Raw genomic sequence first — 72,089 nt, forward strand, 5'->3', positions numbered from 1 at the left:
TAAAATGGGTTAAGGAGGATTCCTTCTGTTTGTATTGATTGGAATAGTTTCAGAAGGAATGGTCCCAGCGCCTCTTTGTACCTCTGGAAGATGTCTATTAGGTCTGCTTGGTGCAGAGCTGAGTTCAAGTCCTGGATATCCTTGTTAACCTTCTGTCTCGTTGATCTGTCTAAATGTTGACAATGGGGTGTTAAAGTCTCCCATTTTTATAGTGTGGGAATCTAAGTCTCTTTGTAGGTCTCTAAAGACTTGCTTTATGAATCCGGGTGCTCCTGTGTTGAGTGCATATATATTTAGGATAGTTAACTCTTCTTATTGAATTGATCCCTTTACCATTATGTAATGGCCTTCTTTGTCTCTCTTGATCTTTGTTGGTTTAAAGTCTGTTTTATCAGAGACTAGGATTGCACTCCCCCCCCCCCCCCCCCCCCCGCCTTATTTTTCTTTCCATTTGCTTGGTAGATATTCCTCCAGCCCTTTATTTTCAGCCTATGTGTGAGATGGATCTTCTGAATACAGCACACTGATGGGTTTTGACTCTATCCAATTTACCAGTCTGTGTCTTTTAATTGGGGCATTTAGCCCATTTACGTTTAAGGTTAATATTGTTATGTGTGAATTTGATCCTGTCATTATGATGTTAGGTGGTTATTTTGCCCGTTAGTTAATGCCATTTCTTCGTAGCATTGATGGTCTTTACAATTTGGCATGTTTTTGCAGTGGCTGGTACCGGTTGTTCCTTTCCATGTTTAGTGCTTCCTTCAGGAGCTCTTGTAAGGCAGGACTGGTGGTGACAGAATCTCTCAGCATTTGCTTGTCTGTAAAGGATTCTATTTCTCCTTCACTTATGAAGCTTTTGGCTGGATATGAAATTCTGAGTTGAAAATTATTTCCTTTAAGAATGTTGAATATTGGCCCCACTCTCTTCTAGCTTGTAGTTTCTGCTGAGAGATCCTCTGATAGTCTGATGGGCTTCCCTTTGTGGGTAATCCGACCTTTCCCTTTGGCTGTGCTTAACATTTTTTCCTTCATTTCAGCCTTGGTGAATCTGACAATTATGCGTCTTGGGGTTTCTCTTCTTGAGGAATATATTTGTGGTGTTCTCTGTATTTCCTGAATTTGAATGTTGGCCTGCTTGCTAGGTTGGGGAAGTTCTCCTGGATAATATCCTGAAGAGTGTTTCCCAACTTGGTTCCCTTCTCCCCATCACTTTCAGGTACACCAATCAGACGTAGATTTGATCTTTTCATAGTCCCATATTTCTTGGAGGCTTTGTTCGTTTCTTTTTAATCTTTTTTCTCTAAACTTCTCTTGTCACTTTATTTCATTAATTTGGTCTTCAATCACTGATACCCTTTCTTCCACTTGATTGAATAGGCTATTTAGGCTTGTGCATATGTCACATAGTTCTCATGCCATGGTTTTCAGCTCCATGAGGTCATTTAAGGTCTTCTCTACACTGTTTACTTTAGTCATTCTTCTAATCTTTTTTCAAGGTTTTTAGCTTCCTTTCGATGGGTTCAAAAATCCTTCGTTAGCTCAGAGAAGTATGTTATTCCTGACCTTCTGAAGCCTACTTCTATCAGCTTCTCAAAGTCATTCTCTGTCCAACTTTGTTCCCTTGCTGGCAAGGAGCTGTGATCCTTTGGAGAAGAGACAGTCCAGTTTTTAGAATTTTCAGCTTTTCTGCTCTGGTTTCTCCTCATCTTCGTGGTTTTTATCTACCTTTGGTCTTTGATGTTGGTGACCTACAGATGGGGTTTTGGAATGGATGTCCTTTTTGTTGATGTTGGTGCTATTCCTTTCTGTTTGTTAGTTTTCCTTCTAACAGGTCCCTCAGCTGCAGAATTGTTGGAGTTTGCTGGAGGTCCACTCCAGACCCTGTTTTCTTGGGTATCACCAGCGGAGGCTGCAGAACAGCGAATATTGCTGCCTGATCCTTCCTGGGGAAACTTCGTCCCAGACGGGTGCCCGCCTGTGTGAGGTGTCAGTCGGCCCCCACTGGGAGGTCTCTCCCAGTTAGGCTACACGGGGGTCAGGGACCCACTTGAGGAGGCAGTCTGTCTGTTCTCAGAGCTCAAACTCCATGCTGGGAGAACCACTGCTTTCTTCAGACCTGTCAGACAGGGATGTTTAAGTCTGCAGATGTTTCTGCTGCCTTTTGTTCAGCTATGCCCTGCCTCCAGAGATGGAGTCTACAAAGGCAACAGTCCTTGCTGAGCTGCAGTGGGCTCCACCCAGTTCGAGCTTTGCAGTCCGCTTTGTTTACCTACTCAAGCCTCAGCAATGGTGGATGCCCCTTCCCCTGCCAGGCTGCTGCCTTGCAGGATGATCTCAGACTGCTGCACCAGCAGCGAGCAGGGCTCCATGGGCATGGGACCTGCCGAGCCAGGTGGAGGGTATAATCTCCTGGTGTGCCATCTGCTAAGACTACTGGAAAAGCACAGTATTTGGGTGGAAGTGTCCCATTTTTCCAGGTACAGTCTGTCTCAGCTTCCCTTGGCTAGGAAACGGAAATCCCCTGACCCCTTGCACTTCCTTGGTGAGGTGATGTCTCACCCTGCTTCAGCTCACCCACTGTGGGCTGCACCCACTGTCCAAGCAGTCCTAGTGAGATGAACCAGGTACCCCAGTTGGAAATGCAGAAATCACTCATCTTCTGCATCGATCATGCTGGGAGCTGCAGACCGGAGTTATTCCTATTCAGCTATCTTGGAATAGCTGGAAGTTACTTTAAAAAAAGAAAGGCTTGTGTGCCTTTTACTAGCTTTCCACAGAATTAGGATTTGCTGTGTGTATTACAGCTATTTTGGTTTGTGCATTCTCATCTTTCACACTGAACAAGCATTTTTGAACACTCATTAGAAAATATTAGCACCTTGTCCTCTTAAAATTGACGGCTTTAAGTAAGGATTTGGAGAAGTATTCCTGACATACTGACATGTGTTGGCTATCAATAGTTGAGAGGGAGAAACAGTATTGAATGTACTATGATGATGGATTTCTTCATTTCTTCCTGTAATTCTGTTCATTTATCCCATTTATAGTTTCGGATACTTTATTAAATGTGTGTAAGGTTGTTTTGTTTGTTTGTTTTTACTTTTTTCTTTTTTAGAGATGAGGTCTTTCTGTGTTGGCCAGGGTGGTCTCCAACACCTGGAGTCAAGCAGTCCTCCTGCCTTGGCCTCCCAAAGTGTTGGGATTACAGGCCATTACCACACTGGCCTGCATGTAAATTTAAAATTATCTAGTTTTGTTGAGTTGAGCATTTTGTTTTGTTATTGTTCATTTGTAGGGAATTAAAAAACATAAAAAGGGAAAGGAAATAGGGTTTGCTCTGTCACTCAGGCTAGCAAGCAGTGACCGGATCATAGCTCATTGTAACCTGGAACTCCTGGGCTCAAGTGATTCTCCCACATCAGCCTCCTTAGTAGCTGGGACTACATCATGATGCACCACCATGCCTGGCCAATGTTTTTTTTTTTTTTTTTTTTTTTTAATGGGGCCTTGCTCTGCCACACAGGCTGGATCTCCACTCACTGCAGGCTCAACTGCCTGGGCTCAAGAGATTCTCCCACCTCAGCCTCCAAGTAGCTGTGACCACAGGAGTGCGCCACGACCCCCAGCCAATTTTTTAATTATTTATAGACACAAGGTCTTGCTATGTTGCCCAGGCTGCTCTTGAACTCCTGGGTTCAAGCGATCCTCCAACCTCAGCCTCCCAAAGTGCTGGGATTACAGGCAACAGACAGCTATTGTACAAGGCATACTCTTTTATCATTAAATGATGACCATATCTAGCCCTAATAAGGAGTTTTATCTTGAAAAGTCTTTGTTAAATGTTAATTTCCACAGATTTCTTTTAGTTAATAGTTACCTCTAAGAGTTTTTTTTTCAACTTTATCTTTAACCTTTCTGTGCCCTTATGTTTTAGTGTGTCTTGTAAATGAAATATGGCTGACTTTTTTGTCCATCATTAACCAGTAACCTCAGTTCATTTACATGTAATCATTTGTTTATTGTGGGCTTGTTTCTATTATCCAAATTTTTTCTTCCTATTTGTTCTACTTTTCCTATGGTTTTGTTTTGGCCTTTTTGCCTTTAAGAAAAAAGTATCTTAATTTTTTCTTATTCTATTTTTTATTTTCTTCTGGTTTAGAAGTTATGAATTCTAATAATTTAGTGGCTATTTTGAAATTTACTTTGCATAATTAAAAATGCGTATAGTTAATATCCTAACCCTGTCTCCCAATAGTACAAGAACTTTAGGACATTTCAAATGTTTCAACCTCCTTGGACTTGTTCTCTAGTATTTTAGTTATATTTTTTGTTAACTTCATAAATACTATCTTATCATCATCTAATATATGCAATTTTTGTTTGTTTGTTTGTTTTGAGACAGAGTCTTACTCTGTCACCAGGACGGGAGTGCAGTGGCACGATCTTGGCTCACTGCAAATTCCACCTCCCAGGTTCATGTCATTCTCCTGTCTCAGCCTCCAGAGTAGCTGGGACTACAGGCACATGCCACCAGGCCCGGCTAATATTTTTTTGTATTTTTAGTAGAAACGGGGTTTCACCATTTTAGCCAGGATGGTCTTGATCTCCTAACCTCTTAATCCGCCCACATCGGCCTCCCAAAGTGCTGGGATTACAGGCATGAGCCACCACACACAGCCTAATATAGGCCAATTTTTTACCCACATAGTCACAATTCATTTAACCATTTCCTTTTGCATAGCACACTGTCCTTCTGGAGTGATCTTCTCTTCCTTTTAATGATTTCACTTCACTAGATTTTCTGTTGGTAGAAAACTGCCAGTTTGTTTATCTAAAAATGGCTTTATTTCACACAGATGACTCTTCAAAGAATTTTGCGGGTTAAGGATTCTATACTGGGTATGGTGGTTCACACCTGTAATCCCACCACTTTGGGAAGGAGGGCGGATCACTTGAGGTTAGGAGTTCAAGACCAGCCTGGCCAACATGATGAAACCCTGTCTCTACTAAAAACACAAAAATTAGCCAGGCATGGTGGTGGGCGCCTGTAATCCCAGCTACTGGGGAGGCTGAGGCAGGCGAATCACTTGAACCCAGGAAGTGGAGGTTGCAGTGATCTGAGCTCACACCACTGCACTCCAGCCTGGGTGACAGAGTGAAACTCTGTCTCAAAACAAAAACAAAAACAAAAAAAGTACTTGAGACTGGGCAACTTATAAAAGAAATAAGTTCAATTGACTCACAGTTCTGCATGCCTAGGAGGCCTCAGGAAACTTACCATCATGGCAGAAGATGCAGGGGAAGTAGGCACTTTCTTCACAAGGCAGCAGGAGAGAGAAGAGTGTTGTGTAGGAGGAAATATCAAACACTTATAAAATCATCAGATATCGTGAGAACTCACTATCAGGAGAACATGAAGAAAACCACCCCCTTAATCCAATCAGTTCCTACCAGGTCTCTCCCTGAACACCTGGATATTATAATTCAAGATGAGATTTGGGTGGGGACAGAAAGCCTAACCATTATCACAGCCCCCTTGCCCATAAGGCAATGCTCATTTGTGTGGTCCCTGGTGCTAACCCAGACTTGGACTGCTTCTGGCGCGGAGCAGCTCACTCGATGTGTTCTACTGAAAGTCAACCCTCCACACATGGGACTGTTAAATTATCTATCTATCTATCTATCTATCTATCTATCTATCTATCTATACACACGCACACACACACACATATATTTAAAACACACATAAAAAGGAAAAAAGAGAAGATATCTGTTGATTTGTCAATCTAACTGTTACTTTGTGGGTAATTCTCTTTTGCTGCTTTTAAGATCTTTTCTTGGTCTTCTGTTTTGTGCAGTTTCATGAAGATGCCTCGAATTGTGGATTTACTTTTACTTCTTTTACTTCTTTTACCTGGTATTTGATGAACTTCCTATATTTGAGAATGTATCACTCCTAAAAATTTTCTAACATGATCTGTTATAATACCAGTCTTAGACACAGGTAAGGTGGATTGGTGGCCCATGTTTAGAGGGTGGGTCCTGCTCTGGTCCTCCTACAGCCACATACCTTTACATGCAGCAAGGAGTCCCTGGAATCAAGTGGACATGCCCACCCAGAATCAGCCTCTCCACCACTAGATGGTATTTCAAGTCACCCTCCCTGCATTTTTCTACCCAAATGGCCCCACAGACCACTTCCAAATTCAACTTGGGTATCTTCCCTGGGTTCTTGCTTTACAGAGCAGATCATTTGCTGGCATATGCACTACATGCCCCAAGGAGTTGCCAAGGCATTGATGTAACCAAGGTATGAAGGGAGCTTGGATGTCTAGGTTAGGATGTCCACATGCGTAGGTACAAAATGCACTGTGATGCAAGACCCTGAAGTGGTATAACAAAAGGAATAGGCCAAGAGAGATCTTTTCCCGATCTGTAATTTTCTAGCACATGACTCTAAGTTCAAGTTGGCTAAATTTGAACGTGGCATTCTGGGTTGTCATCAAGGTATGACTATGAAAGCTGGAGGACAGAAGATAGATAGATAGATAGATAGATAGATAGATAGATAGATAGATAGACAGACAGATAGATTTTTGAGACATGGTCTCACTCTGTCCCCAGGCTGAGTACAGTGGCACAATCAATGCACCCTGGACCTTTTGGGCTCAAGTGATCCTCCCACTTCAGCCTCCTAAGTAGCTGAGAATACAGGTGCATACCAGCATGCCCAGCTAATTTTTTATTTTTTGTAGACACGGTTTTTACTATGTTGCTCAGGCTGATCTTGAACTCCTGGATGCAAGCAATTCCCTCTTCTTGGCCTCCCAAAGTGCTGGGATTACTGGCCTGAGTCACTGTGCCTTGCCAGAACTTTTTTTTTTTTTGAGATGAAGTCTTGTTCTTGTCGCCCAGGCTGGAGTGCAATGGCACTATCTTGGCTCACTGCAACCTCCCCCTCCCAGATTCAAGTGATTCTCCTGCCTCAGCCTCCTAAGTAGCTGGGATTACAGGTGCCCGCCACCATGCCTGGCTAATTTTTGTATTTTTAGTAAAGACAAGGTTTCACCATGTTGGCCAAGTTGGTCTCGAACTCCTGACCTTCTGATCTGCCCACCTTGGCCTCCCAACCTGTTGGGATTACAGGCATGAGCCACCACACCCAGCCCTTTTTGTTTTTAAAGACAGAGTCTTGCTCTGTTGCCCAAGCTGGAGTGCAGTGGTGTGATCACAGCTCACTGCAGCCTCTACCTCACAGGCTCAAGTGATCCTCCCACCTCAGCCTCCCAAGTAGCTAGGACTACAGGTATGTGCCACCATGCCTAGCTAATTTGTGTGTGTGTTTTGTAGAGACAGGAGGTCTCACTATGTTGCTCAGGCTGTTTTAGAATTCCTGGCCTCAAGCAATCCACCCACCTTGGCCTCCCAAAGTGTTGGGATTACATATGTGAGCCACCATGACCTGCCCAGATCATATTTTATTTAACTGTGGATTAGGTTGGGTATTAACTTTTAACTGTTAAATGTATCTTATATGGTATGTGGGTGTGCACTTGTGATTTTGCTCCAGGCCCTACAAATGTAAGGAGTGGGCTTTCTCTCTTTTAACATCTCCCTTTCTGGTAGTTTAGTATGACACGTTAGACTTCTTTTTTTTTTTTTTTTTGAGATGGAATCTCTCTGTCGCCCAGGCTGGAATACAGTGGTGTGATCTCAGCTCACTGCAACCTCCACCTCATGGGTTCAAGTGATTCTCCTGCCTCAGTCTCCTGAATAGCTGGGATTACAGGCGTGTGCCACCACGCCTGCCTAATTTTTTGGTATTTTTAGTAGAGACAGGGTTTCACCATGTTGGCCAGGCTGGTCTGAAACTTCTGACCTGAAGTCATCCGTCTACCTCAGCCTCCCAAAGTGATGGGATTACAGGAATGAGCCACTGAACTTTGCTGACATGTTACACTTTCTTGTTGCATCCTTCTCATTTCTTAATCTCTTGTATTTTTCACCTTTTTGTCTTTCTGTAATGCATCCTGGGCAATTTATTCCAATCTATATGCTGGTGTTCTTCTCTTACTTAAAATCCATGGGCTAGTAGCATCAAAATCACTCTGAGAGCTATTAGAAAGGCAGAGTCTGAGTCACATCCTAGACATACCAAATCGCATTCTGCATTTTGGTAAGCTCCCCGAGGACTCCTATGCATGTTAAAACTTGAGAAATACTATTTCAGATTCCAATTGATTATTTTTCAGATCTGCCTGTTTGTTTTGATAGATTCCTATTGTTTTCCATTGTGTGATTTTTCAAATTTCTTTACATCTTTCACGTTGAGTTATTTTATACAGTTTTCTCTTGTTATCTGCAGGGGTACTGGTACCAGGAACCCCTGCAGATATGAAACTCCAAGGATGCTCAAGTCGTTTCTATAAAACAGCATAGTATTTGCATATAACCTATGCACATCCTCCCATATACTTTAAATCATTTCTAGATTTCTTATAATATCTAATAAGATGCCTACATATCACTCTATTTGTGGATTTAAGGTAGTACTTGCATGTAGGAAATTCAAGTTTTGCTTTTTGGAACTTTGTGAAATTTTTTTTTTCCCCTGAGTATTTCTCATCTGAGGTTGGTTGAATCAGAGATAATGAACTCACAGAAACACAGTACAGCCAACTGTACTGTTTATCTGATCATTCTAATATCTGGAGTCTTGAGGTCTGTGTTAGTCAGTTCTCTCATTGATATAAAGAAATACCTTAGACTGGATAATTGATAAAGAAAATAGGTTTAATTGACTCATTGTTTGGCAAGCTATATAGGAAGCACAGCTGGAAAGGCCTCAGAAAACTTACAATCATGGCAGAAGGTGAAGGGGAAGCAGGCAAGTCTTACACGGCCAGAGTAGGAGGAAAAGGTGCAGGGTAGAGGCACCACACAATTTTAAACAACCAGATCTCATGCAAAAACTCACTCATTATCACAAGGACAGTGTTCAGAGGGATGATGTTAAACCATTAGAAACCATTCCCATGATCCAGTCACCTCCCACCAGCCACGTCTTCAACATTGGGATTACAGTTGAACATGAGATTTGGGTGGGGACACAGATCCAAACCATATCAAGGTCCCAAATGTGTTATTTTTAATTTTCAGTTGACTTTATTTCATGCTGATTGGTTCTTTATTTATTTTGAAGATTTTTTGTTGTCAGCTCATATTAGGGCCTAATTGGAAGGTGTTTTTTTTTCTGGAGAACGTTTGCATTTGCTCTGACAAGAGCTAGAGAGCGATAATCATCTAAATTTACATTATGTAAACATAAGCATTAAGTATCAAGCATGTGCTACATAGCTGGCCCTATAAGAAATGCTTCTACCCTGAAGGAGCCTAGTGGGAAAAATAGTTGGTAACTAATCTGTGTCAAATTCTCTGACAAAGGCAAGCTTAGTATGCTATGGAAAATGTGCCTGTAAATCAGATGGGAGAGAGTTGTGGTAGAGGGGGAAACAGAGGGACACAGCAATTGATAAGATATCCCGGGAAAGGCAATGCTTGAAATAAGTATAATGTAAGCATCAGACCCAAAAAGTAACATTATTCAGATTGTTAATATCTACTGAAGGAATGAAAAATAAACCTCACTTTCTACTGTATAAATTCATTCAACTAATATGTATTGAATGACTAGAATATGCCAATATTATTCTAAGTTCTGGGGGTACAGTGGTAAGCAAAATAGAAATATATGTAGGAAACATACATTCTAACAATTCAGTTTTAATTTTTATTATTATTATTTTTGAGACATGATCTCACTCTCTTCTCCAGGCTGGAATGCAGTGGTGGGATCAGGACTCTCTACAGACTCATCCTCCCAGGCTCAAGAGATCATCCTCAGTCTCCAGAGAACTGGGACCAAAGGTGTGCATCAACATACTGTGACAGCAGCCCAGCTTTTTTTTATTTATTTTTATTTTTTTAGGGAGTAGGGTCTTCCTGTGTTGCCCAGGCTGGTCCTGGGCCCAAGCAATCCTCCATCCTCCCGCCTCAGCCTCCCAAAGTGCTGGAATTACAAATGTGAGCCACCGCCCCCAGCCCAATTCTTGAACTACATTTGAAAATTCTATTCCTAGGTATTTATCCTATGAATATACCCCCTTGGTTGTGAAATGACTTATGTGCAAGAATAACCACAGGAGCGGTCTTTGTAATAGTAAAAGATTTAAAAAATTTAATTGGCCGGGCCCAGTGGTTCACACCTGTAATCCCAGCACTTTGGGAGGCTAAGGCAGGCAGATCACCTGAGGTCAGGAGTTTGAGATCAGTCTGGCCAACATGGCGAAACCCCGACTCCACTAAAAAAATACAAAAATTAGCTGGGCATGGTGGTACACGCCTATAATCCCAGCTACTTGAGAGGCTCACACAGGAGAATCGCTTGAACCCAGGAGGCAGAGGTTGCAGTGAGCTGAGATCTGAGATCACACCACTGTACTCCAGCCTAGGTAACACAGCAAGACTGCATTTCAAAAATCAAACTAACAAACAAAGAAACAAAGTTAATTGACCATCAAAAGGTTAAATAAACTATGGTATATTCATTATACAGCTATTAAAGAGAATGAAGAAACTCTACATATATGGAAAGGTCTTTAAAATATACCAAGTGAAAACAGACATAAAATGAAAGCAACAAACCGTACAGTAGGCTATTTATGTGGGAAACAAAGGAAAAAATATATATCTGTGAATGCATAGAATTATGAAAAGCAGCTGCCTAACAGGAAAATATTCAGTGAAAAGTAATCCTTTCTTAAATTCTGTCTACCACCCAATCCTTTAAGACAGGATTACTTTTCATTGAATGTTCTATTACATTTATTCAAATAAAAATGATCCCCCTCCAAAGAAATGTAGTAGCTATGCTATAATAAAGAATTGTATTCTTTCAGGCCGGGCGCGGTGGCTCAAGCCTGTAATCCCAGCACTTTGGGAGGCCGAGACGGGCGGATCACGAGGTCAGGAGATCGAGACCATCCTGGCTAACACGGTGAAACCCCGTCTCTACTAAAAAAAAAAAACTACAAAAAACTAGCCAGGCGAGGTGGCGGCGCCTGTAGTCCCAGCTACTGGGGAGGCTGAGGCAGGAGAATGGCGTGAACCTGGGAGGCGGAGCTTGCAGTGAGCTGAGATCCGGTCACAGCACTCCAGCCTGGGTGACAGAGCAAGACTCCGTCTCAAAAAAAAAAAAAAAAAAAAAAAAAAGAATTGTATTCTTTCTTTCTGATATTGAATAATTAACACTGTATTAGTCCATTTTCACACAGCTATAAAGAAATACCTGCAACTGGGTAATTTACAAAGGAAAGAGGCTTAATTGACTCACAGTTCCACGACTGGGGAGGCCTCAGGAGACTTTCAATGATGCCAGAAGATGAAGGGGAAACAAGACCTTCTTCACATGGTGGCAGGAAAAAGGAGAGAGCGAAGGCGTAAGAGCCCCTTATAAAACTGTCAGATCTTGTGAGAACTCACTATCATGAGACTATTATGTGGGAAATCACCCCCAGGATTACAATTCAAGATGAGATTTGGGTGGGGACACAGAGCCAAACCTTATCAAACACCATTTAGCTTTGGCCATGTACACAGAATTTCTGTGCTACTCTGATGCTTGCTCAAGGGCTCTGCTATAAACTAGAAGCCAAATTTGTGTTTTCAAGAAAGGGCAGTCTTAGAGCCTCATGGAAAGAATCAGGTGCTTTGGACTACTGATAAATTCTTCAAAAAATAGATTCATGGGTACAGGCTTCTGAGCAGATATAGATTAGACAACTTTCAAGCCATAGCAGTGAACTGAGTCTGCATTTCTAGGACTCTCTTCTGGAAACAGACTGATTCATGAAAGCAGTCCACCGACCCAATTTCCAGCAGAATAATTACACAGGACTGAATGAACTGATGAGAGAAATTTAATCATGGTTATTTATTTATTGGAATATTGTTGATGTAGTGTTCTATTTTTATGGTATATGAGGAAGCCCTTTAAAATTCTTCATAAGCTATTGATTTCATGTACTCCGCTTTTGTAGACTGAAATTTTTCCTTTTTCTTTTTTCTTTTTTTTGCAACAGGGTCTTGCTCTGTCACCCAGGCTAGGGTGTAGTGGTGTGAACATGGATCATTGCAGCCTCAACCTCCTAGGTCCAAGGGATCTTCCTGACTCAGCCCCCTATGTAGCTGGGACCACAGGTGTGCATCTCCACATCTAGTTAATTTTCTAATTGTTTGTAGAGATGACGTCTCACCATCTTGCCCAGGCTAGTCTTGAACTCCTAGACTCAAGCAATCCTCCCACCTTAGCCTCCCAAAGTGCTGGGATTACAGGCATAAACCACTGTGCCCAGCCCTGACATTTTTAAATGGCATGTGATTCTAAGCCCTCAGAATTCAGGAATGTGCTGAATCTCCTTTTATTTCATAGCAATATTCAAAAGGAATCTGACCTCCTTTTTACCAGGATAATTGATTAGGTCATGAGGACCATACCTAGAGTGTCCGTTTTGAAAATAATTCTAATTTAATCAGTTATGATAAACTGTTATTAGAAAACAAGTTGACTATATGTAGAATCAATGCCTACAAAGCTGTCTCAATAACACTGGCAAAGTGCCTGACTTAAATGTTTGTCTTATCAGTGGTAAGGAAGAGCAATACTCAGCAGGCCAGGAACCCTAGCAAATTTTGAAGATGTTAAGGAGAGAGATTCACCCAAGTTCTTAGGTACTACAGGAGAAATCTAGTGGAGAGTTTCTTGGATTTGGTTCCCCAGCCTTAGGATGTCAAGCTATAGAGGCTTTTAAAAGTCCAATTTGAGGTTTCCGATGAAAAATTTCAGACAGAAGTTAATCCTGTGGCCTTAGTAATTTGTTCAGTACTGTATGGTTCTGGATTTGCAGAGTAAATTGGAGGAGATCTACATGACTAATGGACACTCTTGCTGTACTGTACCTAGGCAAATAATCCAGATAAACCTAATGAAATTTGCTTTTTACTGATCGGGAATACTTGTGGCAAATTCCTTTTGAAGAAAAGGAAGATACTGTTAAGAAACACTGTCAAAGTCTTGAAAAAGGATACAATAAATTATTGGGTATCCCTTTAGTGGTGTGCTAGGTATTATCTAATGGATCCTCTGCATATTATCTGATGGGATATGTACCATTGTCTTTTTATTGGATAGACTGTTATACAATTGTAAATGTAAATGTTAAATTGTAAAAAAAATAGAAAGTAATGCAACTGAACCTGAGCTACAACTAATTTCTGCTCTGTAAAAAAGATGGTCCCATTAGGTTTTATTGCCCTATACCAGTGGTCCCCAACCTTTTTGGCACCAGGGACCGGTTTTGTGGAAGATAATTTTTCCACAGACTCAGAAGGTGGCGGGGGCGGGGGTGGGGGGAGATGGTTTGGGGATAAAAATGTTCTCAGATTATTAGGCATTAGATTCTCATAGAAGCACGAAACCTAGATCCCTCATGTGTGCAGTTCACAATAGAGTTCGTGCTCCTATGAGAATCTCATGTTGCCACTGATTTGACAGGAGGTGGAGCTCAGGCAGGAATGCTCACTCGCCTAACACTCACCTCCTGCTGTGCAGCACAGTTCCTAATGGCCCAGAGACTGCTACTGGTTTGTGGCCTGGGAGTTGGGGACCCCTGTCCTGTAGGATATGGTTAGCAAATTCTTTTTTTTTTTAGACGGAGTTTTGCTCTTGTTGCCCAGGCTGAAGTGCAATGGCACGATCTCAGCTCACCACAACCTCCGCCTCCCAGGTTCAAGTGATCCTCCTGTCTCAGCCTCCCGAGTAGCCGGGATTGCAGGCATGCACCACCATGCCGAGCTAATTCTGTATTTTTAGTAGAGACAGGGTTTCTCCACGTTGGTCAGGCTGGTCTTGAACTCCCCATCTCAGGTGATCCGCCCGCCTCAGCCTCCCAAAGTGCTAGAATTACGGGCATGAGCCACTGCACCCAGCCTAGCAAATTCTTTTAAGCATTTATTACTGCCTATTATCTGCTCTTCAAATTCTCCCTTATACCAGTTTTAACTTCGTACTAATTCCCTCATCCATTGAGTTAAATATAGTCTTTCACATATTAAGAAAAAACACTGTTGCCAGTGGAATTTAATCTTTAATCTCCAAAGACCCTTTGTACTATTTGATAATGTATTCAAATTAATGGCTGTAATTCTAGAAGCCATATCAACGATGATTTTTTTTTTCATCCAGAGGAGTCACTGAATAATTCTTCTCCCTCTATGCAAATTGATGACTCTGATAGATTCCTTAAACATTCATTAAAATTCGGTAAAACTACCAGATCACATGTAAAACTATGCTTTCTCTAGGAACCATCAATTCACTAATGGAGGCTGCTAACAGTCACGTTTGTAGTCCATGACTGTACCTACCCTCCTTCTTGTAATGGCCCTAGTCAGCAAGCTTATAAATGTGGTGGTCAATCCAAAATAGAAATATGCTATAGTGAAGTCTGATTCTATCGTGGGATCAAAGAAGCAGAGACAGTTAGGCTATAGAGCAACAATGAATAAAATATGATAGAAGTGGAGAGTTAGCAAAAGACTACATATATTTCATGGATTCCTGAGGACTGACTATTCTGGTTTTAGCCCCTTCCTGAGACTGACTCCATTCCTGCCTTTCAGATCTATGAGTCATTTCCACATACTTAAAATACATATTTGCTTAAAGTAGCTTAAATTCATTTGTTACTTGTGACTAAAAAGGCTTAACTGGTACAAAATTACGTTAAGTGCTTAATCTTTGTTAGCAAGGATACTGTAATATTCTCATCATAATGCTTTGGAGTACATTTATATCTTGTGTAGAAACCTTTTCTTTTCTCTTTCCTTCCTTCCTCCCTCCCTCCCTTCTTTTGGAGTACATTTATATCCTGTGTAGAAACCTTTTCTTTTCCCTCCCTCCCTCTTTCCCTTCCTTCCTTCCTTTTTTGATGGAGTTTCACTCTTGTTGCCCAGACTGCAGTGCAATGGCATGATCTCAGCTCACTGCAACCTCGGCCTCCTGGGTTCAAGTGATTCTCCTGCCTCAGCCTCCTAAGTAGCTGGAATTACAGGTGCCCACCACCATGCCCAGCTAATTTTTTGTATTTTTAGTAGAGACAGGGTTTCACTATGTTGGTCAGGCTGGTCTCAAACTCCTGACCTTGTGCTCCGCCCACCTCAGCCTCCCAAAGTGCTGGCACTACAGGCATGAGCCATTGCATCTGGCCCTTTTTTCTTTTTAGACAGGGTCTCACTCTGTCACCCAGGATAAAGTATAAATGGTGCCATCACAGTTCACTGAAGCCTTAAATTCCTGGCTTCAGTGATCCTCCCACCTCAGCCTCCCAAAATGTTGGGATTATAGGTACAAGCCACCATGCCCAGCCCATGTCTAGAAGCTTTATGTTTAGAAATGGTTGCGCCTCTGTATTGCAAATTCAAATTTGCATTTGAAATATATACATTCTATTTAATTTCTGATTTCTATATAATAACAATTAAGAATTCTCTAAATTTCCTTACCAATCTCAAGTTGTATCATTTAAATAAAATTTCATCATTGAGCATGAAGGAAATGTCATTTAAATATTTTATATTTGTAAAAGATTAGATTTTTATTTTGGTAATTCAGTGTGGTATAAGAAATTTATTTGGTCTTTGTCCCCAGTTCCTGGCACAGTGCTCCTAAAATCCTTGGAATTTCTTGAGTGCTTGGAGTATCTTCTGTTATTCCTTAGAAACCTTTTCAATCATACCTGAATTTGGCATATGAGATGACTTAGGGTGGGGCCCCTAGATAATCTCAGGAAGAATCTGGTCACCAGAAGGACTAAGTCATTAGAGGGTGATGTTATGGACTGAATTGTGTCCCTCCAAAATTTCTGTGTTGAAGCCTTAACTCCCAATGTGATTGTACTTGAAGATAGGATCTTTTAGGAAGTTAATTAAGGTCACGAGCATAGGGCTCTAATCTCACAGGGCTAGTGTGCTTAGAAGAGGAGAAAAAGACACAGGAGCTCCCCCTAACCCAACCCTTCATGATGCACAGAGAAGAGGATATGTAAGGACACAGAAGGTGGTAGTCTATAAGACAGGAAGAGAGGCCTCACTAGAAACAACCCAAATGGCACCTTGATCTTGAAATTTTAGCTTCCAGAACTGTGAGAAAATAAATTTAAGACACCAAGTCTCTAGTTTTTTTATGACAGCCCTAGGAGACAAATACAGTTGGAAACTTCCAGCTTTCACCTCGGACCTCTAGGGAGAAGTGAAGGACTAGAGATTGAGCTTGATGGAAACTACTGAATGAGAGTTGGGGAGCTTCCAAGTTGAGGAATACAGAGACATGCAGGGAAGGTAGTAAGATGGAAGAAGGCAAGGAAGCTCTGCATCTCCCCTCTTCCTCCATACCTTTCCCTATGTACCTCTTCATTAATTGTTCCTAGTTGTACCCTTTATGATATAAACAGGTAAATGTAAGTAAAGTGTTTTCCTGAGTTCTGTGAGCTATTCTGGCAAATTATCAAACCTGAGGGCAGGGTCATGGGAATACTTGAATTTCCAGCCAGGTTGGACAGAGTACGGGTAGCTTGGGGACTCAGGACTTGTGACTGGCCTCTGAAGTGAGGGCAGCCTTATAGGATTGAGCCTAATCAGCTGCATAGTGTCAGAACAGAATTAAAATGTAGGACACGGTTGATGTCAGAGAACTGGAGAATGAGATATGATGTCAGAAAGCACTCTATTTAGTATAACTTTAATAATAACAGTTTAGCGGTATTTGATATTTAGAATTAAAAACAAATATTAAATTCAGAGATTTGAGTTCTTATATTATTTCATATTTATATTTTCTGAGGTCTTTAAAAATATAATTAATAAAAAATGAACAGGTAACTTTATTCAATTCAAAATTAAAACTTGACTTTTTTTCATCATAGTAAATATACAAAATATACACTATTATATGAAGTAATGAAGTTTCTTGAAAAAAAATACAGAAAGGTGTGATAATAAGCACTGAACAATTTTATTAAGTTCTTTGCCAAAATGGAAACATATGGAATGAGATTGTGTACAATAGACCAAAGGCTACCTAGAGACCAACAACCATATAAAAATAATTTAAGGCAAGCTTCATTGATTTATTTCAAATAAGGTAAGTGAAATATGGGTTCAGAATTAAGATTTTCAAGAAAGTTCTTGTAGCTGTAAATTAGGAGAATATGAATGTCAAAATTTTGACTGTTTCTGTGCTAAACTGAAAGCAAATGCTTTCCAAACTGCAGTAAAAAGAACTTTAATAATATCATTAAGTCTGCAAAGTCACTGACAAGTTGATAGTATTCAAATACTAAAATATTTTCTAAATGTAAATTTTGTAACATCTCGAATGCTTTCTAAGCCCACTTTTCTGTCATTACAAAAATAAAATTCCAAGAAATTTCTGCGACATTAATCTTAAGAGATCAAAATAACAAAACATATGTACTTTTCTAAGTTAATGTAATTCAAGTAAAGTAGTACTAAAGAAAACACATCATTTTAATAAAAACTAAATCTGCTCAAGAGACATAACAGAGTTAAGCAAAAGTATAAACCCCTAATAATAAGCAGTTGCTTAGATTTAATATAAGAGGATTTATTTTTATTTTCACTGGAAAAAACGTTAAAGCCCTTTCTCTTTTCTGGAGCTGAAACAGTGGATTGTTATTCAATGTTTCTACAGTAATTTTTTTAATTTTTATACTTGCCAATGTGTTCACGGGCTATAATAAGTCTTTGAATTTGTGAAGTACCTTCATAAATCTGCAAAAAAAATAAGTGTAGGTTAAATATCTTTAGTACATAAATACTTTGATTTATTCAACATTTTAGATAGTAGTATAAGCTGCGTTGTAATATAAAACTGAATCAAAACATATATAGGGACTGTAGCCTATACAGATTCCAAAACCTGATTTTGTGAAAGTCTGAAAATATGGAATTCTCTAAAGATGGGTTTAAGTTATAAAAAGTCATGTATCAAAATTTTGGAGAAGAGTCTTCAAAACATAGAAAAAAGAAAATATATTTACATTTCAGAAAATTTGGGAAAACTGAAGTTCATTATGGCCAAAATATTTGTCCAACTTTTCTGAACTGTACTTAGCTAGCTGTCTCCTTAAGTCTTTTATTCTTAATTTTTTTTTCTCCCACTGCCTATGGAACAGAGTTGCTAAAGAAAAAGATGCTGGAAGGATTTCAAGAGTCAGACCTTATTTCCATTCTAAACTTCTAACTTTAGCCATTCATTAGTTTAGCTTCTCAGATGGCAGATAAAATCTAAACGGTTGATGATAATAATAGTAATAATTATAATTAAAGACTAGGAGAGGAAGAGTATCAACACATAAACCTGCGACTTTGGATAAGGCACAAATTCTGGACCTCAGTTTTTTCATGTCTACATGGAGAGGCCATACTATGTCTAACATTCCTTCTCACTCTAGCCTTCTGATTCGAACTCAGTATTTCAAATGACCGGATGAATCAAATAATTTGCTAGGTGTAGGGGGAGCAAGGGCAGAGATACCGAGGAGCAAGATGTGGTAATTATTAAGTAATTACTTAAGCCACATGTAGAGAACATGCACATTTATATTTCCTTTTACTAAATTCCTTCTAAGTTTTTTTGACTACTAATTTAATTTGGAATTCATCTACATCACTGTCTCCTCATGTTGGTTTCTGACTCCAAGTATAGTTACAATAAATTAAATAGTTGTCAGGCAAGATTTAAATCAAAATAATTAATTTTAAATGACACACATACTTTTTGGAGACAAAAGTTTGGGTCACAATGAGCTAAAATGTTAAAACTCAAAGAAATCGAATCCAAACATAATACACATGTCTGTACCATTTGTTTTTTTAGCCTATTCTCTCTTCAGACTTATACTTAATCACAAATAACATTCTTCTTTCTATTAATTAATTTCAAAAACTGGCTCACAGCCATATATGAGAGTCATTTATTGCTACTAGGGACATAAAATTTCTAAATAATCAGAAATCTACTGTGTCATTTATGAATATTTTCTCTCCCTTGCAAACCAAAAAAAAATCATCTTTAACCTTACCTGATAGATCTTGGCATCCCTCATTAGTTTTTCTACAGGATATTCTGTATTAAATCCATTGCCTCCAAATATCTGTACAGCATCAGTAGCTAACTGATTTGCAATATCTCCAGCAAATGCCTTTGCAATAGAAGCATAATAGGTATTTCGACGACCAGAATCAACCTCCCAAGCTGCTCTCTGGTAACTCATTCTAGCTAGTTCAACTTTCATTGCCATTTCAGCCAGCATAAATGATATCGCTTGGTGCTAGAATTAAAAAGAAAAAAGTTAAAGCATATTTATTGAGAAAACTTAAAAGTTTTTTCCTGGGGCTTTTCTATTTTTATAGTGACGAGGTCTTGCTATGTTGCCCAGGCTGGTCTACAACTCCTAGCCTCAAGCAATCCTCCTACTTAGGCCTCCCAAAGTACTGAGATTACAGGCATGAGTCACTGTGCCTGACCTTTTTTTTTTTTTTTTTAAATTTCTAAATTTAAAAATTTAGAAATTTTTCATTAACTAATTTTAGGTTTATAGAAGTTACACCCACCTTCCTCTAATGTTAACATGTTACCAAACCATAGTGCCATGATTGAGAACAGGACATTAACACTGGTATAGTATTAACAACTAAACTATAAGCCTTACTCAAATCTGGTCAAGTTTTCTAACGTTCTTTTTCATTACACATTGAATTTAGTTATTTCTTCTGAAATACTGGTATAGTATTAACAACTAAACTATAAGCCTTACTCAAATCTGCTCAAGTTTTCTACTAATGTTCTTTTTCCACCAGAATATTTTTTTTTTTGAGACAGGGTCTCACTTTGTCATCCAGGCTGAAATGCAATGGCATGATCTAAGATCACTGCAGCCTCAACGACCCTCCCACCTCAGCCCCCAGAGTAGCTGGGACTTTTTAGTTGGCACTTTTTTTTTTTTTTTCAAGACTGAGTTTTACTCTGTCGCTCAGGCTGGAGTGAAGTGGTGCGATATCGGCACACTGCAACCTCCGACCCACAGGTTCAAGCGATTTTCCTGCCTCAGCCTCCTGAGTAGCTAGGCATGTGCCACCATGCCTGGCTAATTTTTTTTTTTTTTTGGATTTTTAGTAGAGACAGGGTTTCACCATGTTGGCCAGGCTGGTCTCAAACTCCTGATCACAGGTGATCCGCCCGCCTCAGCCTCCCAAAGTGCTAGGATTACAGGCCTGAGCCACCACAACCAGCTTTTTTTTTTTTTTTTTAAATAGAGATGAGGTCTCCTTATGTTGCCCACGCTGTTCTCAAACTCCTAGGCTCAAGGGATCCACCCACATCGGCCCCCCCAAATGCTAGGATTACAGGTGTGAGTCACCATGCCCGGCCTCTGCTAGGACTTTTTAAAAGAAATTTGCTGGCTGGGTGCAGTGGCTCACACCTGTAATCACAGCACTTTAAGAGGCTGAGGCGGGCGGATCACCTGAGGTTGGGAGTTTGAGACCAGCCTGATCAATATGGAGAAACCTTGTCTCTACTAAAAATACAAAATTAGCCAGGCATGGTGGCACATGCCTGTAATACCAGCTACTCAGGAGGCTGAGGCAGAAGAATTGCTTAAACCTGGGAGGTGGAGGTTGTGGTAAGCCGCGATCACACCATTGCACTCCAGCCTGGGCAACAAAAGCGAAACTCCATCTCAAAAAAAAAAAAAAAAAAAAAAAGGTTGCTACAGATAGAGAAAAATCATGTGGCATTGTATCAGATACCAAGACAGAGGAAAGGACAACTAAAAGATGCTTCTTAGACTCTACAGGCTCAGAATTGAATAGAAGACATAAAACAAATACTTTCAATAAGGGATAGTAAGTGCTCTATGAGTTAGTTATATGGCCAAGATATGTTATAGGATGGAAATATGTTCCTGTTTCCTGGCATACAACTCCTAAATTCCTCGGGATATCCAAAGTGCTGTCTATTGTCTGATAGGTTCAGCATGGTGCTGGTCACTGCAAAGACGACGGCAGGATTAGAGGGTTAGGATCTTAAGCCCCACCCCCACAACCTCCAGGGAAGGGAGAGGGGCTAAAGGTCAAGTTAAATCATCAATGACCAATGATTTAATTGATCATGCCTATATAATGAAGCCTCCATGAACACCCAAGAGTGTGTCCAGAGTTGGTTCCTTCCAGTGGGTTCTTGGTCTCGCTGACTTCAAGAATGAAGCTGCAGACCTTCACAGTGAGTGTTACAGCTCTTAAAGATGGTGTGTCTGGAGTTTGGTCTTTCAGATGTGTCCAGAGTTTCTTTCTTCCAGTGGGTTCGTGGTCTTGCTGACTTCAAGAATGAAGCCGCAGACATTCGTGGCGAGTGTTACAGCTCTTAAAGGTGGTGCAGACTCAAAGAGTAAGCAGCAAGATTTATTGTGAAGAGTCAAAGAACAAAGCTTCCACAGCGTGGAAGGGGACTGGAGCAGGTTGCCACTGCTGGCTGGGGTGGCCAGCTTTTATTCCCTTATTTGTCCCAGCCGACATCCTGCTGACTGGTCCATTTTACAGAGCACTGACTGGTCCATTTTACAGAGTGCTGACTGGTGCATTTATAATCCTCTAGCTATACACAGAGCGCTGATTGGTGCATTTTTACAGAGTGCTGATTGGTGTGTTTACAATCCTTTAGCTAGACACAGAGTGCTGATTGGTGCATTTTTACAGAGTGCTGATTGGTGTGTTTATAATCCTCTAGCTAGACAGAAAAGTCCTCCAAGTCCCCACTGGACCCAGGAAGTCCAGCTGGCTTCACCTCTCAAGAGGACACGGTTTGGAGAACTTCCAGAGGTTCCTATAGGGTGAGATTCCCAGGGAGGGCATGTAAGCCATATGCATCTTCCTTCATCTGTATCCTTTAAAATATCCTTCATGGCTGGGCGTGGTAGCTCACACCTGTAATCCCAGCACTTTGGGAGCCCAAGGCGGGCGGATCACCTGAGGTCAGGAGTTTGAGACCAGCCTGGCCAACATGGTGAAACCCTGTCTCTACTAAAAATAAAAATAAAAAATTGGCCAGGCATGGTGGCAGGTACCTGTAATGCCAGCTACTTGGGAGGCGGAGGCAGAAGAATCAATTGAACCCAGGAGGCAGAGACTGCAGTGAGCCGAGATCACACCATTGTACTCTAGCCTGGGCAACAAGAGTGAGACTCTGTCTGAAAAAAATAATTAAAAATAAAATAAAATTAAAATTAAAAAATTAGATATCCTTCCTAATAAACTGGTAAATTTGTTTCCCTGAGTTCTGTGAGCTGCTTTAGCAAATTACTGGAATTCACAGATGGGGTCATGGGAACCCCAACTTGAAGCCAGTCAGCCAGAAGTTCTGGAGGTCAGGACTTGCAACTGGGGGAAAAGAAGGGGCAGTCTTGTGAGATTAAGCCTGTGGGATCTGATGCTATCTCTGGGTAGGTAGTATTGGAACTAAGTCAGAGGATACCCAGCTAGTGTCTGTTGCTTGGTGTGTGGGTATATCCTCCCACATCTTTGGTCACAGAAGTCTTCTTCTGTGTTGATCATTTCTGTGGTGTTGAGAACAGAAGAAAAACATGGTTTGAGAGAGTTTTTCCTGATACAAGTGACTACTTGGGTTCAAATCTTAGTTCCATAATTTATTAGATAGGCCTAATCATTTTGCATGCGATAAATGGAAATAACAGTACCTATTCCAGAGTATTATGAAGATTAGAGTTAATATATGTTAAGCACCCGGAATAGTGCCTGGAACAGGGAAAGCATCTGATTATTAGTATTTAATAGAGTAGGTATTCAATCACTGTTTGTTTTATGAATAAAATAGAAGTTCACAGCACAAGACATCTAAGTGCTAGGAGTAGAAAGGTTTCTAAAAACATAAATTTCCTGCTCATTTGGAGCTTACATTCTAGTGAGACTGTGAGGGGAGACAATAAACAAATACTGATATGACAGAATGTTGGGTAGCGATAATAACTTTGAAGAAGAAGGGCAGGATCAGTGGTAGAGGTCTTATTTTACATATCCTCATGTCATCTGGAAACAGGGACAATTTGACTTCCTCTTTTCCTAATTGAATACACTTTATTTCTTTCTCCTGCCTGATTGCCCTGGCCAGAACTTCCAACACTATGTTGAATAGGAGTGGTGAGAGAGGGCGTCCCTGTCTTATGCCACTTTTCAAAGGGAATGCTTCCAGTTTTTGCCCATTCAGTATGATTTTGGCTGTGGGTTTGTCATAAATAGCTCTTATTATTTTGAGATACATCCCATCAATACCTAGTTTATTGAGAGTTTTTAGTATGAAGGGCTGCTGAATTTTGTTGAAGGCCTTTCCTGCATCTATTGAGACAATCATGTGATTTTTGTCTTTGGTTCTGTTTATAGGATGGATTACCTTCATTGATTTGCATATGTTGAACCAGCCTGCATCCCAGGGATGAAGCAAACTTGATCATGGTGGATAAGCTTTTTGATGTGCTGCTGGATTTGGTTTGCCAGTATTTTATTGAGGATTTTTGCATCAATGTTCATCAGGGATATTGGTCTAAAATTCTTTATTCTGTTGTGTCTCTACCAGACTTTGCTATGAGGATGACGCTGGCCTCATAAAATGAGTGAGGGAGGATTCCCTCTTTTTCTGTTGATTGGAATAGTTTCAGAAGGAATGGTACCAGTTCCTCTTTGTACCTCTGGTAGAATTAGGCTGTGAATCTGTCTGGTCCTGGACTTCTTGTGGTTGGTAGGCTCTTAATTATTGCCTCAATTTCACAGCCGGTTATTTGTCTATTCAGGGATTCAACTTCTTCCTGGTTTAGTTTTGGGAGGGTGTATGTGTCCAGGAATTTATCCACTTCTTGTAGATTTTCTAGTTTATTTGCATAGAGGTGTTTGTGGTGTTCTCTGATGGTAGTTTGTATTTATGTGGGATTGGTGGTGATCTTTATCTTTTTTTTATTGATTTTTGATTCTTCTCTATTTGATTCTTCTCTCTTTTCTTCTGTATTAGTCTTGCTAGCAGTCTATCAATTTTGCTGATCTTTAAGAAAACAGCTCTTGGATTCATTGATTTTTTGAAGGGTTTTTTGTGTCTCTATCTCCTTTAGTTCTGCTCTGATCTTAGTTATTTCTTGCCTTCTGCTAGTTTTTGAATGTGTCTGCTCTTGCTTCTCTAGTTCTTTTGTGATGTTAGGGTGTCAATTTTAGATCTTTCCTCCTTTCTCTTGTGGGCATTTAGTGCTATATATTTCCTTCTACACACTGCTTTAAATGTGTCCCAGAGATTCTGGTATGTTGTGTCTTTGTTCTCATTGGTTTCAAAGAACACCTTTATTTCTGCCTTCATTTCATTATGTACCCAGCAGTCATTCAGGAGCAGGTTGCTCAGTTTTCTTGTAGTTGAGCGGTTTTGAGTGAGTTTCTTAATCTTGAGTTCTAGTTTGATTGCGCTGTGGTCTGAGAGACACTTTGTTATAATTTCTGTTCTTTTATATTTGCTGAGGAGTGCTTTACTTCCAACTACGTGGTCGATTTTGGAATAAGTATGATGTGCTGCTGAGAAGAATGTATATTCTGTTGATTTGGCATGGAAGGTTCTGTAGATGTCTATTAGGTCCTCTTGTTGCAGAGCTGAGTTCAATTCCTGGATATCCTTGTTAACTTTCTGTCTTGTTGATCTAATGTTGACAATGGGGTGTTAAAGTCTCCTATTATTATAGTGTGGGAGTCTAAGTCTCTTTGTAGGTCTCTAAGGACTTGCTTTATGAATCTGGGTGCTCCTGTATTGGGTGCATATATATTTAGGATAGTTAGCTCTTACTGAATTGATCCCCTTACCATTATGTAATGGCCTTGCCTCTTTTGATCTTTGTTGGTTTAAAGTCTGTTTTATCAGAGACTAGGATTGCAGCCTCTGCTTTTTTTGTTTATTTTCCATTTGATTGGTAGACATTCCTCCATCCCTTTATTTTCAGCCTATGTGTGATAGGTCTCCTGAATACAGCACACTGATGGGTCTTGACTCTTTATCCAATTTGCCAGTGTGTGTCTTTTAACTGGAATATTTATCTCATTTACATTTAAGGTTAATATTGTTATGTGTGAATTTGATCCTGTCATTATGATGTTAGTTGGTTATTTTGCCCACTAGTTGATGCAGTTTGTTCCTAGCATCAATGGTCTTTAAAATTTGGCATGCTTTTGCAATGGCTGGTGCTGTTTGTTCCTTTCCATGTTTAGTTCTTCCTTCAGGAGCTCTTGTAAGGCAGGCCTGGTGATGACAAAATCTCTCAGCATTTGCTTGTCTGTAAAGAATTTTATTTCTCTTTCACTTATGAAGCTTAGTTTGGCTGGCTATGAAATTCTGGGTTGAAAATTCTTTAAGAATGTTGATTACTGGCCCCCACTCTCTTCTAGCTTATAGAGTTTCTGCTGAGAGATCCACTGTTAGTCTGATGGGCTTCCCTTTGTGGGTAACCCGACCTTTCTCTCTGGCTGCACTTAACATTTTTTCCTTCAACTTTGGTGAATCTGACAATTATGTGTCTTGGGGCTGCTCTTCTCGAGGAGTATCTTTGTGACATTCTCTGTATTTCCTGAATTTGAATGTTGGCCTGCCTTGCTAGGTTGGGGAAGTTCTCCTGGATAATATCTTGAAGAGTGTTTTCCAACTTGGTTCCATTCTCCCCATCACTTTCAGGTACACCAACCAGATGTAGATTTGGTCTTTTTACATAGTCTTATATTTCTTGGAGGCTTTGTTCATTTCTTTTTACTCTTTTTCTCTAAACTTCTCTTCTTGCTTCATTTCATTCATTTGATCTTCAATCACTGATACCCTTTCTTTCACTTGATCAAATCGGCTACTGAAGCTTATGCATGCATCACGTACTTCTCGTGCCATGGTTTTCAGCTCCATCAGATCATTTAAGGTCTTCTCTATGTTGTTTATTCTAGTTAGCCATTCGTCTAATCTTTTTTCAAGGTTTTTAGCTTCTTTGTGATGGGTTGGAACATCCTCCTTTAGCTTGGAGAAGTCTGTTATTACTGATTGTCTGAAGCTGTCTTCTCTCAACTCGTCAAAGTCATTCTCTGTCCAGCTTTGTTCTGTTGCTGGTGAGGAGCTGCATTACTTTGCAGAAGAGGTGCTCTGATTTTTAGTTTTCAGCTTTTCTGCTCTGGTTTCTCCCCATCTTTGGGCTTTTATCTAAATTTGGTCTTTGATGATAGTGACATACAGATGGGATTTTGGTGTGGATGTCCTTTTTGTTTGTTAGTTTTCCTTCTAACAGTCAGGACCCTCAGTTGCAGGTCTGTTGAAGTTTGCTGGAGGTCCACTCCAGACCCTGTTTGCCTGGGTATCACCAGTGGAGGATGCAGAACTGCAAATACTGCAGAACGGCAAATGTTGTTGCCTGATCATTCATCTGGAAGCTTCGCCTCAGAGGGGCACCCGGCTGTATGAGGTGTCAGTTGGCAGAGGTCTCTCCCAGTTGGGCTACTCAGGGGTCAGGGACCCACTTGAGGAGGCCATTTGTCCGTTCTCAAATCTGAAACTCCATGCTGGGAGGACCACTGCTCTCTTCCAAGCTGTCAGACAGGGACATTTAAGTCTGCAGAAGTTTCTGCTGCCTTTTGTTCAGCTATGCCCTGCCCCCAGAGGGGAGTCGACAGAGACAGGCAGGCCTCCCAAAGCTGCGGTGGACTCAACCCAGTTCACGCTTCCTGGCCACTTTTTTACCTACTCAAGCCTCAGGAATGGCAGATTCCCCTCCCCCAGCCTTGCTGCCACCTTGCAGTTCGATCTCGGACTGCTGGGCGAGCAGTGAGCGAGGCTCTGTGGTGTGGGACCCTCCGAGCTAGGTGCGGTATATAATCTCCTGGTGTGTCATTTGCTAAGACTGTTGGTAAAGCACAGTATTAGGGTGGGAGTGTCCCGATTTTCCAGGTCCCATCTGTTATGGTTTCCTTTAGCTAGGAAAGGGAATTCCCCAACCCCTTGTACTTCTCTTGCCCAGGAGGGTTTAAAAAAGAACAAGAAAAAAAAGGACTTTTGTTACTGTTGTTGTTTTGAGACAGGGTCTCACGCTGTTGCTCAGACTGGAATGTAGGGAGTTTCTTAATGTATGGGATCAACGTACATGGCCTCTGTGATACAGGAGTCCCCAAGTCGAGAAATGAATGTAAAATAACAGCTCTTAGAATGGTGAAATCTCTGGAGTATCTAATAAAAGTGCCAAAAAAGTACAAAAGCCACTTTCTAATATGCTTCCATAATGCTCTGAGAAATACAGTACCTCCTGCAGATAAGTTGTTTACAAATAAAAAATAAAAGCAAAATAACTGACCATAAAAGAGTTAGGAGACACAATACACCTTGAAAGATTAGCACCCTAAGAATTGAAGATAACAAAAAATTCTGAAATTGATTATAAATGAAGAATTTTTACATGATTAATGACAAAAAAGGAAAAGGTGGTACGATGTTGAAAAGAAGGTATAATGGAAAAAACCAAATATAACATCTGGAAATGAAAAGTAGTCATTAAAAAAAAATCAATAGATAGATTAAATAGATTAGGCACGAGATAAGAGAACTAGAAAGCAGATCTGAAAAAATTACCTAGAATATAGTGCAGAAAGATAAATTACGAAACTAAGGTTAAGGGACACAGAGCAGTGCTAATACAAGTTTGTCCACAGTGCCGATTCACAAACTGTTACTGGTTGATGGTACAGAAGATGAGAATAAGCATTTAGAAACTTTTACAGCAATTTAATATTGTTGTGACACTCTTATATTTTACAAAAATAATGGTCCACATTAACTGGAAATTAAAACAAACTGGTCTTTTGCCACAGATAGTTAGAGAACCACTGACAAACGGAGATAGGAATAGGAGGCTCATGAGGGGCTGAGGTGGAAGCATTACTTGAGCTCAGGTGTTTGAGACCAGCCTGGGCAACACAGTGAGACCCCATCTCTACAAAAATAAAAAGATTAGGCAGGCATGATGGTGTGCCCCTATAGTTCCAGTTATTTAGGAGGCTGAAGTGAGAGGATTGCTTGATCCTGAGAAGCTGCAATGAGCCATGACTGCACCATTGCACTCACATTTGGGCAACCAAGACACTATCTCAAAAAAAAAAAAAAAAAAAAAAAAAGAGAAAGAAATAGGAGGTTCACTATACAACTCATAGTGAGTTGCAGGAGAGAATACAGATAATGGGGGGGGCATCAATATTTGAAGGGATAAGAGTTAAGAATTACCCTGGAAATTCATGGAAGACACGACTCTTTATAGTACTAAAATTATCTGACACTCGAGAAGAGATGGGAAGTAACAGAATTAACAGTATAACATAGGCCAGGTGCAGTGGTTCAGGCCTGTAATCCTAGCACTTTGGGAGGCCGAGGCAGGCAGATCACTTGAGGCCAGGAGTTCAACAACAGCCCGGCCAACATAAGGGAACCCTGTCTCTACTAAAAATACCAAAATTAGCTGGGTGTGGTGGTGTGTGTCTGTAGTCCCAGTGACTCGGGGGTTGAGGCAGGAGAATCACTTGAACACGGGAGGTGGGGGTTTCAGTGAGCCCAGATCACACCACCGTACTTCAGCCTGGACGACAGAGCAAGACTTTGTCCCCCACCCACCACCGCTAAAAAAAAAAAAAAAAGTATAAAATAGAATTCTAGATCTGTGACTTATAAATTGTATAGCCTTGGACAAATCATTTGATACCTCTGAGCTTCAGTTTCTTGATCCTTAAAAGAAATACTACTACTCAAAAAAGTGTTACTGAGAGAATTAGAAAATATATTTAAAATGCATAGCACAAGGCCGGGCCTGGTGGCTCATTCCTGTAATCCCAGCACTTTGGGAGGCTGAGGCGGGTGGATCGAGACCAGCCTGGCCAACATACTGAAACCCCATCTCTACTAAAAATACAAGAATTAGCCAGGCATAGTGGTGCACACCTGTAGTTCCCGCTACTCGGGAGGCTGAGGCAGGAGAATTGCTTGAACTCGGGAGGCAGAGGTTGTGGTGAACCAATATTGTGCCACTGCACTCTAGCCTGAGCAACAGAGCGAGACTCCGTCTCAAAACAAACAAACAAACAAACAAACAAACAAACAAACAAAACGCATAGCACAGTGTCAGGTACAGAAGTAACCAATAGCGGCACAATCTAAAAAGAAATTTATCTTTGAAACTCATCTTGATAAAACCACATTATCTTCCTGCTATCAAAGTAGAAATTGATCAGTTTGTGGTTTAAAAATCATTTCTAAATATTAAATGATAATGAATGTCTTTACATTTGAACAAAGCAAGCAGTATTAAAATTACCTCTATAAGTAACTTTCCAAAAGTTTTCCTTTCCAGGGCATACTTGGTAGCTTCATCCAAAGCTCTTTGTGCTAATCCAACAGCACCAGCAGATACCTAGCATTTTAACATATTATAAAGCAAAAGTTCATATTATCTTTAAAACACACAATATCTACCTAAGTGTCTAAGTTAGGGAGTGTACAAAGAGAAGGTGATGTACAGCAACAAGAAACTGGTGGGGAGTGGGGAATAGGCATGTAAGTTTATATTATTTGTTAATTAAAGGTAGTAAGAGGCATTTGTTAGGCATAGTATCATACTCTAGAAGAAAGTCATTCCTTTTGTTTAACAAGAGAAACGTTACTAGGGGAAATATTCTTAATGAGTGAAAACAGAAAGTGAGTACATATTAACAGGATGATCATATTTAGGGTAGACTGCCTCTCTAAATCTAGCACCAACTACAGTAATTTTGCAGTTGCTAAAATAATTTCTATAATGGATAGTAAGAACAGTTGAAGAATTATTTAAAAAATTAAGAAAAGTAACAATATGGTCAGGCGCAGTGACTCCCACCTGTAATCCCAGCACTTTGGGAGGCCGAGGTCAAGGGATCGAGACCATCCTGGCCAATATGATGAAACCCCATCTCTACTAAAAATACAAAAATTAGCTGGGCAGTGTGGCGGGTGCCTGTAGTCCCAGCTACTCATGAGGCTGAGGCAGGAGAATCTCTTGAACCCAGGACGCAAAGGTTGCAATGAGCTGAGATTGTACCACTGCACTCCAGCCTAGTTGCAGAGTGTGACTCTGTCTCAAAAAAAAAAAAAAAAGAAAAGTAACAGTATTTCTCCTATACCCTTAAAAAAAAAGCAGATATTAAAAAGAGAAACACACTAAACATAAAATTTTAAAGTAAAACTACTTATTTAATGTAATAAATAAAAGATCCTATAAGGATTGTCAACTCATATTACTTACTGCAGGTCTGGTTTTATCAAAAGCTCCCATTGCAATTTTGAAACCAGCTCCGTCACCAATTAAAACATTTTCTTTAGGCACTTTCACATCTTCAAAGACAATTCCTCTAGTATCTGAACATCGCTGGCCCATGTTTAATTCCTAATAAGAAAATTGGTATATTTTAAGGAATTTTTTTTGAGCCAGTATCAATTTTTGCTTTAATCAGTTTCATGACTTTCTGCAATTACCTAAAACAGGGATCAACAAACTATAGTCTGCAATGCCTGTTTTACAAAGAAAGCCTTATTGGAATACAGTCACACCTATTTATTTACATATCATCTACAGTTACTTTCTTGCTACAATGGCAGAACTGAGTAGTTGTGACAGAGATACAGCTTGCAAAGCCTGAAATATTTATAATTTGGACCTTTACAAAAAAATTTGCCAACCATAATCTCGAACAACATTTCACAAATTTTGAAACCACACTAGTCTAAAGGTCTACAAGTACATCTTATCAACAAAGACAAATCTCATTATATGTTTGAAAGCTATCTATTTTACCATGTCAGAAAAAACATTTAGTAAATACAATCTGATTTGAGACCTTTAATCTTAATAGAGCTAGTAAAATAATCTACTGAATAAAAATTGATTTTCTTTGACTCTTTGTTAAAATTAGATTTATTGAGGTATAATTTACATGTAGAAAAGTCATCATTTTTATGTATACATTTCTAATAACTCTGACAAATGTATGTGTGTGTAACCACCACCATGCTCAAAATATAGAGTATTTTAGAACCCCAAAAAGTTACCTTGTTCTCCCTTTATAGTCAATTTCCTTATTCTACACCTATCCCCTGGCAACCACTGTGTGATTTCTCTCCGTGTAGTTTTTCCTTTTCCAGAACGTCATTTAAGTGAAATAATAAAGTCTGCTTTCTGTGTCTGACTTTTCACTTAGTATAGTGCTTCTGAGATTCACCCATGTTGCTGCACAATCAATAATTCATTTACTTTACTGCTGAGTAATATCCCACTCTATGGATGTACCATATATCCATTATCTTTTCACTAGTTGATGGATACCCCCCTCCTCATTTTTAGCAATCATTAATAAAATTGCAGTAAACATTTGTATATAGGTCCTTATTTCCATTTCTCTTGGGTATTTATCTAAGAGCACTGGTTATGTGATAAGTGTATGTTTGACTTTATAAGAAACTACTAAACTAGCTACATTCCCTCAACTTTTTGTTTTAAAAATTTTCAAACCAATGGAGGAGTTGTAATAGGCATATAAGTACTTATATAGCCTTCACCTGTAATATATTCACCAGTTGTTAACATTTTGATACATTTGCTTTATTTTTTCTCTTTCTCTTTGTATATAACTGTTAGTGTTATGCTGAATCATGAGAGGAAGTTGCAGACATAACTCTTAATAAGGAAAAAAATTTGATCTCATTTTTAATAAGCAGAATGAGAAACAGGAGCATTGGAAACAAAGAGCTATAAACTAATCCTTTAATTTGCTGGTTTTAATAGTCTGCTTCTGAGTTTGAAGAAATGATAACAATAGTTTGACCTACAAAGAAACCAACATCCCTTTATTTTGTCTTTAAAAGTTGATAAACTAGAATCTTGGACCACCATTCAGATATAATGAGAAAACACTTTACCAGATTCATCCCAAACCCCACAACATTTAAAACCAAAATGCTTCCTGGGCTCATCTCAAACCATGTAATTTCTAAAACATAAAACATTTGAAAACATTAGGTCTCACTCTGTCATCCAGGCTGCAGTGCAGCAACACGAGCATGGCTCACTGCAGCCTTGACTTCCTGGGCTTAGGTGATCCTCCCACTTCAGCCTTCCAAGTACCTGGGACTACAGGTGTGCGTCACTACAACTGGCTAATTAAATTTTTTTTTTTTTTTTTTTTTTTTTGTAGAGGTAAAGTCTCAATATGTTGCCTAGGCTGGTCCTGAACTCCTGGGTTCAAGCAGTTCTCCCAAATCAGCCTCCCAAAGTGCTAGGATTACAATCATGAACCACCAAACCTGGCCTGAAAACATCAAATTTCACAAATTTGTAAATATCTATTTGTTTCAATAAAGATTTAAGGAGGCTTAAATATATACAACATAATTATCTATATCCCTCACTAGAAAGTAATTTACCTAAGGCCAGGGATTTTTGTCTATTTTGATCCATACTGTATCCCTAATAGCTAGAATACTGTATATAGTATGCACTACATAAATATTTATTGGAGTTTTTTTTTTTTTTTTTTTTAAGTGAGAACATTAGACAAAAAGAAAAAAAAAACTAGAAATAGCAAGATAAAATCAGGAGTGAGTTTACTACTAAAAAAAGTATAAGCTGTTAGGTCCTTTATACTTTCTAAAGATGGGCCATACATTTGGCCAAGTTTGCTAGCAACTATTCCTAAGACAGAAACATGATCTGTTACATAAATAAAAAACAATTTCTTGCAAAAAGCACAACAATTTTTAGTTCTTATATTTTGTTATATACAACAGTATCATCAGTTTTGTCAGGTGCAGTCTACCTTTAATATCTGATTGAAAATATAGCACAATATAGCATCATAAACTACACTGGGTAAGGTCCTAGGATACCTTCATATTGATTTCAATTCTGCCTCTCACTTTGTGACCTTGGTTGGGCGCAGTGGCTCGTCCTGTAATCCCAGCACTTTAGGGGGCCAAGGTGGGAGGATCACTTGAGCCCAGGAGTCTGAGACCAGGCTGGGCAACACAGCGCAACCCTGTCTCTACAAAAAATACAAAAATTAGTCAGGTGTGGTGGTGCATGCCAATAATCCTAGCCACTCAGGAGGCTGAGGTGGGATGATTGTCTGAGCCCAGGAGGCAGAGGTTGCAGTGAGCTGAGATCCTGCCACTGCACTCCAGCCTTGGCAACAGAGCGAGATGCTGTCTCAAAAAAAAAAAAAGAAAAAAATTACTTTATTGACTTCCTTTCTTTCCTTCTTTATAAAATTTATAATTTTAAACTCTGACTTATAAAATTTTAAACTCTTTTCTCTTTAGTCTACTTTAAACGCCAAATTTATCTCCACATACTCAGAATACAAACCTTTTCAAATATGTTAAATTACCTTTTCTTATTTAAATAAGATTTTCTTGCCTTTCCACATTCAAGGCTATTTGCTATTTTCTACACTCTTTTCAGGCATAGACGTTTTTCTTAGTGTTATATGACCTAGTATAATCTCAATTATGTCACATTGTTTTTATCTGTAAAATGGGCATAATGCCACTTATCCTACCAAAAGGTTGCTGTGAGGATCCAATGGGGAAAAGTGTGGGAAAGTCCTTTGAAATATCCAAAATTCTTATTATTGGTCAGGTAATACAAATGGTAGCTTGATTTTACTTCATTATTCCTCACAGCTGTTATTAGCCTTCTTCACAGGTTGGTACTACTCTTTCAAAATGACCTGAAATGACTGCTCACAAAATCTTCAGTAGTATATAGACTATTTGATCTAATATCATTAAAACACAGCTTTATTTTACTCCAACTTACTACAAACAAGTGTTTTCATTATAGGCAAGTTAAGTAATTTGCAATTTATAATTAAAATAATATTTGGGGCCCTAATCATTGATAAATACTTTACCTTTCTCCCAATCTGAATTCCTGGGGTATCTGCTTCCACAATGAATCCAGTAAAGGCTTTATTAGCAGGAGCTTTAGGATCTGGATCAGAACGTGCCAATAAAAAATACCTAAGAGATACACACACCCGATAATGGTGATAATATCAGCAAATAACACATGGTGACTGCTCTCTCAGTTAATCCTCTTAACAATCCCAATTATTATTATCTACATTTTACAAATGAGGAAATAAATAATCAGGTTTAAAAGAGCTGTGGAAGAGATAGTATTTGAAGTCTATGTCTAATAACACAGTAGGCCCTCCCCCATTCCATGGGGTTTCACTTTCTGTGGTTTCAGTTACCTGCAGTACAGTGCATATAAGATATTTTGAAAGACAAAGAGGACATTTACATAACTTTTTTTTTTGGACAAGATCTCACTCTGTTGCCCAGGCTGGAGTACAGTGGCATGATCTTGGCTCACTGCAGCCTCGACTTCCCCAGCTCAGGTGATCCTTCCACCTCTTCTGAGTCACTGGTACTATGGGCACGTGCCACCATGCCCAGCTAATTTTATTTTTTGTAGGGATGAAGTCCCATTACCTTGCCCAGGCTGGTCTCAAACTCCTAGACTCAAGGGATCCTCCCACATGGGCCTTCTAAAGTGCTGTGATTACAGGTGTGAGCCACCATGCCTGGCCTAACATTTACATAACTTATTACAATATATTGTTATAGTTCTATTTCATTAGTAGTTGTTGTTAATCTCTTGCCGGGCCCACTTTATCAATTAAACTTTATCATAAGTATATATGTGTAGAAATATAGTATATATAGGGTTTGGTACTTCTGAGGCTAAGGGCATCCACTAGGGGTCCTGGAATGTATCCTGCCAGGATAAGGAGGGACTACAGTACGCTATTTAACTTCGTTTTAGTAGTATGAGTTGTAAGTAAAAATCCCTGGTATAATAATAATGTAATATAACAAGAGAGTCTGTGCATGTTGAAACTGGCACTTTTTCTTTCCCAAAACTAATTTTATTTTTTAAGGGGCATGCTATCTTGAAAAGGAGGACAAATAGAGCTGCCTGTGAAAAGGAATAATATAAAACAGAGACCCATATGTTCCAACTACTGTTTCTTTATGCAGCAAGTCAGTGTTTTTGTTATAGCTGAGTTATTATGAATATTTGCTGATTTTTTCCTACAGAAGAATTTCTCAGAAAGATTTTGAAGTGAAACATAAGAAAAAAAATGCAAATATCCAAGCATCTAATTCATGTTGCATATACCCTGGTACATGAAAAATTCTTTTAAAAAGGTATATTCTTCCCTTAACACAAACTTATTTTCTTTGCTTAAAACCAATACATTACCACTCATTCTATAGTTTTATTTAATATTAATAGTAACAAAATCATAAAAATTGTTATCTGGTTTCATATGTTACCTAATTTGCCTTACTATATGAACAGTGAACAGTTGTAATCAGTTATTTCATTCAATTTTGTAAAGATGGGGTCTCGTTATGTTGCCCAAGCTGGTCTTGAACTCCTAGGCTCAAGCAATCTTCCTGCCTCAGCCTCCAAAAGTGCTGGGATTGCAGATGTGAGTCACTGCACCTGACTAATCTGTTTTTAAAATTACAAAATCTTCAAACTGCATTGTTCGATTTCTCTCAACTTGTTAAATTTTAATAGTTTCTTCATTGTTTATTAGTTGCTGGTATTACCAGGAATTGCTTAAAGGTAAAGATATAGCACTCCATAATACTGAACATATTTAGGATGCTCATAAGGAATTGATTGATATGTTTTTTTTTTTTTTTTTTTTTGAGACGGATGTTTAAACTAAATAACTTTTTAGTAGGTTCATTCTGAAAAAATGATGTTTTATTTGCTAGAAAACTGTACTATATGGCACGCAAATATATTGAATCAGAATTTTTACAAAAAGAGGCCATTTAGTACATTATTCCAATCAATAAAAAGTTATTCTAGAAACTCTCTATATACTTGTAGTGATGGGTAAATACAGTATTTCCCATGACAACTTAACAGCACTGCTGCTGGAAAACTTGTCCTTAGATTAAGCTAAATTCTACATTTGTATTTTCTTTTTTTTTTATTATACTTCATGTTCTAGGGTACATGTGCACAACGTGCAGGTTTGTGACATATGTATACATGTACCATGTTTGTGTGCTGCACCCATTAACTCGTCATTTACATTAGGTATATCTCCTAAGGCTATCCCTCCCCCCTCCCAATTCTACATTTTTCTAACTTTCACCCATCAATTCTAAGCTGGCATCCTGAAGTAAACACATAAGCCTGATCATCTTTCTGTGTAATAATATTTGAAAAACTTCAAGATTCTTCCAAAATAACCAAGGCTCTGCTTTTCAGAACATGTTTTGTAGGCTCCTCCCAATGCAACACACTTACCTGCTTCTAGATTTAGTCAAGTTTTTCAATACATGTTTAATGTGTTGCCCAGAACTGTCACGATTTTTTTCTCTCCTATTTGATGCTGTACTTCTATTACTTTGGCTTAAAATTACATTAGTTTTTTAAAGGCTCATACTATTGATTCCTACTGAGCTTAAGAGTTACTTACTGAATTTTCCTCATCTTTTATCAACAAATAATCAAGTGTTTTTCTTTAATATTTTATATTTATACAAATTATGTTTGATCCTTTGCTGACCTCCATATTATTTTTTGACCATATAATAGAAATTTCCAGATTTTTTTAAAGTCAAATTCTGCCTTCTCTAATGGATAACCTGTTTTAAGACTGCTTCTGTTTATTTCTGACAATTGGAGACAGGCACTATACCAAAGTTTTTCCTTTTTCCTTAGAGTCTTAGGATTCCAAGGGGCGGCTGGTATAGGAGATGAGGAGTGGAGATAATAAGCCAAGTAGATACAGTGCTAGCCTTCCTAATCAAACAGAGCATGCATTTGTATTTTATTTTACACATTAAACTTCTGAGAGTTAATTTGAAAAAATAGTGCAGGGGCTTAAAAATAGTTTTTGAAAATCACCAAACTGTTTATAATCTCCTATAGACCTTCCAGTTCCACAAACATACCTTAACTGTAGTGGTTTAAAAATATACAGAAAGAAGAAAGAGCGATTTGAAGATGAAACAATTAAGAAAAAATATACAAAGATGTTTTGAACAACATACCAATTAGCTTTTCCTCCATTGGTTATCCACATCTTCTGACCATTAATAATATACTCATCTCCTTTCTTTTCTGCTTTGGTCTTTATACCAGCTACATCAGAGCCTGCTCCAGGTTCTGTTACACAATAAGCCTTGAATATATAAAAACAAGAGAAATGAAATTAAATGTTAGTGATTAAATTTTGAATGTTTGGAAACAGGATTGTTTTATTTTTTTAAGCTGTATTTTAAATATTTTTAAATATCTAAACTTAAAATGTTCTTAGAAAATCAAATAAACCACTCAAATGTCAAAACTTTTCTGTTTTGTTTGTAAGAGGCAGGGTCTCGCTCTGTTGCCCAGGCTGGAACACAGAGGCTCAATGCAGTCTCAGCTTCCTGGACTCAGGAAATTCTCCCGCCTCAGCCTCCTGTGTATAATAGCTGGGACTGCAGGCACACACCACCATGCCTGGCTAATTTTAAATTTTTTGTAGAGATGTAGTCTCACTATATTGCCTGGGCTGGTCTCAACTTCCTGGGCTCAAGCAATCCTCCGTGTCAGCCTCCCAAAATGATGGGACTGCAGGCACAAGTCACAGTGTCTGGCCTAAAAACATTTAATATATAATTAAAATTAGGCATAGGTATATCAACAAATCATATATTTAACAAAAAAGTGAAAATGTTAGATAGCTTCAAACAAGTTAATTAAATTCAATTTCACATGTATTCATTCATGCAAACATTTACTGAATATCTACTATGTACCACGATATAAACTAGCATATGGGGAAACCAGAGGTAAATGACATTCAGTCCTAGAGATTTTCACAATGTAACAGTGGAGATAAATAACTATACTGCAACTCTATGTGTGAAAGTCACAGACAAGGGGCTTGAGAAACTAGCTTCCCAGGGGAGAGGATGTTTAAATTAAGTCTCAAAAAGGAAAATGGCTTCTTTGGGAGGAGGGATAAAGAGGAGGAATATGCATTCCAGGTACAAGTAATGGGATATGCTATGATACTAAGATAAGAAACAGAGTTACCCAGTGTTTGTAATGCTGAAAGTACCAGAGCTCCACAGTATGTAAATTCTGTGCATGTAAGGGAGTGGTAAGACATGAGTCTGGAAAGAAAGGAATGAAATGGTTGACGAGAATCTTTTATATCACATTAGAAATTTAAAATTTTATCTGAGGGGAGCCTCTTAAGGCTCTTAAACAGAGGAGTGACAAGACATAAGCAGTAATGGATAAAAGCGGGTGGTAGAAGGCAAGTGTTAGTGCAAGTTAATTCAAGAGTGGCAGGTACTGTGGATACTAAAGAAACAAGTTCCTTGCCCTTAAGGTACTTACAGTCCAAAGAAGAAAGAAATTGGGCCAAGCATAGTGGCCCCTGCCTGTAATCCTAGCATTCTGTGAGGCTGAGATGGGAGGATCACTTGAGACTAGGAGTTGAAGACCAGCCTGATCAACATAGCAAGAACCCATGTCGATTTACTTTTTAAAAATATACAACAAAAAAGAAACTATAAACATTTTATTTTAATTCAAAATAGTAAGTGTATATAGGGGCATTGTAAATGATTACTTAAGGCCAGGCATGGTGGGTCAGGCTTCAGGCTTGTAATTCCAGCACTTTGGGAGGCTGAGGCAGGTGGATCACTTGAGGTCAGGAGTTTGAGACCAGCCTGGCCAACATGGTAAAACCCTGTCTCTACTAAAAATACAAAACCTTAGCTAGGCGTGGTGGTGGGTGCCTGGCTAATCCCAGCTTCTTGGGAGGCTGAGGAAGAAGAATTACTTGAACCCGGGAGGTGAGCCGAGATAGTACCACTGCACTCCAGCCTACGTGACAGAGCGAGACTCCATTTCAGAAAAAAAATAATAATAAAAAATAAATAATAATAATAATAATGACTACACTTGGCTGGGCGCGGTGGCTCACATTTGTAATCCCGGCACTTTGGGAGGCCAAGGTGGGCAGATCACAAGGTCAGGAGATACAGACCATCCTGGCTAACACAGTGAAATCTCATCTCTACTATAATTACAAAAAATTAGCCAGGCAAGGTGACACGCACCTGTAGTCCCAGCTACTTGGGAGGCTGAGGCAGGAGAAACGCTTGAACCCAGGAGGCAGAGGTTGCAGTGAGCCAAGATTGCACCACTGCACTCCAACCTGGGGAACAGAGCAAGACTCCATCTCAAAAAGTAAATAAATAAAAATAACTTACTCAAACATCTGAAAAGCAATATAGCCAAGAGAAAACTACAGTGAAATCACTCTAACATTTATTGAACACCTATTATAGTATGAACTGGTAACATTTTAAGAAAAATGACAGGTTCTGTGCTTTAGCATCATGTAATCTAAAATATTTGTTTAATGATAACAGATGCTCGCAAATGATGCTGCTTCAGAAGGTGTTGATTCCCAGGCACCTGAGGTATAAAAACATGTCAGCTAGATGGCTTTTGACAGGGATTCTGTAGAAGGGATTCAGGTGTCACTCAAGTTAACTGAACCAGATTACTCCACTACCTGGAGATTTGAAGATGTATTCAGCATCGTAACAAAATAAAGAGTTGTCCATAAAAGATGCCCCTTTTAAGTACCAAAATTTTGTTTTAAACAACTTTAAGGTATTTTTTTTCCCTGAAATATGATATTAGACATCTTTCTGTTTCATAATACAGTGAAGTTTTTAAAGTTTGTGAAGTAAATGGGCCTGTTTTTTTCTATACAAAATGGCTTGTCACTACTGGTTCTTCGGAGTTGTTGTTGTCTTCTTTTTCTTTTTTGTTTTACATATATTTATATATTTTTATATATTTTGTTATATATGATACATAATTATACATGATATAGTATATTACATAGTAATATACATATATAGTACATTATATAGTATATATACTACATACAGTATATTATACATATAATTTATACAATGTATAAATTATATATTGTGTACATGTATAATATAATACAATATAATTTATATATTTATAATTATATAATTATATATAACTATAATATATAAAATATATAATTGTATGATTATATATAATATATAGTTTATTATATATTGTATATATAGTATATTGTATGTATATTATATTATATATAGTATATGTAATACAATGTAAAATATTGTATTTATAACACTATATTTATACTATATATTATATATGCAATATATAGCATTGATATATAATATATATTTATAATACTATATATAATATATATTTATAATACTATATATAATATAGTATTACTGTATAACATATTATATATTATACAATATACTATATATTATGTATATAAAATAGTATATTGTATAATATATACTACATATTATGTATATAAAATATAGTATATTGTATAATATACACTATATATTATATATATATATTTGTGGCAGAGTCTCTCAATGTTGTCCAGGCTGGTCTTGAACTCCTGGCCTCAAGCAGTCTTCCTGCCTTGGCTTCCCAAAGTGTTAGGATTATAGACATGAGCCACCATGCCTGGCCTGTTCTTGGCTTCTTATTTGATCATTTAAAAAAAAAATTTTTTTCTGTATTATTTTTTACCATAACATTATTTTCTAAAGTAAAAACCCAAGGAGTTTAAACATTCAACAGTATAGAACAGTGAAATAATTTATAGCATATCCATCAGATAGCAAATTACGCAGTACTGTTACAGCATGTAAAAAGAAGGAAGAAATAAGAAAATGTTCATGTTGTTAAATAAAGAAGTACATAAAACTACATGTATATAATAGGGCACTAACTGTTACAAACACAGTTACATATCTGAAAATCTGGTAGGCACTACAATAAGGAAGTAATACTAATTAACTCCATATCTGAGGGATAACAGATATTTTTGTTCTACTTTAAACATTTCTAAATTTCTATTCTCAGTATTTTATAATCGGAAAAGTTATAAAATTTTAATTTTTTAAAAGTTTGCCTTTGGCATCCACGAGTTTTGGAATTCAACCAACTGTGGATCAAAACCCACAGATCCGAAGGGCTAACTGTGCATTTTGTATAAGGGACTTGGCAACCAAAAATATTGATGTGGAGTACAACAGGTCCTAAACCATTCCCTCATGGATATGGAGAGCTGACTATACTCTATAGGAGAACAATCCAGATGTTTCACACAGTTCTTACAGACAATAGTGAGAATGTTTAGCTAAACTCTCAATTGTTAAAAAAAATTGCAAATTTCCTAGCAAATATGTACAAATGCCTTTATTAAACAGTTTGCTTGAAATTTAGGTATCTGAAATAAAAATCATTTATTTTCAAGTATTATTTTCTGTTAAAATGAATTCTCATTATTTGCTCAAAACTAATAAATCTACTGTATTTCAGTATAACAACCACACCTTACATTGAAATATGTTTGAGTAAACAAGAAGTAAAAATCCTCAGGTAAACAACAGTTTAAGAATAGAGCCTGTGTGTGTGTGTGTTCATGTGTGTGTGTGTAACCTTTTTAAAAAAATCTAATTTAAAAATTTGTTGAGTTGCTTTCAGAGGTTTAAATAAACTCTACAACTATTCTTCCCAACTCATTCAGTCATTCAACAAATAAGTTGCTCTTTCTTCAGTTGCAGGTTCACATTAATTTTATTTATTTATTTAGAGACAGAGTCTCACTGTGTTGCCCAGGCTGGTCTTGAACTCCTGGGCTCAAGCAGTTCTCCTGCCTTAGCCTCTCAAAGTGCTGAGATTACAGGTGTGAGCCACTATGCCCAGCCCACATTAATTGCTTTCTTTTTTTGAGACAGAGTCTCACTCTGTTGCCCAGGCTGGAGTGAAGTGTTGCCATCTTTACTTAGCAACCTCTGCCTCCTGGGTTCAAGAGATTCTCATGCCTCAGCCTCCCAAGTAGCTGACAAGCACCACCTCATCCAGCTAAATTTTGTATTTTTAGTAGAGATGGGGTTTCTCTATTTTGGCTACACTAGTCTCAAACTCCTGACCTCAGGTGATCCACCTGCCTCCTACTCTCAAAGTGCTGGGATTACAGGCGTGAGCCCCCACGACCAACCAACATTAATTTTTTACTAATTCAAAACACTACTAGTTCAAACACACATTGCCCTACATTCAATCTGAACTTCCTGACACAGTGACTCAGTTCTTGAAGTGTAGAATGCTCCATTAAATAGATCTCTCTCTCCTGAAGTAAGGGGATTATTATGACACTTTTTGACATCCCAAAGACATCACAAGTAGATCTCTCTTCTCCTGGAAATAAGCAAGGAAATTATGATGACACTTTTTTCTTGTTGTTTGTTTGAGACAGTCTCACTCACTCTGTCGCCCAGGCAGCAGTGCAGTGGTGTGATCTCTGCTCACTGCAACCTCCATCTTCCAGGTTCAAGTGATTCTCATGCCTCAGCCTCCTGAGTAGTTGGGATTATAGGCAAGCACTGCCACGCCTGGTTAATTTTTGTATTTTCAGTAGAGACAGGGTTTCACCATGTTAGCCAGGCTGTGAACTCCTAGCCTCAAGTAATCTGCCCCCCCCTCGGCCTCCCAAAGTGCTGGGATTACAGGTATGAGCCACAGCCCTCGACCAGTTACGACACTTTCTTGGCATCCTCGAAACATCATTGCAATAATATGTCGCTAATATTTGTTTCAATGGTATATCTCCCAGTATATACATATAGACTGAAAAGGAGAAATAGCACCTTTGTTCCCTTCTTAAGTGTGAAATAAAGTGGCAGCTACACATACTCACACACATCAACGGCTCCTCAGTCATTCTCCCCAAATACTTCTTCTTTTGTTGTTCATTTCCAGCAATAATAAGAGGCATTTGCTACCGAAAAAAATTGACATTAAAAAATCAAGTCATTTTTATTGGATATGTAAATTCAGAGACGTTATAATTCAAAACAAAAAAAGAACTACTTTTCACCTAAGAGGTAAGTCCAAAGAACTGGCCTATACCTTGCCTCTAAGTTAGAATGAGGAAATAAATATGCTAATCTAAGTATTTTCATAAAATTAGGTTATATGTAGGACCTGTGGCATTATAATCTGTGAAAATCTAGTACACTAAAATGCACAAATAAAAAATTATATTTAGAATATATGACACGGTATATATGACCAGGCCTAAGAACTACTTGTTAGGCTGGATGCAATGGCTCACACCTGTAATCGCAGCACTCTGGGAGGCCAAGGCGGGTGGATTGTGAGATCAAGAGATGGAGACCATTCTGGCCAACATGGTGACACCCCGTCTCTACTAAAATTACAAAAAAAAAAAAAAAAAAAAATTGCCGGGCATGGTGGTGGGTGCCTGTAGTCCCAGCTACTCAAGAGGCTGAGACAGGAGAATGGCGTGAACCCGGGAGGTGGAGCTTCCAGTGAGCCGAGATCATGCCACTGCATTCCAGCCTGGGCAACACAGCGAGACTGTCTCAAACCAAACCAAACCAAACCAAAACAAAACAAAACAAAACAAGGGGAAGTTCCAAGATGGCCAAATAGGAACAGCTCCAGTCTACAGCTCCCAGAGTGAGTGATGCAGAAGATGGGTGATTTCTGCATTTCCAGCTGAGGTACTGGGTTCATCTCACTGGGGCTTGTCAGACAGTGGGTGCAGCCCATGGACTGTGAGCCAAAGCAGGGTGAGGTATCGCCTCAACCAGGAAGTGCAAAGGGTCAGGGAATTCCCTTTCCTAGCCAAGGGAAGCCATGACAGACTGAACCTGGAAAATTGGGTCACTCTCACCCTAATACTGTGCTTTCTCAAAGGTCTTAGCTAACAGTATGCCAGGAGATTATATACTGAACCTGGCTTGGAGGGTCCCATGCCCATGGATCCTTGCTAAGTGCTAGCACAGCAGTCTGAGATGGAACTGCAATGCAGCAGTGAGGCTAGGGGAGGGGCGCCTGCCATTGCTGAGGCTTGAGTAGGTAAACAAAGAGGCCGGGAAAGGGAAGCTGGATCTCAGTGGAACCCACCGCAGTTCAAGAAGGCCTGCCTGCCTCTGTAGACTCCACTTCTGGGGCAGGGCATAGCTGAACAAAAGGCAGCAGAAATTTCTGCAGACTTAAATGTCCTTGTCTGACAGCTTTCAACAGAGTAGTGGTCCTACCAGCATGGATTTTGAGATCTGAGAACTGACTGACTGCCTCCTCAAGTGGGTCCCTGACCCCCAAGTAGCCCAACTGGGAGGCACCTCCCAGTAGGGGCCGACTGACACCTCATACAGCTGGGTGCCCCACTGAGATGAAGATTCCAGAGGAATGATCAGGCAGCAACATTTGCCGTTCTACAATATTTGTGGTTCTGCAGCCTCCGCTGGTGATACCCAGGCAAACAGGGTCTGGAGTGGACTTCCAGCAAATTCCAACAGACCTGCAGCCAAGGGTCCAGACCAATAGAAGGAAAGCTAACAAACAGAGAGGACATCCACATGAAAACCCCATCTGTATGTCACCATCATCAAAGACCAAAGTTAGATAAAAGCCCAAAGATGGGGAGAAACCAGAGCAGAAAAGTTGAAAACTCTAAAACTCAGAGCGCCTCTTCTCCTCCAAAGGAACGCAGCTCCTCACCAAAAACGGAACAAAGCTGGACGGAGAATTACTTTGATGAGTTGAGAGAAGAAGGCTTCAGAAGATTGGTAATAACAAACTACTCTGAGCTAAAGAAGGATATTTGAACCCATCACAAAGAAGCTAAAAACCTTGAAAAAAGATTAGATGAATGGCTAACTAGAATAAACAGCATAGAGAAGACTTTAAATGACCTGATGGAGCTGAAAACCATGGCATGAGAAGTACGTGATGCATGCACAAGCTTCAGTAGCTGATTTGATCAAGTGGAAGAAAAGGTATCAGTGATTGAAGATCAAATGAATAAAACGAAGCGAGAAGAGAAGTTTAGAGAAAAAGAGTAAAAAGAAACGAACAAAGCCTCCAAGAAATATGGGACTATGTGAAAAGATTAAATCTACGTCTGATTGGTGTACCTGAAAGTGATGGGGAGAACAGAATGGAACCAAGTTGGAAAACACTCTTCAGGATATATTATCCAGAAGAACTTCTCCAACCTAGCAAAACAGGTCAACATTCAAATTCAGGAAATACAGAGAACACCACAAATATATTCCTCAAGAAGAGCAACTCTAAGACACATAATTGTCAGATTCACCAAGGTTGAAATGAAGGAAAAAATGTTAAGTACAGCCAGAGAGAAAGGTCAGGTTACCCACAAAGGGAAGCCCATCAGACTAACAGCGGATCTCTCAGCAGAAACCCTACAATCCAGAAGAGATTGGGGGCCAATATTCAACATTCTTAAAGAAAAGAATTTTCAACCCACAATTTCATATCCAGCCAAACTAAGCTTAATAAGTGAAGGAGAAATAAAATCCTTTACCGACAAGCAAATGCTGAGAGATTCTGTCATCACCAGGCCTGCCTTATAAGAGCTCCTTAAGGAAGCACTAAACACAAACCCTTCAAAAAATCAATGAACATAGGAGCTGATTTTTTTAAAAGATCAACAAAATTGATAGACCACTAGTAAGACTAATAAAGAAGAAAAGAGAGAAGAATCAAATAGATGCAATAAAAAATGATGAAGGGGATATCACCAGCGACCCCACAGAGATACAAACTACCATCAGAGAATACTATAAACACCTCTTTCCAAATAACTAGAAAATCTAGAAGAAATGGATAAATTCCTGAACACATACACCCTCCCAAAACTAAACCAGGAAGAAGTTGAATCCCTGAATATACCAACAACAGGCTCTGAAATTGAGGCAATAATTAATAGCCTACCAACCAAAAAAAGTCCAGGACCAGATGGATTCACAGCCAAATTCTACCAGAGGTACAAAGAGGAGGTGGTACCATTCCTTCTGAAACTATTCCAATAAATACAAAAAGAGGAAACCCTCTCTAACTCATTTTATGAGGCCAGTATCATCCTGATAGTAAAGACTGGCAGAGACACAACAAAAAAACAGAATCTTAGACCAATATCCCTGATGAACATTGATGCAAAAATCCTCAAGAAAATACTGGCAAACTGAACCCAGCAGCACATCAAAAAGCTTATCCACCATGATTAAGTCGGCTTCATCCCTGGGATGCAAGGCTGGTTTAACATACACAAATCAATAAATGTAATTCATCGTATAAACAGAACCAAAGACAAAAACCACATGATTATCTCAATAGATGCAGAAAAGGCCTTCAACAAAATTCAACAGCCCTTCATGCTAAAAACTCTTGATAAATTAGGTACTGATGGAACATATCTCAAAATAATAAGAGGTATTTATGACAAATCCACAGCCAATATCATACTGAATGGGCAAAAACTGGAAGCATTCCCTTTGAAAACTGGCACAAGACAGGGATGCCCTCTCTCACCACTCCTATTCAACACAGTGTTGGAAGTTCTGGCCAAAGCAATAAGGCAGGAGAAAGAAATAAAGGGTATTCAATTAGGAAAAAAGGAAGTCAAATTGTCCCTGTTTGCAGATGACATGGTTGTATATTTAGAAAACCCCATCATCTCAGGCCCAATCTCCTTAAGCTGATAAGCAACTTCAGCAAAGTCTCAGGATACAAAATCAATGTGCAAAAGTCACAAGCATTCCTATACACCAATAACAGACAGAGAGCTAAATCATTAATGAACTCCCATTCCCAATTGATACAAAGAGAATAAAATACCTAGGAATCCAACTTACAAGGGATGTGAAGGACCTCTTCAAGGGAAACTAGAAACGACTGCTCAACGAAATAAAAGAGGACACAAAGAAATGGAAGAACATTCCATGCTCATGGATAGGGAAGAATCAATATTGTGAAAATGGCCATAATGCCCAAGGTAATTTATAGATTCAATGCCATCCCCATCAAGCTACCAATGAGTTTCTTCACAGAGTTGGAACAAACTACTTTAAAGTTCATATGGAACCAAAAAAGAGCCCGCATTGCCAAGACAATCCTAAGCCAAAAGAACAAAACTGCAGGCATCAGGTTACCTGACTTCAACCTATACCACAAGGCTACAGTAACCAAAACAGCATGGTACTGGTACCAAAACAGAGATATAGACCAATGGGACAGAATACAGCCCTCGGAAATAATACCACACATCTACAACCATCTGATCTTTGACAAATCTGACATAAACAAGAAACAGGAAACCTGACAAAAACAAGAAACCTGACAAAAACAGGAAACAACAGGTGCTGGAGAGGATGTGGAGAAATAGTAATACTTTTACACTGTTGGTGGGACTGTAAACAAGAAATGGGGAAAGGATTCCCTATTTAATAAATGATGTTGGGAAAACTGGCTAACCATATGTAGAAAGCTGAAATTGGATCCCTTCCTCACACCTTATACAAAAATTAATTCAAAATGGATTAAAGACTTTAATGTCAGATCTAAAACCATAAAAACCCCAGAAGAAAACCTAGGCGATACCATTCAGGACATAGACATGGGCAAGGACTTCATGACTAAAACACCAAAAGCAATGGCAACAAAAGCCAAAATTGACAAATGGGATCTAATTAAACTAAAGAGCTTCTGCACAGCAAAAGAAATTATCATCAGAGTGAACAGGCAACCTACAGAATGGGAGAAAATTTTTGCAATCTACCCATCCGACAAAGGGCTAATATCCCGAACCTACAAAGAACTTAAACAAATTTACAAGAAAAAAAATCAAACAATGCCATCAAAAATTGGGCAAAGTATATATACAGACATTTCTCAGAAGAAGACATTTATGCAGTCAACAGACACATGAAAAAATGCTCATCATCACTGGTCGTTAGAGAAATGAAAATCAAAACCACAACGAGATACCATCTCACAGCAGTTAGAATGGCAATCATTAAAAAGTCAGGAAACAACAGGTGCTGGAGAGGATGTGGAGAAATGGGAACACTTTTACACTGTTGGTGGGACTGTAAACTAGTTTAACCATTGTGGAAGATAGTGTGGCGATTCTTCAAGGATCTAGAACTAGAAATACCATTTGACCCAGCCATTCCATTACTGGGTATATACCCAAAGGATTATAAATCATGCTGCTATAAAGACACATGCACACGTATGTTTATTGCAGTACTATTCACAATAGCAAAGACTTGGAATCAACCCGAATGTCCATCGGTGACAGACTGGATTAAGAAAATGTGGCACATATACACCATGGAATACTATGCAGCCATAAAAAAGGATGAGTTCGTGTCCTTTGCAGGGACATGGATGAAGCTGGAAACCATCATTCTGAGCAAACTATCGCAAGGACAGAACACCAAACGCTGCATGTTCTCACTCGTAGGTGGGAACTGAACAATGAGAACACTTGTATACAGGGTGGGGAACATCACACACCAGGGCCTGTCGTGGGGTGGTGGTAGGGGGTAGGGATAGCATTAGGATATATACCTAATGTAAATGACGAGTCAATGGGTGCAGCACACAAACACGGCACATATATACATACATATGTAACAAAACTGCATGTTGGGCACATGTACCCTAGAACTTAAAGTATAATAATAAAAAAAAATTGCTTGCTAAATTTCAGTACTGCCAGTAGTGGCAGCAAGCCATCCCAATCCTGTTTCTGAATGCTGAATTTAGCCCTTGGCTTTACCTAAGAATTGCCACTGACGCTGCACCCAAAGTATACAGTTTCTTCAGAAGGACTGTCAGAAGTCCAAGTACTAGAGACAACAAGGTCAGAGTGATCAAGCCTTGAAATCAGAACTCCAGGCTTCAATGCTGAATCTTGTGTTCCTCTTTAAAGAAAACTGTGTTTACCCACCAACCTTACCTAGTAGTAACTGACTCTGCTTTTTTCTTCTAAAAATCCAGCTTCTTCAGGAGTAACTATCTCATTAACAAGAGCTTACAGTTAGGTAGTTAATTTTCTAAGTCACTTACCCCCAAAGAATTTCCTTCAATAGCAGTCTGAACGCCTGTACATCCATAAGCCAATTCTTCAGTTATTAAACAACAATCAAAAGTTCCAAGTCCAAGACCTCCTACAGTATCAAAATGTTTTAGCACATTATAATACGTAGTATATCACAATAGAAATACAGGTAAACTATTTTAATTGCTTTCAATAAGACTAAAATTTGTTTTAAAAGGAAATTTGCAATATAATATCTACACGTGTTCTGGCTGGCACAAGAAGAAATTATACTTTTCTAAAGTAAGTTCTAAAATTTTCAAAAAATTATTTTACTATTTGTAATTTGAACCTATATTCCTGTTCTAACTTGATTGTGTTAAAACTCAATTCAACTCAAACTGGGTCTGAGGAAAAGAATGATAGTTCACAAAAAAGACTCAATAAAATGTAATATAGAAGATGGGAATAAAATGCAACAAATTGACCAACTCTAGAAACAGAAGTTACTGAGGTTTAAGTGCAAATTAAGGTTAGAACCATTTAGAAGAAGGAAAAATGCATCTAAGTATAGAGTACAAGCTTCCAAAAGTGGGCAAACACTGGAGTCTGAGCAGGATGACAAAGCCACAAAGTCATTTAATGGCAAGAAATATTTGAAAAAAATGACTGAGTAGAGTTCCACAATTTTTCTTACTCATATGCATTCCAGTAGTAAAAATATAAAGAAAGCTTACCATAATTCTCTGGAATGTGCGGATTCATTAAACCAAGTTCCCAGGCTCTTCTAATTAGGGGCATCGGATACTAGAAGAAAAAGAAAAGAACTGAATTAAAACATATTTTGATATCCAAATAGTTTGATTACATAATCTTGTAAAAAATGTAAAAGCTTTTTCCCTCTTTAAAATGTATATACCTACTTCACCAGTTTTATCATATTCTGCAGCCACTGGGATGATTTCCTCTCTGGCAAATTTACGAGCAGTAGCTTGAAATTCTTTCTGCTGTTCAGTGAACTCTAAGGGAAAGTTATTTAGATAAGGTTAAAACTGGATAACAAGTTAAGGAAAAATGTCTTATGAAGTCAGTATGTAGAAATGTGTATTTACTGTGGGGACTTAAATCCTTGATTAATCAGAAAGTCAGACTACAGTGCATTTTTCGACTAATCAAGAGTTCACTACACAATATAAATAAATCTATGTCAATACAAATGCTAAAGGAAATAGGTGAGATTTCTAACTTTTACAAATGAGTAACAGATATTAACCTGTAGAGCTCAAGTGAGTTTTTCTTTTCCAATTGGGGATATAAAAAATGTTTAACTTATTATTAATTAGTTCCTAAGCCAATTTATCAAATGTTTACTAACACTGAAGGGAAACTAATATGCAAGACATCTCCCTGATGACAAGAATCAATCTAATGAAATAGATGAAACACATTCAGTGACATAAAGCAATATAACTTATTTCAAAGTGTCATATAAGAATATCATTATCTTAATTTTAATTTTACCTTTTTTTTTCTTTTTGAGACAGTCTCATTTTGTCACTCAGGCTGGAGTGCGGTGGTGTAACTACGACTCACTGTAGCCTCGACCTCCTGGCCTCAAATGATTTCCCAGCACAGCTTCCCAACTAGCTGGGACCACAGGCACATGCCACCATATCTGGCTAATTTTGTAATTTTTATAGGGACAGGGTTTTGCCATGTTGTCCAAGCTGGTCTGGAACTCCTAGGCTCAAGTGATTCTCCCATCTCGGCCTCCCAAAGTGCTGGGAGCCACCTCACCCTATCTATTTCATTTTTTCTTTTTCCTTTTTTTTTCATAGAGACAGGGTCTCACTATGATGCCAGGCTGGTCTTGAACTCCTGGCCTCAAGCAATCCTCCTGCCTCGGTCTCCTAAAGTGCTGGGATTACAGGCATGAGACACCAAGCCTAGGCTTACTGCTCCTTTAAACTCAAAGTTTATAAATTAGCACAAAGCAACTGGTAGAAGTGGTAGAAAGGTTTTTCAAAAGATAATAACAAAATCCTGCTGCAATGCTAATAAATGGTGTTCAACAATTTGTTTACATAAAATAAGGGATTATTGTTTTAAAATTAATGACATTAGTAAGGTGGCTTGACTGGGGAGAGGAGCCAATTGCTAACTGCATCTTTTCAAATCCATGGTATCGTTGTGTTTTAATGTGGTTGCATCTAACGTCAAAGATTAGGTAAAATTTAAAAGAGATAATAGGGTATCTCAAGCAAGAAAAATGAGAGCAAATGCAGAAAAGAATGTTTAAGACTATAGTAATCATTGTATGGGGAGTGAGAAATAATACATAAAAGTAGAATTTTGGTGCTGAATTGAAGAGCGTAAGATCAAATCCTTTTATAGATAAACTAATGCAGAGTAAGGAAATTCTAGTATCAGTCTTACAATGAAATTAGCAGAAGTATAGAGTTTCAGTCCAGTGTTCTCTATATCACAGCTTTACTTCTAAGATTGGTGCCAGTTGATATCAATCTTGTAGGTAGAGAGAGGGTAGAGAAAGTCTGGGCATGGTGGCTCACACCTATAATGCCAGAATTTTGGGAGGCTGAGGCAGGCGAATCATTTGGGGCCAGGAGTTTGGGGCCAGCCTGGGTGACATAGCAAGATCCTGTCTCTACAAAACATTTAAAAATTTCAAAAATCAGCTGGGTGTGGTGACATGGACCTGTTGTCCTAACTGCTCAGGAGGCTGAGGTCGGAGAATCCATGGAGCCCCAGAAGTCAAGGTTGCAGTGAGCTATATCACTGCACTCCAACTTGGGTGACAGAGTGAAACCCTGCCTCTTAAAAAAAAAAAAAAAAAGTAGAAATGACAAGGATGTATTATGTATTATTTATTGAGAAACTACTTTGATCCAGTCACTATGTGCTAGGGGCTTTAAATACAGCATATGACTTAATTTTCACAGAAATTCTGTGTTATAGATATTTTCATTTTACAGATAAAGAACCAGATGCAACTAGTTCAAGGAATAGACCCGTATTGAACTTCAAAATCTCCCTCCCAAACAATTATATCTATCTCATCCTCTGTCACTCAGTGAACCACCATAGATTTCTCCTGTGAGGCTCTTACTACTGAGCGTGAAATTGTAAGTGACAAGCAATCATACCAAATTAATGCTAATTATCTTAGTAAGATCCACTGCCCCGGCTGGGCATGGTGGCTCATGCCCATATCCCACTTTGGGAGGCCAAGACGGGTAGATCACTTGAGGCCAGGAGTTCGAGACCAGCGTTGCCAACATGGCAAAACATCATCTCTACTAATAATATAAAGATTAGCCAGGGGTGGTGGCCCACACCTGTAATCTCAGCTACTTGGGTGGCTGAGGTAAGAGAATCGCTTGAACCCAGGAGGCAGAGGTTGCAATGAGCCCAGATGGAGCCACTGCAATCCAGCCTGCGTGACAGAGGAAGACCTTCCCAAACAGCTATCCTCACACTGCTTGAAAACTTTCATTTAGTCTTGGGTTACAGAAAGAGAAAAAAGAAAAAGAAAAAAAAAAAGAAAATTTTCATTCAGGCTGGGCACAGTGGTTTATGCCTGCAATCCCAGAACTTTGGGAGGCAGAGGAGGGTGGATCACTTGTCATCAGGAGTTCGAGACCAGCCTGGCCAACATGGCAAAACCCCATCCCTACTAAAAATACAGAAATTAGCCAGGCAAGGTGACCCACATCTGTAGTCCCAGCTACTCAGGAGGTTAAGGCAGGAGAATCACTTGAACCTGGGAGGCAGAGGTTGCAGTGAGTCACTGCACACCAGTGTGGGTGACAAAGTGAGACTCTGTCTCAAAAAAAAAGAAAGAAAGAAAAGAAAATTTTCATTCAGTCTTTGGCTAGAGGTCACAGAAAGAAAAAAACAAAACACAGCAAATTTTCATTTGGTCTGGGTGCAGTGGCTCATGCCCATAATCCCAGCACTTTGGAAGGCTGAAATAAGAGAACTGCTTGAGTCCAGGAGTTCAAGATCGGCCTGGGCAACATGATGAGACAATGAAACCCATCTTTGTTAAAAGAAAAAGAAAAAGAAAAATTTCATTAAATTCTGGTTAAAAAAAACAAAAAAAAATCTTTATAAAGAAAAGGGAAAAATCTTTAAAAACACTATAATAAAAACAAACAATAACTCTGGAGAGCTTTCAGATTGTCATTTGTACCTAGCTGTGAGTTATCTCAGCTGCCTTTAACTATTTTCTGAGACCAAATGAATTGAGTAAATGGTTTTTAGAGAAAAAATAAAAATTTTGAAGAAGCACTTTAGATAGCCAAGAATGCCAAAGATAGATATTATTATTTCAAATTTTTTGAGTGTGGTTTTCATTTTATAGAGGACAGAGGAAGAAAAATCATATTCCTTTTCCCTACAACAACCACATGGCTCCCTGGTGCCAGGAGTGAGAACTTCACCTAATAGTACCAAAATTGCAATTTGGATATATTATAGCAAAAACAAGCTTTAGCTTATTACCAGGCACCTAGCACTGTAATCTAACAAGTGTTTTAAAATGTATTTGTGGCATTCAGATATGTAAGTTGAAGACTATTCATATATATCAGTAAATCTCATTGATTTTGGGCTAAACACTTAGAAAAAAAGGAAGGAATATAAGTGCATGTATGCTACTAACACAAATCTAAAGTATAGTATAGTATACTGAGGAAGAAAATGAGATCAGGAAGAACGGGTGTGAGTTACTGTGAACGATCTATGGACGGTGGACTGGTCCTACTCATTGAAAGACATTATTAAGTTTATTTGCAAACATACTCGAAACAAATACATAGACAGAGCTTCATATGTGTAAGTTTAAAGTCAAAAGATAGAACAGAACATATACCAAAACTAAATCCTAATCCTGGTTCACGCTGTCGATCGGCTTTTGTATGCTGTGATCTCCAATGAAAACGAGAAATACTTCTCAGGACCTGTAAAGAACACTTTTATTAAAATAAATTTGATAAGTTAAACATTAATCAGATAAGAGACTATTCATAATTGTGAGTACAACAACTTGTTTGACCATACTCATAGTTTTTAAAGTCATCACTATTTAAATGCCTTCAATCATAATTTAAATAAGTCAATTACCAGTTATATAAACTCCTATGACAGAGGAGATGTTTTTAAAAAGTAATGAAAATAAAGTCAGTGGTATTTACACTACTGAAGTGGAGGATTTACAACAAACAACAGTCAAGGGTACTAGTAGACGTAGGACCACTATTCTGGGTATCTTACAAGCTCCTAGGACATTGATGGTTGGAGAGTTGGGGTGGGGAGAATGATAGGTGGAAAGTGAACATACTGTGTTCAAGAGTTGCCTAGTCCATTAACTTTGATACGCTGTCCCTGTGAGCCTCCCATGCATGCCTCTGGGAACCTTCCTCTCAGAGGATCTCATTTTTTAGGATAGCCCACTCTAACAAAACAAATTAGCATAAAACCATGTTCTGTATTTTCTGCTGTCTACAGGCATTCTTACAATGTTCTGATCAAGGGGTCACCAAACTATGGCAGTCACATCATGCTGTCTATTGCTGCTTTCACAGCAGATCTAAGTAGTTACCACAGAGACCATATGGTTCACAAAGCCAAAAACATGTACTATCCGTTCCTTTTCAAAAAACGTTTGCCATCCCTGTTCTAAACTACTAATATATTACTTGTCTTAGGATCTGAAATATACTCATATTTCTTCAAAGGAACATATAAAGAAACAAACAATCAAATATACATATATTATTGTTTTGTAACCCATTTTTATATTCATGACAGCTTAATGGATACAAAAGTAAAAATTTGCATTTATTAAAGCTGCCAAACTGGGAACCACAATGGTGTTCCTGTGTAAAGGTTTCAGGACAGCCAAAATTACACAATTTTCACTGTAAAAGAGTTTAATTGAACTATCTGGTAATTTTAACAAGTTGAGATACTAAGGAAAAAGAGAAGCTGAAGAATATACTAAAGTTTCTACATTTAAATTCTAATGTTTTTCAAAATCCGTAAAAAGAAACTGTCTTTCATCTACAAGAAATTGTAGATGACAATTTCAACTTACACAGAGGATTTCCTACATGGAAGGTGACAATATAATTAAGAGTATCAAATATTTGTAATTGAAACAGCGCTTTCAAAATAACTCATACTACAGTTAAAAAAAAACACACACAGAGTATGAAAACTCGCATTTTCTTTGCAACTTCATTCATTTTATTTTGAAAGTGAAACACTGCCAGGTGGGGTGGCTCACGTGCGTAATCCCAGCACTTTGGGAGGCTGAGGCGGGTGGGTCACAAGGTCAGGGGTTTGAGACCAGTCTGACCAACATGGTGAAACTCCATTTCTACTAAAAATACAAAAGTAAGCCAGGTGTGGTGGTATGTAGTCCTAGCTACTCAGGAGGCTGAGGCAGGAGAATCGCTTGAACCCGGGAGGTGGAGGTTGCAGTGAGCCTAAACTGCACCACTGCATTCCAGCCTGGGTGACAGAGCAAGACTCTGTCTCAAAAAAAAAAAAAAAAAAAAGTGAAACAGTTTCTCTGGTCCTTATTGTCCAGCAGTCAAAGACCAAATCTACTCTGATTTACAGTCACATTACACAGGTTAATTCACTGAATCCTAGGTCAAGTCTAGGATTAAGTTATTACTTTTATTCCATTTTCGCATGTGAAGAAATGAAGGCTCAGAAAGTCAACTAAATTAGGCAAAGTCACTCTACTATTAGTGCAACCAGGATTCTAACATTTACTATCAAGAGCCCATGCTATTAACCACCTTGCTATACTCATCTTTCTGTTAGTATCCTAATTGGTCACTAGGTTCCATAACAAAGGAAAACATTCCGCAAAAATCAGAACAAAAAAAATGACTCTATTATAAATGTGTTTTTAAATCCCATGCACAAAAGTCAGAACTCAAACCAGGTTAAATGGTCTACGGAGAGACTTTTTTTGACAGAGTCTCCTTCTGTCACCCAGGCTAGAATGCAGTGGGGAGATCTCCGCTCATTGCAAACTCAGTCTCCTGGGATTACAGGCGTATGCTACCATGCCCAGCTAATTTTTCGTATTTTCAGTAAAGACAGGGTTTCCTTACGTTGGCCAGGCTGGTCTCGAACTTCTGGCCTTAAGTGTTCCACCCGCCTAGTCCCCCCAAGGTGCTAGGATTACAGGCGTGAGACACCGCGACCGGCCAACCGAGAGACTTTAAATAGGGAAAAAGTCACTTCACATGTGACTGTTCAGGAAAACATGTTACACAGAACAAAGTGCAAAGGTTGCTATTACCAAAATACAATGCCCATCAACCTGTTAATTACATAACAAAGTTGGCCAGTTAGAGAGGTGGTTTACAAATAGAAAAGAGAAATAGCAAGGGATCTGGAGTTACAATTGCTGAATTTGAATCTAGGTTCCACAACTATATTTATGGCTGTAGACAGGTTACAAACTGCTTATAGCTTCCATTCAAAACCGAAAAATGGTGCTAATCTCACTGAGTATTTTCGGACGATTAAAGTAAGATAATGTTTTCAAAGCCCAAGGCTATATAAATATTGGTTTTATTACCTCGGGCTCTCTGTCTAGAACAATGAGATTCCAATTATCGAAATAGCACCACTAGAATTGAACACTTCTGTGTATTTCTTGGGAACATAAGAGTGTTAGTTTTATGGGTTAAAGAAGAGAAAAAGGGTATACGTTTTCTCTATCAGGTTTTTTTAGAACCTTCCTTGGAAGGTTGAGAAATCTGCTTTTCTATCGTTTAGAAAACGATATTCTAAAGAGAGGATGCCGGCTACAACGGGGTCGGCTGACGGGAGGATACGGAAAATGAAACGCCAGGCTACATTCCGTCCGGTGGTAGGAGGCGTGAAAAGCAGGTGGGGACCCCTCTAGGCAGGCTCCCTCCTCAGCCCAACTTCCCACTCCTCCCAGCCGCACCTATTTTTGGCCCAGAGCCCCCGGCTCCGACACAATATCCATGTCCCTGCCCCACCGCACCGCTGGGCTCCCTCTCACCCTGCAGCATCGCTGGAAACCCGCTGCCATGTTGGCTCCCCTTCGGCCACTAGGACAATAACACACGGGTCACGGCCTTGACAGACGCCCCCAGCGCCGGACTCCTCTGGTCCCGCCCACTGGGCGGGGCGAGGCGGGAAGAGGCGGCTGGGCAGCGGAAGGAGTTGGCGCTGCGCGAGGCCAGCTGAGAGCCCTCGGCGTGGGAGCGGTCGCCGTCCCGGGTATTCAACGCATGCTCCTTGCCTGCGCCGTGGGTGCGACCTGGGGAGGGGTTGCATCCCCTCTCCAGGCAATCCCTGATAAGCCTGGTCTGGTTCTCTGCCTTCCCACCTCTTGCCTTCTCTGTGGGACGCCGAGGCTGATACCAGCGCGGAGAGAGAGCCAGCGCGGAGGAGAAGGAGGCGGTGGGGCTGGGAGGGCCGGGTGGCGCTGAACGGTGGCGGACGTGCGGCGCAGTGCAGGATGGGAACCTGGGTGAGAGGGCCAGGCTGGGACTTGGAAGGAGAGTGGCCCCGTGGTCAGCCTTCACCTTCACCCGCAGAGAACGGTCAAACCCAGATTGTGTCTGCTTGGCGGATTCAAAGTATTAATACATTTTGCTCTCAAATGCCTTACCTAAAGCGAAAGCATATTTGTGTTTCCTTAAAATTTAAAAGAGAATTTAATTGCATACCTAAATTTGACCTATTCACGTATTCCCAAGGCTATTTATGACTTGTTGGCGGATGTGGATGTGGTGTCTGTCCTTGGATAAGCGGGTGCAGTAGAGGCTGTCCAAAGCTCCTGGTCAGCGAATGATGGAAGTGAATGTCTCCCTGAGGAATTCTACTTGAAGTCACTTTCTCTTCCAGTGAGACCCTGAGTTTTGAGAGAGTTTTGAGATGGTAGCTGGAATGTTTTAAAATGGGTGTTTGTGAAACTGTCCAGGTTTAGATACCTCGTTGTGAAAGCTAATAAAAGCCCAAATGCAAGCCTTCAGTGTCAGGCCTCTGAACCCAAGCTAAGCCATCATATCCCCAGTGATCTGCATGTATACATCCAGATGGCCTGAAGCAACTGAAGATCCATAGAAGTGAAAATAGCTTAACCGATGACATTCCACCATTGTGATTTGTTTCTGCTCCCCCTAACTGATGGATGTACTTTGTAATCTACCCAACTCTTAGAAAGTTTCTTTGTAATTCTCCCCACCCTTGAGAAGGCACTTGTTGAGCTTCACCCCCGTCCCCAAAACATTGCTCTTAACTTCACCGCCTATCCCAAACACTGTAAAAACCAATGATAATCCCACCACCGTTTGCTGACTCCTTTTTCAGACTCAGCCGGCCTGCACCCCGGTGAAATAAACAGTCATGTTGCTCACACAAAGCCTGTTTGGTGATCTCTTCACACGGACATGTGAAACATGCAGTGTAAATGTTTCCCATGTTAGCGGAGATTCTTCCCTTTCATTGCTACCATCCTAGTTTACGCCTTGGTCACTACACCCCTAAATCTTACACTAACAACATTTTCTTTTGCCCAATAAAGGTCACCCATAAATTCATTCTCACTTGGCTGTTAAAATTTTATATCCTGTTATTGTATTCTCTTACTTTGTCTTCTGCGAATTTAGTGTGTTAGTCCTAGGTACAAGGCAGAAAGTTAATTAAGCGCTATATTCAGAGTAAAAGTACCAGGAAAATTCAGAAAAGAGATAAACAACTGAGTTTGTCCTGGTAGAGGCAAGAAAGCCTTCAAAGTGGTGTCATGTGCATCCATGTGAAGAGACCACCAAACAGGCTTTGTGTGAGCAATAAAGCTTTTTAATTACCTCGGTGCAGGTGGGCTGAGTCCGAAAAGAGAGCGAAATGTGGCCGTTTTATAGGATTTGGATAGGTAAAGGAAAATTACGGTCAAAGGGGGGTTGTTCTTTGGAGGGCAGGAGTAGGGGGTCACAAGGTGCTCAGTGGTGGAGCTTTTGAGCCAGGATGAGCCAGGAAAAGGAATTTCACAAGGTAATGTCATCACTTAAGGCAAGGACCAGTCATTTTCACTTGTGTGGTGAATGTCATCAGTTAAGGCGGGCAGGGCATTTTCACTTCTTTTGTGATTCTTCGGTTACTTCAGGCCATCTGGGCATATATGTGCAAGTCTCAGGGAATGCGATGGCTTGGCTTGGGCTCAGAGGCCTGACATTCCTGCCTTCTTATATTAAGAAAAATAAAATAGTGTTGAAGTGTTGGGGCAGCAAAAATTTTTGGGGGGTGGTATGGAGAGAGAGAATGGGCGATGTTTCTCAGGGCTGCTTTAAGCGGGATTGGGGCGGTGTGGGAACCTAGAGTGGGAGAGATTAAGCTGAAGGGAGGTCTTGTGGTAAAAGGTGATATTGTGGGGTTGTTAGAAGGAGCATTTGTCACATAGAATGATTGGTGATGGCCTGGATGCAGTTTTGTATGAATTGAAAAACTAAATGGAAGACACAAGGTCTCTATAAGAAAAGGAGAAAAAACAGGTATTAAAGGACTAAGAATTGGGAGGACCTAGGACATCTAATTAGAGAGAGCCTAAGGGAATTCAGTGTAATGACTTGCTTGGTTGGTGAGTTTTTAGGCTCTAAGATTTTGGGGTGCAGTTCAAGGTGGGCTGGTGTCTGGAATGAGACTGGGACCTAATAAAAAGGAGCGCCTATACAGGAGCTTAAATGGGCTGTCCCCTCTAGCATTCCAAGGACAGGCCTGAATTCTGAGAAGGGAAAGTGGTAGAAGTATTGTCTAGTCCTTTTTATGTTGGTGACTGAGCTTGGTGAGGTGTGTTTTTAAAAGACCATTAGTCCGTTCTACATTTCCTGAAGATTGAGAATGCTAAAGGATATAAAGGTTTCACTGAATCCCAAGAGCCTGAGAAACTGCTTGGGTGATTTGACTATTAAAGGCTGGTCCATTATCAGACTGTATAGAGGTATGAAGGCCAAACCGAGACAGAAGGGAAGAAATGACCATGGTGGCCTTCTCAGACCCTGTGGGAAAAGCCTCTACCCATCCAGTGAAAGTGTCTACCTAGACTAAGAGATATTTTAGTTTTCTGACTCGGGGCATGTGAGTAAAGTCAATTTGCCAGTCCTGGGTAGGGGTAAATCCCTGAGCTTGATGTGTAGGAAAGGGAGGGGGCCTGAGAAATTCCTGAGGAGTAGTAGAATAGCAGATGGAACACTGAGAAGTGATTTCTTTGAGAATAGATTTCTAGGATGGAAAGGAAATGGAGAGGTTCTAAGAGACAGGCTAGCGGCTTGTAACCTAGATGGAAGAGGTTATGAAATGACGACAGAATAGAATGGGCCTGTGAGGCTGGAAGGAGATATTTTCCTTGGTCAAGAACCATTTGCCTTGTGTGGGAAGAGATTGATAGGTGGAGGTTTCAGTGGGGAATTAGGTCAGAGTGAGAAGGAGGAAAACAACTGTGAGGGGTAGAAGTTGGAACGTTAGCTGCTTTTTTAGCTAACTTAGCATAAGCATTGTCCTGAGCGATGGAATCTGATGCCTTTTGATGGCTGCTTTTTAGTTACTTTATCAGCATAAGCGTTGCCTTGAGTGATGGTTGGGGGAAGAAAATAGATTTGGAAGTTATGAGAACTGTAGAGAGTTGAGCATAGTTTGTGATTTTTTAGGGCCACTAACAGTATTAAAGTGGTGGCAGCTGCTGCACGCAGGCATGAGGGCTAGGCTAAAACAGTAGTTCAAGTTGTTTGGACAGAAAGGCTACAGGCCGTGGTACAGTATTAAAGCAGTGGCAGCTGCTGCATGCAGACATGAGGGCTAGGCTAAAACAGTAAGGTCAAGTTGCTTGGACAGAAAGGCTACAGGACACGGTCCCAGCTCTTGTGTAAGAATTCTGACTGCACTAACCATGCCTAGGAAGGAAAGGAGTTGTTGTTTTGTAGAAGGGATTGGGCTTTGGGAGATTAGCCAGACATGATCAGCAGGGAGTGTCAGGCCTCTGAGCCCAAGCCAAGCCATTGCATCCCCTGTGACTTACACGAATATGCCCAGATGGCCTGAAGTAACTGAAGAATCACAAAAGAAGTGAAAATGCCCTGCCCCGCCATAACCGATGACATTCTACCACAAAAGAAGTGAAAATGGCCGGTCCTTGCCTTAACTGATGACATTTCACTAAGGGAGGAGACCACCCCTCATATTGTCTTATGCCCAATTTCTGCCTCCAAAGAGAGAAGAAGTAAAAACGAAAAGGCAGAAATGAAATCCACAGGCAGACAGCCCAGCGCCGCACCCTGGGCCTGGTAGTTAAAGATCAACCCCTGACCTAATTGGTTCTGTTATCTGTAGATTACAGACATTGTATAGAAATGCACTGTGAAAATCCCTATCTTGTTTTGTTCCGATCTAATTACTGGTGCACACAGCCCCTAGTCACATACCCCCTGCATGCTCAATCAATCATGACCGTCCCACATGCACCCCCTTAGAGTTGTGAGCTCTTAAAAGAGACAGGAATTGGTTACTCGGGGAGCTCAGCTCCTGAGACTAAAGTCTTGCCGATGCCCCCGGCGGAATAAACCCCTTCCTTCTGTAACTCGGTGTCTGAGGAGTTTTATCTGCCACTCGTCCTGCTACATTTCTTGGTTCCCTGACCGGGAAGCAACATCAATGGTGGATGGTCAAGGCAGCTCCTTAGGTGGCTTAAGCCTGCCCTGTGGAACATCCCTTCAGGGGACTCCGACCAGCTGGAGCAACGCGGATCCTGAGAGCGCTCCCGGGTAGGCATTTGCCCCAGTGGGATGCTTCACCAGAGCAGTGTGTGGCAGGCCCCCGTGGAGGATCAACGCAGTGGCTGAACACCTGGAAGCAACGGGCACTTGGAGTCTGGACATCTAAAACTTGGTAAGACTAGTCTTTGAAACTTGCCCACTCCGTTTGAGTGGAAGTGTGGCCTGATCACTGACGGTGTGCCTTTATCGGCACTTTGGTTTTGACTTGGTTTGAATTGCTTGACAGGATTGGTCTTGGGAACTTGCCTATTCCATTTGAGTGGAAGCGTGGCCTGAGCACCCATGGTGTGCCTTTATCAGCACTTTGGTTTTGGTTTTGATTTGGTTTGAATTGCTTGACAGGACCAGTCTTGGGAACTTGCCCACTCCATTTGAGTGGAAGTGTGGCCTGATCACCCATGGCGTGCCTTTATCGTCGCTTTGTTTTTGGTTTTGGTTTTGACTTGGTTTGAATTGCTTGACAGGATTGGTTTTGGGAACTTGCCTCCTCCATTTGAGTGGAAACATGGCCTGATCACCCACGGTGTGCCTGTACCAGCACTTTGGTTTTTGTTTTTGACTTGACTTGGTTGCTTGATACTTTGGTTTTTGTTTTGACCTGGCTTGGATTTCTGGATACTCTGATTTTGGTTTTGATTTTGGTTTGGTGTAAACTACAAAAGTGTGTGTATGCCCTTTTTACCTGTTCTTTGTTTTGTGGTGTGTGTGTGGTGTAAGCGTGGTGTTTTGTCTAGTGGAAACATGGGTGAGGCACAAAGTAAGCCCACCGCACTAAGAACTATGTTGAAAAATTTCAAAAAAAGGATTTAAAGGAGACTATGGAGTACTATGACACCAGGAAAACTTAAAACTTTGTGTAAGATAGACTGGCCAGCATTAGAGGTAGGTTGGCCATTAGAAGGAAGCATGGACAGGTCCCTTGTTTCAAAGGTATGGCAGAAGGTAACTTGTAAGCCAGGGAACCCAGACCAGCTTGTTTTAGATCCCCCTCCCCCAACACACAGTGGTTGAGAGAACAGCAGCATAAGCAGCTGGCAGAGGCAAGGAAAGACCAGCAGAGAGAGAGAAAGGAAAGAGACGGAGAGGAAAAGAGGCAAAGAGAGAGAGAGGAAGAGACAGAGAAGAAGAGATAGACAAAGAGGGAGTCAAAAAGAGAGAGATAGAAAGACAGAGGCAGAGAGAGAGAGAGAAAGACAGAGGCCGAGAGAGAGGAGGAGACAGAGGCAGAAGGGAAGTCAAAGAGAGAAAGAAAGAAAGAGAGAAAATACCAATTCTAATTTGGACAAAACAAGGTCTTATTAATAGCAAAGGATAATTAAAATCCCAAACTTATAAGGTTTTCAACAAAAGTAACGTTCACTAAAAGTTAACAGTGTGATATGTATTATAGTGACTTTTAATCTTGTGGCCTTAGACAGTCTAGTCCACAGACATGAAAAAAAAAGTTCGCTTTGGAAAAGAATGGTTATCATCTTCGGAAAAGAAAAAAAGGGGGGGCGGAATTTATATAAAAAGAGTGTTATATGGTAAATTCTTGTCCTGAAATAAATTAACTGGTTGTTTAAGGAAAGAAATGTTTGTCATAAGACAGAAAGTTAAGGCATGTCAAAAAAATTGCCTGTAAAAGTCATGAAAGAAAAAAAAAGGTTATAAAAAAATGTGTGTTAAAAAAGAATTTATGCAAAAAATGTTGCATAATTTAAAAGTAACTAGGCCTCCTGAATGTAAAACTATTGGGGGGGAAAAAAAACAGTTTATGTGCAAGGTGTATAAGAAAAGCAGAATATACCTTTGGTAAAAGGATTATAAGGAGGCATAAGAATGTAAATATTTATCTACATTAAAAAGTTAAAAATTACTGTTTTGAAGGTTTAAGCAAGGTTTAAAACGTTAATTGTAAAGAACATTACGTGTGTAAACATATTAGCTAAAGTTAAAGAAGTATCATCCAGTTTTTCTGTGAACTGGACATTAAAGTAAAAGCATAACAGGTTTTTCTCAAAGCACCAACCTGCTCTTTAGCAAAAATTATAAAAGGTTAAAAAGAGTCTATAAAATCTTACCTTATGGCCAAACATTAAAAATTAAATAAATATGTCTACAAGGTTTTATTAAAATTAGGTTTAACATTAATAACACACTAATATAAAGATAAAATTTAGCTCATCTGGTATAAAAATCATACAAGAAGCATTGTTAAATGTAAAATGGTATTTGACTTTCTTTGGCTTAAAAACTAATAAAAATAGGTGCTAAAGGAAATTTCTTGGTAAAAAGGCACTAAGGACTATAAAGTCCACTGCCAAGGTCCCCACATTTAAAACAAAAGGTCAATTTCTTAAAAATTATATACTTGGTTTATCTTACACTTTCCTCTTTCCTTTCTCGCAAAATAAATAAATAAATAAAAATAAAAGTCTTTTAGTATGTGTACCATCCCTAGAATTTCCAGTAAACCGGCATCAGCCTGAAGATCATGTTCTCATCGAAAGGTGGAAAGAAGAAAAACTCGAGCTAGCCTGGAAAGGACCCTACCTTGTGCTGCTAACCACCAAGACTGCTGTTCGTACAGCAAAAAAAGGATGGACTCATCACACCTGAGTCAGGAAAGCGCCACCCCCTCCAGAGTCATGGGCCATAGCCCCAGGGGAAAACCCTACCAAACTAAAGCTAAGAAAAATTTAACTCTTTTAATCTATTCTATTAGTCTTTCTTCTTTCCTCTTTCTATTGCTGACCATCTGGTTATTAATATAACCAAGTCAATTTCGCTTCAAACTATTGCATTTAATGCTTGCTTTGTTATACCCTGTGAGGACTTGCCAAGTCAAAGACAGCTTTCTACTTCAGAAAAGTACTTGTGTCCCTCCTGACTCTCCTCAAACTAGGCATTAGTAAACTAGGACCATTTAATCCGGGAAGATTTCTATAAAGACCCCAGTGCCAACCAGGAGTGTTGCCCCCCGATGTACAGCATTCATGCCATAGTTAGTCTAACATTCTGTGGACCACCAAAGAGAAAGGATGGACTGCCCCAGCTGGTTTTGTAATTTCCCTAAAACCATACATTCATTTTACTAGAGGATCATAGAAGTTAAAGACTTAAAACAAACTTTAGCAATTAAGACAGGATACCAAGATACAAATGCCTGGTTAAAATGGATCAAATATTCCATCTGCACATTAAACAAAAGCCATTGTTATGCTTGTGCACATGGCAGGCCAGAGGCCCAGATTGTCCCCCTTCCACTAAGGTGGTCCTCCTGTTGACCAGGTGTAGGCTGCATGATAGCTCTTTTCCAGGATTCTACAGCCTGGAGTAATAAGTCATGCTAGGCTCTATCTGCTATATCTCAAAGTCCCTGCGATTCAGCCCCTGAGGGCCATCCAGCTTCTATCTCCCAACACTAAGTTCACTTCCTGTCTCTCACGGCAGGGAGGAAACTTAGCATTCCTTGGAGACCTGAAAGGATGCAGTGAGCTTAAGAATTTTCAAGAGCTTATCAATCAGTCAGCCCTTGTTCATCCCTGAGTGGATGTGTGGTGGTATTGTGGTGGACCTTTACTGGGTACTCTGCTGAATGACTGGAGTGGCACTTGTATTTTAGTCCAATTGGCTATCCCTTTCACCCTGGCATTTCATCAACCAGAAGGAAAAAAAATAATAAGACATCATAAAACAAGAGAAGCCCCTTATGGGTCTTTCGACTCTCATGTCTACTTAGACGCAATTGGAGTCCCACAAGGAATATTAGATCAATTTAAAGCTTGAAATCAAATAGCTGCAGGATTTGAGTCAATATTTTAGTAGGTGACAGTTAATAAAAATGTATATTAGATAAACTACATCTATTACAACCAACAGCAATGAGCCTTTCATGAATTAAAAGAAAAACTCATGTCAGCCCCAGCCCTGAGGCTACCTGACCTGACAAAACTCTTTACACTCTATGAGAAAAAAAGGCAATTGGAGTTTTAACCCAGACTGGAGCCTGGCCAAGGCCAGTGGCCTATCTCTCAAAACAGCTAGACAGAGTTTCCAAAGGCTGGCCCCCAGGTCTAAGGACCCTGGCAGCAATGGCCCTATTAGCACAAGAAGCAGGTAAACTAACCCTTAGGCAAAACCTGAATATAAAGGTCCCCCATGCTGTGGTAACTTTAATAAATACCAAAGGACATCATTGGTTAACAAATGCTAGATAAACCAAGTACCAAAGCTTGCTATGTGAAAATCCCCACATAACCATTGAAGCTTGCAAAACCCTAAACCCCACCACCTTGTTCTCAGTATCAGAGAGCCCAGTTGAACATAACTGTGTAGAGGTGTTGGACTCAGTTTATTCTAGCAGGCTCAACCTCCGAGACCATCCTTAAACATTAGTAGACTGTAAGCGGTATGTGAACGGGAACAGCTTCGCCAACCCCTGCAAAGTGACTCTGAAGAAGACAACAAACCCTGCTCCAGTCACACCCGGAAGCTGACTGGTCCACACATGGCTGAAGCATGAGGAAACTCATCGCAGGACTCATTTTCCTTAAAATTTGGACTTGTACAGTAAGGACTTCAGCTGACCTTCCTCAGACTGAGGGCTGTTCCCAGTGTATACATCAGATCACTGAGGTAGGACGAAAGGTTGCTAAGGTCCTATTATTTTACAGTTATTATAAGTGTACTGGAACTCTAAAAATAACTTGTTTGTATAATGTTATTCTATACAAGGTATGTAGCCCAGGAAATGACCAACCTGATGTGTGCTATAACCCATCTGAGCCTCCCATGACCACAGTTTTTAAAATAAGATTAAGGACTGAGGACTGGCAGGGGCTCATAAATGATATGAGTAAGGTGTTAGCCAAAACAGAAGAAAAAAAGGGTGCCCAAACAAATCACCTTAAAATTTGATACCTGTGCTATCACTAATAAGTTAGGAATAAGGTGTGGTTGTCTTAATTAGAAAAGAGGCTATATGGCAGAAAATAAGTACATCTGTCATAAATTAGGACTGTGTGGAAATAAATGTAAATACTGGTCTTGTGTCATTTAGGCCACTTGGATAAAAGAAAAAAAAATGATGAAAAGGATCCAGTCCACCTTCAGAAAGGAAAAAATGGCCCTTCCTGTACTAAGGGACAATGTAACCCCTTAAAGCTAGTAATAACAAATACCCTTGATCCTTGCTGGAAAAAAGGGGAGTGTGTGACCTTAGGAATTGATGGGGCCAGACTGGATCCTCGGGTAAATATCTTGGTTCGAGGAGAAGTTTACAAACGCTCTCCTGAGCCAGTGTTTCAAACTTTCTATGATGAACCAAATGTACCAGTACTAGAAATTCCAGAAAAAACAAGAAATTTGTTTTCGCAGTTAGCCGAGCATGTAGCCCAGTCTCTCAATGTCACTTCATGTTATGTATGTGGAGGAACTGTAATGGGAGATCAATGGCCATGGGAAGCCCGAGAATTAGTGCCTACAGACCCAGTTCCTGATGAATTTCCAGCTCAAAAGAATCACCCTGATAATTTCTGGGTCCTAAAAGTGTCAATTATTGGACAATATTGCATAGCTAGAGAAGGAAAAGAATTCACTCACCCTGTAGGATGACTTAGTTGTCTGGGACAGAAACTGTATAATGGTACCACAGAAACAGTCACTTGGTGGAGTTCAAATCAAACAGAGAGGAATCCATTTAGCAAATTCCCAAAGTTGCAAACCATGTTGACCCACCTGGAGTCCCACCGGGACTGGACAGCCCCCACTAGATTGTATTGGATATGTGGGCATCGAGCTTATGCCAAATTACCTGACCAGTGGGCAGGTAGTTGTGTTATTGGCACTATTAAACCATCTTTCTTACTACTGCCCGTAAAAACAGGCAAACTCCTGGTCTTCCCTGTCTGTGCTTCCCGTGGAAAGAGAAGCATAGCTATAGGAAATTGGAAAGATGATGAATGGCCCCCTGAGAGAATCACACACTATTATGGGCCTGCTACTTGGGCACAAGACAGCTCATGGTATACCAGACCCCCATTTACATAATCAGCCGAATCATACGGTTACAAGCTGTCTTAGAAATAATCACTAATAAAACTGGCAGAGCCTTGACTATTCTGGCCCGGCAAGAAACTCTGATGAGAAATGCTATCTATCAAAATAGATTAGTTCTTGGCTACCTGCTAGCAGCTGAAGGAAATTTAATCTTACTAATTGCTGCCTACACATAGATAATCAAGGACAAGCAGTTGAAGACATAGTTAGAGATATGACAAAACTGGCACATGTGCCCATGCAAGTGTGGCATGGATTTGATCCTGGGGCCATGTTTGGAAAATGATTCCCAGCGCTAGGAGGATTTAAAACTCTTATAATAGGAGTTATAATAATAATAAGAACCTGTCTACTGCTCCCTTGTTTGATACCTGTACTTCTTCGAATGATAAAAAGCTTCATTGCTACCTTAGTTCACAAAAATGCCTCAGCACAAATGTACTATATAAATCACTATCGATCTGTCTTGCAAGAAGACATGGGTAGTGAAAATGAAAGTGAGAACTCCCACTAATAAAATGAGTAGGAGTCTCAAAAGGGGGGAATAAGGGAGGAGACCACCCCTCATATTGTCTTATGCCCAATTTCTGCCTCCAAAGAAAGAAGAAGTAAAAAACTAAAAGGCAGAAATGAAATCCACAGGCAGACAGCCCAGCGCTGCAACCTGGGCCTGGTAGTTAAAGATGAACCCCTGACCTAATTGGTTCTGTTATCTTTTAGATCACAGACATTGTATAGAAATGCACTGTGAAAATCCCTATCTTGTTTTGTTCCAATCTAATTACTGGTGCACACAGCCCCCAGTCACATACCCCCTGCTTGCTCAATCAATCATGACCATCTCACATGCACCCCCTTAGAGCTGTGAGCCCTTAAAAGGGACAGGAATTGGTTACTTGGGGAGCTCGGCTCTTGAGACTAAAGTCTTGCTGATGCCCCCGGCCGAATAAACTCCTTCCTTCTGTAACTTGGTGTCTGAGGAGTTTTGTCTGCCGCTCATCCTGCTACACCACCACAAAAGAAGTGAAAATGGCTGGTCCTTGCCTTAGCTGATGACATTCCACCACAAAAGTGAAAATGGTCAGTCCTTGCCTTAAGTGATGACATTACCTTGTGAAAGTCCTTTTCCTGGCTCATCCTGGCTCAAAAAGCTCCCACACTAAGCACCTTGTGACCCCCACTCCTGCCCGCCAGAGAACTCTCCTTTGACTATAATTTTCCTTTACCTATCCAAATCCCATAAAATGGCCCCACCCTTATCTCCGTTTCGCTGACTCTCTTTTCGGACTCAGCCCACCTGCACCCAGGTGATTAAAAAACTTTATTGCTCGCACAAAGTCTGTTGGGTGGTCTCTTCACATGGACATGCATGACAGAGAGCACGTGTGTTTTTATACGAGAATTATGCCGAGATAGGTAACAGATGAGGAAGAAATTTGGGCTTGACTGAAATAATGGGGGCTGTCTGTGAAGCCTTGCGGCAGTAAGCCTAGGTAATTTGCTGAGCCTGATGGGTGTCAGGGTCAGTCCAAGGGAAAGTGAAGAGAGGCTGGGATGCAGGATGCAAAGGAATAGTAAAGAAAGTATGTTTGAGATCCAGAACAGAATAATGGATTGTGGAGGGAGGTATTGAGGATAGGAGAGTATATGGGTTTGGCACTACAGGATGGAGAGGTAATACAATTTTGTTGATAAGGTGCAGATCCTGAACTAATCTGTAAGACTTGTCCAGTTTCTGGACAGGTAAAATGGGATAATTGTAAGGAAAGTTTATAGATTTTACAAGGCCCTGCTGTAGCAGGTGAATGATAACAGGCTTTAACCCTTTTAAAGCCTGCTGCAGGATGGGATATTGGTATTGAGTGGGGTAAGGGTGATTAGGTTTTAATGAGATGGTAAGGGGTGCATGATTAGTCACCAAGGAGGGAGTAGAGGTATCCTATACTTGTGCGTTAAGGTGGGGGGATACGAGAGGAGGATGCAAAAGAGGCTTTGAACTGGGGAAAATGGTGGCAATGAGGTGTGGCTGTAGCCCAGAATAGTCAGGAAAGCAGATAATTTAGCTACAATGTCTCAATCTAATAAGGGAGCTGGGCAGGTAGGGATAACTAAAAAGGAGTGCATAAAAGAATGTTGTCCAAGTTAGCACCAGAGTGGGGAGTTTTAAGAGGTTTAGAAGTCTGACCGTCAATACCCACAACAGTTACGGAGGCAAGGGAAACAGGCCCTTGAAAAGAAGGTAATGTGGAGTGGGTAGCCTCCATGTTGATTAAGAAGGGGACGGACTTACCCTTCACTGTAAGAGTTACCCAAAGTGTCTGTGATGGTCCCGGAGGCTTCCAAGGTGATGGGGCAGCGTCAGTCTTCAGCTGCCAAGCCAAGAAGATCTGGGAAGGAGTCAGTCAGAGAGCCTTGGGCCAGATCTCCAGGGGCTCTGGGAGTGGCTGCCATGCGAGTTGGACAGTCCAATTTCCAGTGGGTTCCCGCACAGATGGGACACAGCTTAGGAGGAATCCCGGGCTGCAGGCATTCCTTGGCTCAGTGACCACATTTCTGGCACTTATAGCAAGCTCCTGGGGGAGGAGGTTCTGGAGGAACCCCTGGCAGCTGTGGTTCAGGCATTTGGAAGTTCTTGTGTGCTGGAGATGTGACTGGAGTTTGTCTCACAGTGGAGGCAAGGAATTGCAACTCAGAAATAGGTCGCTACTTGACTGCCTCTACTCTATTATTGTACACATTGAAGGCAAGGTTCATTAAGTCATGTTGTGGGGTTTGAGGGCTGGAATTTAATTTTTGGAGCTTTATTTAATGTTGGGAGCAGATTGGGTAATAAAATAAAAGGCATATTGAGAGTAAGACAGCCTTCTAACCTTTCAGGTTCTAGGGCTGAAAAGGGTCTCAGGGTTGCTGCTAAACAGGCCATGAACTTGGCTCGGTTTTTCATATTTGATGAAAAAGAGCCTAAATGCTAACTGATTTGGGAGAGGTCGGATAAAGAAAAAGGAGCATTAACCTTGACTATACCTTTAGCTCTAGCCACTTTTTAAAGATGAAATTGCTGGGCAGGTTGGGGAGGGCTAGTTGTGGAATGAAACTGTGAGCCGGACTGGGTGTGAGGAGGGGAGGTGATAAAAGAATTATATAGGTGGGGGGGCGGAGGCTGAGGAAAATTGGGGCCTAGCTCAGCCTGATGAGGAAGGGAGAGGTCAGATGGGTCTGTAGTAAAGAAAGATTAGAAGGACTCAATGACACTTGGGGTTGGGAGTGAGGGGACAGGCGGGAGGGAAAGAAGGAAGATTTGGGACGAGTTGCATTGGGAACAGAGACTAGGGAGGGACCGATGTGTAAAAGAATGCCTGAACGTCAGGCACCTTAGACCATTTGCCCATTTTACGACAAGAATTATTTAGATCTTGTAGGATGGAAAAATTGAAAGTGGCATTTTCTGGCTATTTGGAGCTACTGTTGAGTTTGTATTGGGATCAAGCACCACTGTAGAAGAAAATAAGGCATTTAGGTTTTAGGTCAGGTATGAGTTGAAGAGGTTTTAAGTTCTTGAGAACACAGGCTAAGAGAGAAGAAGGAGGAATGGAGGGTGGAAGGTTGCCCTTAGTGAAGGAGGCAAGCCCAGAGAAAAGACAGAGTAGAGACATGGAGAGAAGGAGTTTGGGAGTTCTTACCCTCCAGAAAAGTGGGAAAGGGGTTGGGGCACGGAGATAAGAGGTTGGGGTGCAGAGATAAGAGGTCAAATTGTGGAAATAAGGGTTGGGGCACAGAGATAAGAGGTTGGGGGCACAGAAATAAGGGATTGAGGCTCAGAGATAAGAGGTTGGGGCACAGAAATAAGGGGTTGGGGCACAAAGATAAGAGGTTGGGGTACAGAAATAAGGGTTTGGGAGGGTC

At 39.9% G+C, this 72,089-nt stretch overlaps 1 protein-coding gene across 5 annotated transcripts; it reads right to left on the reverse strand.

Moving 5' to 3' along the window:
- Positions 1-17,106: 17,106 nt before the first annotated feature.
- On the reverse strand, positions 17,107-57,837 carry ACADM (acyl-CoA dehydrogenase medium chain). Of its 5 annotated transcripts, none has more exons than XM_023209319.1 (12): positions 57,377-57,837; positions 54,191-54,290; positions 50,220-50,317; positions 50,034-50,103; positions 49,326-49,426; positions 43,117-43,197; positions 37,361-37,491; positions 34,180-34,288; positions 30,519-30,659; positions 29,556-29,651; positions 19,221-19,469; positions 17,107-17,907 (listed from the first exon to the last, which is right to left on the reverse strand). In XM_023209319.1, exons 1-12 carry the CDS (start codon positions 57,404-57,406, stop codon positions 17,836-17,838), a joined length of 1,278 nt encoding a protein of 425 aa, XP_023065087.1. In that variant the 5' UTR covers positions 57,407-57,837; the 3' UTR covers positions 17,107-17,835. The 5 variants fall into 5 exon arrangements, with proteins under 5 accessions (XP_023065087.1, XP_023065093.1, XP_023065077.1 ...); XM_023209325.2 differs by having other exon boundaries at positions 54,191-54,278; positions 57,377-57,826; XM_023209309.2 differs by having other exon boundaries at positions 54,191-54,278; positions 57,359-57,804.
- Between the last annotated feature and the right edge of the window lie 14,252 nt (positions 57,838-72,089).

This window comes from Piliocolobus tephrosceles, chromosome 1 (assembly GCF_002776525.5).
Source record: "Piliocolobus tephrosceles isolate RC106 chromosome 1, ASM277652v3, whole genome shotgun sequence".
In the NCBI taxonomy this organism is placed as follows: Eukaryota; Metazoa; Chordata; class Mammalia; order Primates; family Cercopithecidae; genus Piliocolobus; species Piliocolobus tephrosceles.

Coding starts and splice junctions, on each gene's coding strand:
- ACADM (XM_023209309.2), bottom strand. CDS start 57,406: ATGGCAGCGGGTTTCCAGCGATGCTGCAGGGTGAGAGGGAGCCCAGCG. Junction 50,318..54,190: donor AGGATTAGGATTTAGTTTTG/GTATATGTTCTG, acceptor ACTTTCCCTTAG/AGTTCACTGAACAGCAGAAA. Junction 30,660..34,179: donor GAATTCAGATTGGGAGAAAG/GTAAAGTATTTA, acceptor TTTTCTTATTAG/GAATTAAACATGGGCCAGCG.